At 47.2% G+C, this 62,431-nt stretch overlaps 1 protein-coding gene across 1 annotated transcript; it reads left to right on the forward strand.

The window, feature by feature from the left end:
* The first annotated feature begins 42,235 nt into the window (after positions 1–42,235).
* Positions 42,236–57,289, forward strand: LOC124039436 (cysteine/serine-rich nuclear protein 1-like). The gene is made up of 6 exons (XM_046355400.1): positions 42,236–42,449; positions 42,580–42,897; positions 52,068–52,272; positions 53,495–53,760; positions 53,960–54,253; positions 54,413–57,289. The coding sequence occupies exons 3-6, from the start codon at positions 52,092–52,094 to the stop codon at positions 55,472–55,474; spliced, it is 1,803 nt and encodes a 600-aa protein (XP_046211356.1). The 5' UTR covers positions 42,236–42,449; positions 42,580–42,897; positions 52,068–52,091; the 3' UTR covers positions 55,475–57,289.
* Positions 57,290–62,431: the final 5,142 nt, after the last annotated feature.

Raw genomic sequence — 62,431 nt, forward strand, 5'->3', positions numbered from 1 at the left:
CGTAGCACGCGCTCCAGCAGGTGTATCTCACTGGTCATCCCCAAAGCCAACACCTACATGATAACAACACCCACCCGTAGCACGCGCTCCAGCAGGTGTATCTCACTGGTCATCCCCAAAGCCAACACCTACATGATAACAACACCCACCCGTAGCACGCGCTCCAGCAGGTGTATCTCACTGGTCATCCCCAAAGCCAACACCTACACGATAACAACACCCACCCGTAGCACGCGCTCCAGCAGGTGTATCTCACTGGTCATCCCCAAAGCCAACACCTACATGATAACAACACCCACCCGTAGCACGCGCTCCAGCAGGTGTATCTCACTGGTCATCCCCAAAGCCAACACCTACACGATAACAACACCCACCCGTAGCACGCGCTCCAGCAGGTGTATCTCACTGGTCATCCCCAAAGCCAACACCTACACGATAACAACACCCACCCGTAGCACGCGCTCCAGCAGGTGTATCTCACTGGTCATCCCCAAAGCCAACACCTACACGATAACAACACCCACCCGTAGCACGCGCTCCAGCAGGTGTATCTCACTGGTCATCCCCAAAGCCAACACCTACATGATAACAACACCCACCCGTAGCACGCGCTCCAGCAGGTGTATCTCACTGGTCATCCCCAAAGCCAACACCTACATGATAACAACACCCACCCGTAGCACGCGCTCCAGCAGGTGTATCTCACTGGTCATCCCCAAAGCCAACACCTACATGATAACAACACCCACCCGTAGCACGCGCTCCAGCAGGTGTATCTCACTGGTCATCCCCAAAGCCAACACCTACACGATAACAACACCCACCCGTAGCACGCGCTCCAGCAGGTGTATCTCACTGGTCATCCCCAAAGCCAACACCTACATGATAACAACACCCACCCGTAGCACGCGCTCCAGCAGGTGTATCTCACTGGTCATCCCCAAAGCCAACACCTACACGATAACAACACCCACCCGTAGCACGCGCTCCAGCAGGTGTATCTCACTGGTCATCCCCAAAGCCAACACCTACACGATAACAACACCCACCCGTAGCACGCGCTCCAGCAGGTGTATCTCACTGGTCATCCCCAAAGCCAACACCTACACGATAACAACACCCACCCGTAGCACGCGCTCCAGCAGGTGTATCTCACTGGTCATCCCCAAAGCCAACACCTACACGATAACAACACCCACCCGTAGCACGCGCTCCAGCAGGTGTATCTCACTGGTCATCCCCAAAGCCAACACCTACACGATAACAACACCCACCCGTAGCACGCGCTCCAGCAGGTGTATCTCACTGGTCATCCCCAAAGCCAACACCTACACGATAACAACACCCACCCGCACGCGCTCCAGCAGGTGTATCTCACTGGTCATCCCCAAAGCCAACACCTACACGATAACAACACCCACCCGTAGCACGCGCTCCAGCAGGTGTATCTCACTGGTCATCCCCAAAGCCAACACCTACACGATAACAACACCCACCCGTAGCACGCGCTCCAGCAGGTGTATCTCACTGGTCATCCCCAAAGCCAACACCTACACGATAACAACACCCACCCGTAGCACGCGCTCCAGCAGGTGTATCTCACTGGTCATCCCCAAAGCCAACACCTACATGATAACAACACCCACCCGTAGCACGCGCTCCAGCAGGTGTATCTCACTGGTCATCCCCAAAGCCAACACCTACATGATAACAACACCCACCCGTAGCACGCGCTCCAGCAGGTGTATCTCACTGGTCATCCCCAAAGCCAACACCTACATGATAACAACACCCACCCGTAGCACGCGCTCCAGCAGGTGTATCTCACTGGTCATCCCCAAAGCCAACACCTACATGATAACAACACCCACCCGTAGCACGCGCTCCAGCAGGTGTATCTCACTGGTCATCCCCAAAGCCAACACCTACACGATAACAACACCCACCCGTAGCACGCGCTCCAGCAGGTGTATCTCACTGGTCATCCCCAAAGCCAACACCTACACGATAACAACACCCACCCGTAGCACGCGCTCCAGCAGGTGTATCTCACTGGTCATCCCCAAAGCCAACACCTACACGATAACAACACCCACCCGTAGCACGCGCTCCAGCAGGTGTATCTCACTGGTCATCCCCAAAGCCAACACCTACACGATAACAACACCCACCCGTAGCACGCGCTCCAGCAGGTGTATCTCACTGGTCATCCCCAAAGCCAACACCTACACGATAACAACACCCACCCGTAGCACGCGCTCCAGCAGGTGTATCTCACTGGTCATCCCCAAAGCCAACACCTACACGATAACAACACCCACCCGTAGCACGCGCTCCAGCAGGTGTATCTCACTGGTCATCCCCAAAGCCAACACCTACACGATAACAACACCCACCCGTAGCACGCGCTCCAGCAGGTGTATCTCACTGGTCATCCCCAAAGCCAACACCTACACGATAACAACACCCACCCGTAGCACGCGCTCCAGCAGGTGTATCTCACTGGTCATCCCCAAAGCCAACACCTACACGATAACAACACCCACCCGTAGCACGCGCTCCAGCAGGTGTATCTCACTGGTCATCCCCAAAGCCAACACCTACATGATAACAACACCCACCCGTAGCACGCGCTCCAGCAGGTGTATCTCACTGGTCATCCCCAAAGCCAACACCTACACGATAACAACACCCACCCGTAGCACGCGCTCCAGCAGGTGTATCTCACTGGTCATCCCCAAAGCCAACACCTACACGATAACAACACCCACCCGTAGCACGCGCTCCAGCAGGTGTATCTCACTGGTCATCCCCAAAGCCAACACCTACACGATAACAACACCCACCCGTAGCACGCGCTCCAGCAGGTGTATCTCACTGGTCATCCCCAAAGCCAACACCTACACGATAACAACACCCACCCGTAGCACGCGCTCCAGCAGGTGTATCTCACTGGTCATCCCCAAAGCCAACACCTACACGATAACAACACCCACCCGTAGCACGCGCTCCAGCAGGTGTATCTCACTGGTCATCCCCAAAGCCAACACCTACACGATAACAACACCCACCCGTAGCACGCGCTCCAGCAGGTGTATCTCACTGGTCATCCCCAAAGCCAACACCTACACGATAACAACACCCACCCGTAGCACGCGCTCCAGCAGGTGTATCTCACTGGTCATCCCCAAAGCCAACACCTACACGATAACAACACCCACCCGTAGCACGCGCTCCAGCAGGTGTATCTCACTGGTCATCCCCAAAGCCAACACCTACACGATAACAACACCCACCCGTAGCACGCGCTCCAGCAGGTGTATCTCACTGGTCATCCCCAAAGCCAACACCTACACGATAACAACACCCACCCGTAGCACGCGCTCCAGCAGGTGTATCTCACTGGTCATCCCCAAAGCCAACACCTACACGATAACAACACCCACCCGTAGCACGCGCTCCAGCAGGTGTATCTCACTGGTCATCCCCAAAGCCAACACCTACACGATAACAACACCCACCCGTAGCACGCGCTCCAGCAGGTGTATCTCACTGGTCATCCCCAAAGCCAACACCTACACGATAACAACACCCACCCGTAGCACGCGCTCCAGCAGGTGTATCTCACTGGTCATCCCCAAAGCCAACACCTACACGATAACAACACCCACCCGTAGCACGCGCTCCAGCAGGTGTATCTCACTGGTCATCCCCAAAGCCAACACCTACACGATAACAACACCCACCCGTAGCACGCGCTCCAGCAGGTGTATCTCACTGGTCATCCCCAAAGCCAACACCTACACGATAACAACACCCACCCGTAGCACGCGCTCCAGCAGGTGTATCTCACTGGTCATCCCCAAAGCCAACACCTACACGATAACAACACCCACCCGTAGCACGCGCTCCAGCAGGTGTATCTCACTGGTCATCCCCAAAGCCAACACCTACACGATAACAACACCCACCCGTAGCACGCGCTCCAGCAGGTGTATCTCACTGGTCATCCCCAAAGCCAACACCTACACGATAACAACACCCACCCGTAGCACGCGCTCCAGCAGGTGTATCTCACTGGTCATCCCCAAAGCCAACACCTACACGATAACAACACCCACCCGTAGCACGCGCTCCAGCAGGTGTATCTCACTGGTCATCCCCAAAGCCAACACCTACACGATAACAACACCCACCCGTAGCACGCGCTCCAGCAGGTGTATCTCACTGGTCATCCCCAAAGCCAACACCTACACGATAACAACACCCACCCGTAGCACGCGCTCCAGCAGGTGTATCTCACTGGTCATCCCCAAAGCCAACACCTACACGATAACAACACCCACCCGTAGCACGCGCTCCAGCAGGTGTATCTCACTGGTCATCCCCAAAGCCAACACCTACACGATAACAACACCCACCCGTAGCACGCGCTCCAGCAGGTGTATCTCACTGGTCATCCCCAAAGCCAACACCTACACGATAACAACACCCACCCGTAGCACGCGCTCCAGCAGGTGTATCTCACTGGTCATCCCCAAAGCCAACACCTACACGATAACAACACCCACCCGTAGCACGCGCTCCAGCAGGTGTATCTCACTGGTCATCCCCAAAGCCAACACCTACACGATAACAACACCCACCCGTAGCACGCGCTCCAGCAGGTGTATCTCACTGGTCATCCCCAAAGCCAACACCTACACGATAACAACACCCACCCGTAGCACGCGCTCCAGCAGGTGTATCTCACTGGTCATCCCCAAAGCCAACACCTACACGATAACAACACCCACCCGTAGCACGCGCTCCAGCAGGTGTATCTCACTGGTCATCCCCAAAGCCAACACCTACACGATAACAACACCCACCCGTAGCACGCGCTCCAGCAGGTGTATCTCACTGGTCATCCCCAAAGCCAACACCTACACGATAACAACACCCACCCGTAGCACGCGCTCCAGCAGGTGTATCTCACTGGTCATCCCCAAAGCCAACACCTACACGATAACAACACCCACCCGTAGCACGCGCTCCAGCAGGTGTATCTCACTGGTCATCCCCAAAGCCAACACCTACACGATAACAACACCCACCCGTAGCACGCGCTCCAGCAGGTGTATCTCACTGGTCATCCCCAAAGCCAACACCTACACGATAACAACACCCACCCGTAGCACGCGCTCCAGCAGGTGTATCTCACTGGTCATCCCCAAAGCCAACACCTACACGATAACAACACCCACCCGTAGCACGCGCTCCAGCAGGTGTATCTCACTGGTCATCCCCAAAGCCAACACCTACACGATAACAACACCCACCCGTAGCACGCGCTCCAGCAGGTGTATCTCACTGGTCATCCCCAAAGCCAACACCTACACGATAACAACACCCACCCGTAGCACGCGCTCCAGCAGGTGTATCTCACTGGTCATCCCCAAAGCCAACACCTACACGATAACAACACCCACCCGTAGCACGCGCTCCAGCAGGTGTATCTCACTGGTCATCCCCAAAGCCAACACCTACACGATAACAACACCCACCCGTAGCACGCGCTCCAGCAGGTGTATCTCACTGGTCATCCCCAAAGCCAACACCTACACGATAACAACACCCACCCGTAGCACGCGCTCCAGCAGGTGTATCTCACTGGTCATCCCCAAAGCCAACACCTACACGATAACAACACCCACCCGTAGCACGCGCTCCAGCAGGTGTATCTCACTGGTCATCCCCAAAGCCAACACCTACATGATAACAACACCCACCCGTAGCACGCGCTCCAGCAGGTGTATCTCACTGGTCATCCCCAAAGCCAACACCTACATGATAACAACACCCACCCGTAGCACGCGCTCCAGCAGGTGTATCTCACTGGTCATCCCCAAAGCCAACACCTACATGATAACAACACCCACCCGTAGCACGCGCTCCAGCAGGTGTATCTCACTGGTCATCCCCAAAGCCAACACCTACATGATAACAACACCCACCCGTAGCACGCGCTCCAGCAGGTGTATCTCACTGGTCATCCCCAAAGCCAACACCTACACGATAACAACACCCACCCGTAGCACGCGCTCCAGCAGGTGTATCTCACTGGTCATCCCCAAAGCCAACACCTACACGATAACAACACCCACCCGTAGCACGCGCTCCAGCAGGTGTATCTCACTGGTCATCCCCAAAGCCAACACCTACACGATAACAACACCCACCCGTAGCACGCGCTCCAGCAGGTGTATCTCACTGGTCATCCCCAAAGCCAACACCTACACGATAACAACACCCACCCGTAGCACGCGCTCCAGCAGGTGTATCTCACTGGTCATCCCCAAAGCCAACACCTACACGATAACAACACCCACCCGTAGCACGCGCTCCAGCAGGTGTATCTCACTGGTCATCCCCAAAGCCAACACCTACACGATAACAACACCCACCCGTAGCACGCGCTCCAGCAGGTGTATCTCACTGGTCATCCCCAAAGCCAACACCTACACGATAACAACACCCACCCGTAGCACGCGCTCCAGCAGGTGTATCTCACTGGTCATCCCCAAAGCCAACACCTACACGATAACAACACCCACCCGTAGCACGCGCTCCAGCAGGTGTATCTCACTGGTCATCCCCAAAGCCAACACCTACACGATAACAACACCCACCCGTAGCACGCGCTCCAGCAGGTGTATCTCACTGGTCATCCCCAAAGCCAACACCTACACGATAACAACACCCACCCGTAGCACGCGCTCCAGCAGGTGTATCTCACTGGTCATCCCCAAAGCCAACACCTACACGATAACAACACCCACCCGTAGCACGCGCTCCAGCAGGTGTATCTCACTGGTCATCCCCAAAGCCAACACCTACACGATAACAACACCCACCCGTAGCACGCGCTCCAGCAGGTGTATCTCACTGGTCATCCCCAAAGCCAACACCTACACGATAACAACACCCACCCGTAGCACGCGCTCCAGCAGGTGTATCTCACTGGTCATCCCCAAAGCCAACACCTACACGATAACAACACCCACCCGTAGCACGCGCTCCAGCAGGTGTATCTCACTGGTCATCCCCAAAGCCAACACCTACACGATAACAACACCCACCCGTAGCACGCGCTCCAGCAGGTGTATCTCACTGGTCATCCCCAAAGCCAACACCTACACGATAACAACACCCACCCGTAGCACGCGCTCCAGCAGGTGTATCTCACTGGTCATCCCCAAAGCCAACACCTACACGATAACAACACCCACCCGTAGCACGCGCTCCAGCAGGTGTATCTCACTGGTCATCCCCAAAGCCAACACCTACACGATAACAACACCCACCCGTAGCACGCGCTCCAGCAGGTGTATCTCACTGGTCATCCCCAAAGCCAACACCTACACGATAACAACACCCACCCGTAGCACGCGCTCCAGCAGGTGTATCTCACTGGTCATCCCCAAAGCCAACACCTACACGATAACAACACCCACCCGTAGCACGCGCTCCAGCAGGTGTATCTCACTGGTCATCCCCAAAGCCAACACCTACACGATAACAACACCCACCCGTAGCACGCGCGCTCCAGCAGGTGTATCTCACTGGTCATCCCCAAAGCCAACACCTACACGATAACAACACCCACCCGTAGCACGCGCTCCAGCAGGTGTATCTCACTGGTCATCCCCAAAGCCAACACCTACACGATAACAACACCCACCCGTAGCACGCGCTCCAGCAGGTGTATCTCACTGGTCATCCCCAAAGCCAACACCTACACGATAACAACACCCACCCGTAGCACGCGCTCCAGCAGGTGTATCTCACTGGTCATCCCCAAAGCCAACACCTACACGATAACAACACCCACCCGTAGCACGCGCTCCAGCAGGTGTATCTCACTGGTCATCCCCAAAGCCAACACCTACACGATAACAACACCCACCCGTAGCACGCGCTCCAGCAGGTGTATCTCACTGGTCATCCCCAAAGCCAACACCTACACGATAACAACACCCACCCGTAGCACGCGCTCCAGCAGGTGTATCTCACTGGTCATCCCCAAAGCCAACACCTACACGATAACAACACCCACCCGTAGCACGCGCTCCAGCAGGTGTATCTCACTGGTCATCCCCAAAGCCAACACCTACACGATAACAACACCCACCCGTAGCACGCGCTCCAGCAGGTGTATCTCACTGGTCATCCCCAAAGCCAACACCTACACGATAACAACACCCACCCGTAGCACGCGCTCCAGCAGGTGTATCTCACTGGTCATCCCCAAAGCCAACACCTACACGATAACAACACCCACCCGTAGCACGCGCTCCAGCAGGTGTATCTCACTGGTCATCCCCAAAGCCAACACCTACACGATAACAACACCCACCCGTAGCACGCGCTCCAGCAGGTGTATCTCACTGGTCATCCCCAAAGCCAACACCTACACGATAACAACACCCACCCGTAGCACGCGCTCCAGCAGGTGTATCTCACTGGTCATCCCCAAAGCCAACACCTACACGATAACAACACCCACCCGTAGCACGCGCTCCAGCAGGTGTATCTCACTGGTCATCCCCAAAGCCAACACCTACACGATAACAACACCCACCCGTAGCACGCGCTCCAGCAGGTGTATCTCACTGGTCATCCCCAAAGCCAACACCTACACGATAACAACACCCACCCGTAGCACGCGCTCCAGCAGGTGTATCTCACTGGTCATCCCCAAAGCCAACACCTACACGATAACAACACCCACCCGTAGCACGCGCTCCAGCAGGTGTATCTCACTGGTCATCCCCAAAGCCAACACCTACACGATAACAACACCCACCCGTAGCACGCGCTCCAGCAGGTGTATCTCACTGGTCATCCCCAAAGCCAACACCTACACGATAACAACACCCACCCGTAGCACGCGCTCCAGCAGGTGTATCTCACTGGTCATCCCCAAAGCCAACACCTACACGATAACAACACCCACCCGTAGCACGCGCTCCAGCAGGTGTATCTCACTGGTCATCCCCAAAGCCAACACCTACACGATAACAACACCCACCCGTAGCACGCGCTCCAGCAGGTGTATCTCACTGGTCATCCCCAAAGCCAACACCTACACGATAACAACACCCACCCGTAGCACGCGCTCCAGCAGGTGTATCTCACTGGTCATCCCCAAAGCCAACACCTACACGATAACAACACCCACCCGTAGCACGCGCTCCAGCAGGTGTATCTCACTGGTCATCCCCAAAGCCAACACCTACACGATAACAACACCCACCCGTAGCACGCGCTCCAGCAGGTGTATCTCACTGGTCATCCCCAAAGCCAACACCTACACGATAACAACACCCACCCGTAGCACGCGCTCCACGATAACAACACCCACCCGTAGCACGCGCTCCAGCAGGTGTATCTCACTGGTCATCCCCAAAGCCAACACCTACACGATAACAACACCCACCCGTAGCACGCGCTCCAGCAGGTGTATCTCACTGGTCATCCCCAAAGCCAACACCTACACGATAACAACACCCACCCGTAGCACGCGCTCCAGCAGGTGTATCTCACTGGTCATCCCCAAAGCCAACACCTACACGATAACAACACCCACCCGTAGCACGCGCTCCAGCAGGTGTATCTCACTGGTCATCCCCAAAGCCAACACCTACACGATAACAACACCCACCCGTAGCACGCGCTCCAGCAGGTGTATCTCACTGGTCATCCCCAAAGCCAACACCTACATGATAACAACACCCACCCGTAGCACGCGCTCCAGCAGGTGTATCTCACTGGTCATCCCCAAAGCCAACACCTACACGATAACAACACCCACCCGTAGCACGCGCTCCAGCAGGTGTATCTCACTGGTCATCCCCAAAGCCAACACCTACACGATAACAACACCCACCCGTAGCACGCGCTCCAGCAGGTGTATCTCACTGGTCATCCCCAAAGCCAACACCTACACGATAACAACACCCACCCGTAGCACGCCCTAATCACTGATAACTATTATGAAATATATGAATAATTCTGCACATTTCCCATCACTTTTGCCCTAATTATTCATTTACAAAGCTTAGGGGATGGGACTCTTATTCTGAAAAGACTCCAAAAATCCATGACCCATAAGTACTGAGTTATTCTTGCTTGCTTCACAGCGGGCCCCTTGCCTAATCCTCCTCTCACCATAATAGCCCTCCCCTTTTCTTCTCCTCCCCTGTCTCTAGGCAGTGGTAGAGAACAGACGAATGCGTTTGACTGGGAACCCTGTGTGTTACTGGGGGAAGTCTCCTCTGCATGCCTGATGTCACGTTTGCCTTTAATAAAAATGTATTGGCTCATTATAACCAGCAGAGGGCAATACAATCCATGTAAAGCTACAGCTGGGTTCGGTTTCTCTCAGTCCTTACTGAAGTTAGCTGAGAACAAGGAAACAATAGCATGAACAAAGGGATTTATTTTCCTGCAGTGATAATATGTTCTGTATCAAACAAATACTGTTGATTCTCAAAAAGACAAGCCTCTCCATTGATAACAAAATGATAAATGATATTTAACTAGGCAAGCCAGTTAAGAACAAATTCTTATTAACTATGACAGCCTACCTCAGCCAAACCCTAATGACACTGGGCCAATTGTGCACCGCCCTATGGGACTGGAATTGTGATACAGCCTGGAATTGAACCAGGGACTGTAGTGACACCTCTGGCACTGAGTACCTTAAACCACTGCGCCACTCTGGAGCCCAATAACATTGTCTACAGTAGACACATACTCTCTCTTGGTCCCTGGTAGTGCCAGCTAGGGGGACCCTCTGACAATCCCTGCCTTACAGACAGACAGACAGACAGACAGACAGACAGACAGACAGACAGACAGACAGACAGACAGACAGACAGACAGACAGACAGACAGACAGACAGACAGACAGACAGACAGACAGACAGACAGACAGACAGACAGACAGACAGACAGACAGACAGACAGACAGACAGACAGACAGACAGACAGACAGACAGACAGACAGACAGACAGACAGACAGACAGACAGACAGACAGACAGACACTTCTCCTGAGGAGACTGGGAAGCTTCTTTGTATTGTTGTCACAATTGGAGAAAAGAGTGTAACAGTGCAAGGAAGACTGAAGAGGAGAAGAAGGGTGAAGAGGAGAAAGAAGAAGAGAGGAAAGTAAAAGAGAGAAGAGATTAAGTGATTAGACGAGGATAAGAAGAAGAGAGGAGAGAGAAGAGATTAGGAGATTAGAAGAGAGGAGAAGAGAGGAGAAGGGAGGAGAAGAGAGGAGATTAGAAGAGAATAGAAGAGAGGAGATTAGAAGAGAGGAGAAGGGAGGAGATTAGGCTAGAGGAGAAGAGATTAGAAGAGAGGAGATTAGAAGAGAGGAGAAGGGAGGAGTATAGAAGGGAGGAGAAGAGAAGATATTAGAAGAGATGATATTAGAAGAGCAGAGATTAGAAGAGAGGAGAAGGGCGGAGATTAGAAGAGAGTAGAATAGAAGAGAGGAGATGGTAGGAGATTAGAAGAGAGGAGATTAGAAGGGAGGAGATTAAAAGAGAGGAGTTTAGAAGAGAGGAGATTAGAAGAGATGAGATTAGAAGAGATTAGAAGAGAGGAGATTAGAAGAGAGGACAAGAGAGGAGATTAGAAGAGAGGAGATTAGAAGAGAGGAGGTTAGAAGAGAAGAGATTAGTAGAGAGGACAAGAAAGGAGATTAGAAGAGAGGAGAAGGGAGGATATTAGAAGAGAGGAGATCAGAAGAGAGGAGATTAGAAGAGAGGAGATTAGAAGAGAAGAGATTAGAAGAGAGGACAAGAGAGGAGATTAGAAGAGAGGAGATTAGAAGGGAGGAGATTAGAAGAGAGGAGATTAGAAGAGAAGAGATTAGAAGAGAGGAGATTAGAAGAGAGGAGATTAGAAGGGAGGAGATTAGAAGAGAGGAGATTAGAAGGGAAGAGATTAGAAGAGAGGAGGTTAGAAGAGAAGAGATTAGAAGAGAGGACAAGAGGAGATTAGAAGAGAAGAGATTAGAAGAGAGGAGATTAGAAGAGAGGAGATTAGAAGGGAGGAGATTAGAAGAGAGGAGATTAGAAGAGAAGAGATTAGAAGAGAGGAGGTTAGAAGAGAATAGATTAGAAGAGAGGACAAGAAAGGAGATTAGAAGAGAGGAGAAGAGAGGATATTAGAAGAGAGGAGATCAGAAGAGAGGAGATTAGAAGAGAGGAGATTAGAAGAGAAGAGATTAGAAGAGAGGACAAGAGGAGATTAGAAGAGAGGAGATTAGAAGAGAAGAGAGGACAAGAGAGGAGATTAGAAGAGAAGAGAATAGAAGAGAGGATATTAGAAGAGAGGAGATTAGAAGAGAAGAGATTAGAAGAGAGGACAAGAGAGGAGATTAGAAGAGAAGAGAATAGAAGAGAGGAGATTAGAAGAGAGGAGATTAGAAGAGAAGAGATTAGAAGAGAGGACAAGAGAGGAGATTAGAAGAGAGGAGAAGGGAGGATATTTGAAGAGGCAAAGAGAGGAGATTTGAAAAGAGGAGATTAGGAGAGAGGAGAGGAGAGGAGAAGAGAGGATATTTGAAGAGAAGTGAAGGGAGGAGTTTAGAAGAGAGGAGATTAGAAGGGAGGAGATTAGAAGAGAGGAGAAGAGAGGAGGTTAGAAGGGAGGAGTTTAGAAGGGAGGAGATTAGAAGGGAGGAGATTAGAAGAGAGGATATTTGAAGAGAAGTGAAGGGAGGAGATTAGAAGAGAGGAGATCAGAAGGGAGGAGATTAGAAGAGAGGAGAAGAGAGGAGATTGGGAGAGAAGAAGAGACAAGAGGAGGAAAGGGAGAGGAGGATAGGAGACTAGAGGAGCGGAGATTAGACGAGAGGAAAGAGTGTGATGTGTGAGAGCAGAGAAAACAGCCCTGGGTGATGTGAAGAAGTTCATAAAGAAGCTACTGTTCTTCTCATCTAACGCTGACATCATCTCACGGTAATAAACAGCCTGAATGACACATACCTATCCTTAGGGCTGTGACATAACAGCATAACAGACTGTCTGGGATTTTTATTGCTTGGGTGATATTCTCACAAGTATGTGGCTTCACACTGCTTTACTAACATTGCATTGGCCAATTCAGTACTGTGATACTGTAATATAGGACAATATAGTACTGTAATATAGACCAATACAGTACTGTGATACTGTAATATAGGACAATATAGTACTGTAATATAGACCAATACAGTACTGTGATACTGTAATATAGGACAATATAATACTGTAATATAGACCAATACAGTACTGTGATACTGTAATATAGGACAATATAGTACTGTAATATAGACCAATACAGTACTGTAATACTGTAATATTGGCCAAAACATTACTATAATATAGGCCAATATAGTACTGTAATATCGGCCAATATAGTACCGTAATATAGACCAATACAATACTGTAATAGTACTGAGCAATGTACAGGACCACTACAATACATACAGTAAGTATTATACAATACAAGATTACAATCCAGGTGGAAGATGTATGATTGCCATCCCCACGAGCGTACCACCTTCCTTCAGGCCACAGATGAGTCAGCAGTCCAGACCTGCTGTATGTCAGGCTTGAATTTCCCACAACGAAAAGGTTTTTCCCCAGGTGCATGAACAACGAGGATATTTTCTGGGATGTCGATGAGATCCCTGGCACGGTGCCTGCTAAACTTCGTTTCTTTCATTTGATTACATTATGAAAGATGTCTTCAATGATCACACGTGGTATAGAAATTATGGACATTTGTTGCTCAGTCAATTTTAAATGGGTAGTGCAAGTGTTTTCCCTGGGGAGGCCGTCATTCTGCCCCTGAGCAGGCAGTTAACCCACTGTTCCTAGGCCGTCATTCTGCCCCTGAGCGATGCAGTTAACCCACCGTTCCTAGGCCGTCATTCTGCCCCTGAGCAGGCAGTTAACCCACCGTTCCTAGGCTGTCATTCTGCCCCTGAGCAGGCAGTTAACCCACCGTTCCTAGGCTGTCATTCTGCCCCTGAGCGATGCAGTTAACCCACCGTTCCTAGGCCGTCATTCTGCCCCTGAGCGATGCAGTTAACCCACCGTTCCTAGGCCGTCATTCTGCCCCTGAACAGGCAGTTAACCCACTGTTCCTAGGCTGTCATTCTGCCCCTGAGCGATGCAGTTAACCCACCGTTCCTAGGCTGTCATTCTGCCCCTGAACAGGCAGTTAACCCACTGTTCCTAGGCCGTCATTCTGCCCCTGAGCGATGCAGTTAACCCACCGTTCCTAGGCCGTCATTCTGCCCCTGAACAGGCAGTTAACCCACTGTTCCTAGGCCGTCATTCTGCCCCTGAGCGATGCAGTTAACCCACCGTTCCTAGGCCGTCATTCTGCCCCTGAACAGGCAGTTAACCCACCGTTCCTAGGCCGTCATTCTGCCCCTGAACAGGCAGTTAACCCACTGTTCCTAGGCTGTCATTGTAAATAAGAATTTGTTCTTAACTGACTTGCCTAGTTAAATAAAGGTTTAATATATATATTTTTAAAGTGTATTGAATGTGAAAACAGTGTAAGCTACTGGGATTTACAGTACTGTAGTTTACCACATTCAAAATGCCATTTTGAAATAGTGTCTTACATGTTTAGTTATTCGATTAATGAGTTGTTAAAATAATTGAGAAGATATCATTATGTTGTATTTTGGTGATTAATGTACCCATTATATTTCACAGTAAATGTACATTTACTGTGTATTTTGTATCAATGGTTGTTTTGAATGTAAGGCTGACTGTGATACAAGTGTTACCCATTTGGAGTTTTGTACTTACGAGTTTGGAAATTCCCCAAATAGTTCTGAAAATAGTCAGTAAAACCAATGAATACTTCCTATAGTCTATCTGGTGTTTTATCTAGTTTGATGTGGCTTAATACACGTGACAGATTGGCTGCTACCTTCTCATTGCCCCCTCTAGTCTGTTTCACCAGAAGGCAGATGGGAGGGGAAATTAGTATGTGTGAATCCACTGGACTGAGCGGTGTGTTTGTGTGGGTGTGTCCGTGTCACACAGGCAGAAGGTCAGGCAGTCATGAGTGTGTCTGTGAGTGATGTGTGTGACAGAACTGGCACTGTGTGAGTCAGCTGGCAGTGGTGTATTCAGTGTGTGTGTCTGCCTGTGTATGTAAGTGTTAGGGCTGGGCAATATGGACAAAATATCATGTGATATTTTTCAAATTCAATGTTATTTTATGTTTTTGAATAATACAAGGAGTAGATCTGCTTTCTGAGTAGTTCATGACCTTAGGGTGGCAACACATACATTACAAGTGATTTCAATGAGACTTTGACACTAAAATTATTTTCTGCATTTTATTATTTCCACGTTGTGCCAAGCAGCATGATATATTTATTTATTTTTTATTTCACCTTTATTTAACTATATGGGCAAACACATCGAGGCCTAGTTAACTGAACTGTTGGAATCAAGGAAATCTGCTGGTTATTCTCATTGTATAGTGGGAATGTAGTGGGCTGCACTGTTACAAACTCTGCCTTCCCTACCGCTGGTATAGTGGGAATGTAGTGGGCAGCACTGTTACAAACTCTGCCTTCCCTACCGCTGGTATAGTGGGAATGTAGTGGGCAGCACTGTTACAAACTCTGCCTTCCCTATCGCTGGTATAGTGGGAATGTAGTGGGCAGCACTATGTTACAAACTCTGCCTTCCCTACCGCTGGTATAGTGGGAATGTAGTGGGCAGCACTATGTTACAAACTCTGCCTTCCCTACCGCTGGTATAGTGGGAATGTAGTGGGCTGCACTATGTTACAAACTCTGCCTTCCCTACCACTGGTATAGTGGGAATGTAGTGGGCTGCACTGTTACAAACTCTGCCTTCCCTACCGCTGGTATAGTGGGAATGTAGTGGGCTGCACTGTTACAAACTCTGCCTTCCCTACCGCTGGTATAGTGGGAATGTAGTGGGCTGCACTGTTACAAACTCTGCCTTCCCTACCGCTGGTATAGTGGGAATGTAGTCTATGCACTATGTTACAAACTCTGCCTTCCCGGCGGGACCGGACAGCAAGGGCACTATTAGGTCTACCGCTGGCTAACGGGGTCTACCGCTGGCTAACGGGGTCTACCGCTGGTTAACGGGGTCTACCGCTGGCTAACCAGGTCTACCGCTGGCTAACCGGGTCTACCGCTGGCTAACGGGGTCTACCGCTGGCTAACCGGGTCTACCGCTGGCTAACCGGGTCTACCGCTGGCTAACCGGGTCTACCGCTGGCTAACCGGGTCTACCGCTGGTATAGTGGGAATGTAGTGGGCTGCACTGTTACAAACTCTGCCTTCCCGGTGGGACCGGACAGCAAGGGCACTATTAGGTCTACCGCTGGTATAGTAGGAATGTAGTGGGCAGCACTGTTACAAACTCTGCCTTCCCTACCACTGGTATAGTAGGAATGTAGTGGGCAGCACTGTTACAAACTCTGCCTTCCCTACCGCTGGTATAGTAGGAATGTAGTGGGCAGCACTGTTACAAACTCTGCCTTCCCTACCGCTGGTATAGTGGGAATGTAGTGGGCTGCACTATGTTACAAACTCTGCCTTCCCTACCGCTGGTATAGTGGGAATGTAGTGGGCTGCACTATGTTACAAACTCTGCCTTCCCTACCGCTGGTATAGTGGGAATGTAGTGGGCAGCACTGTTACAAACTCTGCCTTCCCTACCGCTGGTATAGTGGGAATGTAGTGGGCTGCACTATGTTACAAACTCTGCCTTCCCTACCGCTGGTATAGTGGGAATGTAGTCTATGCACTATGTTACAAACTCTGCCTTCCCGGCGGGACCGGACAGCAAGGGCACTATTAGGTCTACCGCTGGCTAACAGGGTCTACCGCTGGCTAACGGGGTCTACCGCTGGCTAACCAGGTCTACCGCTGGCTAACCGGGTCTACCGCTGGCTAACGGGGTCTACCGCTGGCTAACGGGGTCTACCACTGGCTAACCGGGTCTACCGCTGGCTAACCGGGTCTACCGCTGGCTAACCGGGTCTACCGCTGGTATAGTGGGAATGTAGTGGGCTGCACCTTGAATACATGAATGGTTGAGATGACAACAAATGAATAAACCATTGTGGAAATAATTGACAGTGTAGGAACTAAAGTTTTCGTACGTGTTTCCAGGTGACCATAATTAAATGTTAGACTCCTTAAACTAGTTAGACTCCTTGTCTCTCTAACCACACCAGGCTAGTAAACGGAAGGTTGCAAGTTCAAACCCCCGAGCTGACAAGGTACAAATCTGTCGTTCTGCCCCTGAACAGGCAGTTAACCCACTGTTCCCAGGCCGTCATTGAAAATAAGAATTTGTTCTTAACTAACTTGCCTGGTTAAATAAAGTTAAAAACAAATTACACTATTATTTTTTGCATCTTACTGTCTGTCTGCCATCTACTGTTTTGCTAGTTTGTGTTAGGAATGTGTTGCTTAAATAATGAGTGTTTGTCCGCTAATCGCCAACTAGCCAGTAGAGTACCTGCTCTCTCCTTCAGTGACTGGGCAGGGATTGGTGTGGTTAGAGACATGCAGCAGGACAGAGATGAGTCAAGAAGCAAACTATAAAAACATTATACACCGGAGTTGCATTTAACAAACCAAACATTGAAATATCGTAGGTAAAGTAAAAACTCAAACTCATAAGCATTACTGTGGTCTGATGTGGTTTAAGCATTACTGTGGTCTGATGTGGTTTAGGCATTACTGTGGTCTGATGTGGTTTAGGCATTACTGTGGTCTGATGTGGTTTAGGCATTACTGTGGTCTGATGTGGTTTAGGCATTACTGTGGTCTGATGTGGTTTAGGCATTACTGTGGTCTGATGTGATTTAAGCATTACTGTGGTCTGATGTGGTTTAGGCATTACTGTGGTCTGATGTGGTTTAGGCATTACTGTGGTCTGATGTGATTTAAGCATTACTGTGGTCTGATGTGGTTTAGGCATTACTGTGGTTAACATTAAACATTTTAACATTTAAGTCATTTAGCAGACGCTCTTATCCAGAGCGACTTACAAATTGGTGCATTCACCTTATGACATCAGTGGGACAGTCACTTAACAATAGTGCATCTAAATATTAAAGGGGGGGAGGGGGTGGTGAGAAGGATTACTTTATCCTGTCCTAGGTATTCCTTAAAGAGGTGGGGTTTCAGGTGTCTCCGGAAATGTGGTCTGATGTGGTTTAGGCATTACTGTGGTCTGATGTGGTTTAGGCATTACTGTGGTCTGATGTGGTTTAGGCATTACTGTGGTCTGATGTGGTTTAGGCATTACTGTGGTCTGATGTTAACCAGGACATCCTCCAGTTAACCAGATTTAAGCATTACTGTGGTCTGATGTGGTTTAGGCATTACTGTGGTCTGATGTGGTTTAGGCATTACTGTGGTCTGATGTGGTTTAGGCATTACTGTGGTCTGATGTGGTTTAAGCATTACTGTGGTCTGATGTGGTTTAGGCATTACTGTGGTAACCAGGACATCCTCCAGTTAACCAGGGCATCCTCCAGTTAACCAGGACATCCTCCAGTTAACCTCCAGTTAAACAGGGCATCCTCCAGTTAACCTCCAGTTAACAAGGGCATCCTCCAGTTAACCTCCAGTTAACCAGGACATCATCCTGTTAACCAGGGTATCCTCCAGTTAACCTCCAGTTAACCAAGACATCCTCCAGTTAACCAGGACATCCTCCAGTTAACCAGGACATCCAGTTAACCAGGACATCCTCCAGTTAACCAGGACATCCTCCAGTTAACCAGGACATCCTCCAGTTAACCAGGGCATCCAGTTAACCAGGACATCCAGTTAACCAGGACATCCTCCAGTTAACCTCCAGTTAACCAGGACATCCTCCAGTTAACCAGGGCATCCTCCATTTAACCAGGACATCCTCCAGTTAACCAGGACATCCTCCAGTTAACCAGGGCATCCAGTTAACCAGGACATCCAGTTAACCAGGACATCCAGTTAACCAGGGCATCCTCCAGTTAACCTCCAGTTAAACAGGGCATCCTCCAGTTAACCTCCAGTTAACCAGGGCATCCTCCAGTTAACCAAGGCATCCTCCAGTTAACCAGGACATCCTCCAGTTAACCAGAACATCCAGTTAACCAGGACATCCTCCAGTTAACCAGGACATCCTCCAGTTAACCAGGACATCCTCCATTTAACCAGGACATCCAGTTAACCAGGACATCCAGTTAACCAGGACATCCTCCAGTTAACCAGGACATCCTCCAGTTAACCAGGACATCCTCCAGTTAACCAGGACATCCTCCAGTTAACCAGGACATCCAGTTAACCAGGGCATCCTCCAGTTAACCAGGACATCCTCCAGTTAACCAGGACATCCTCCAGTTAACTAGGACATCCAGTTAACCAGGGCATCCTCCAGTTAACCTCCAGTTAACCAGGGCATCCTCCAGTTAACCAGGACATCCTCCAGTTAACCAGGACATCCAGTTAACCAGGGCATCCTCCAGTTAACCTCCAGTTAACCAGGGCATCCTCCAGTTAACCTCCAGTTAACCAGGACATCCTCCAGTTAACCAGGACATCCTCCAGTTAACAAGGACATCCTCCAGTTAACCAGGACATCCAGTTAACCAGGACATCGAGTTAACCAGGACATCCAGTTAACCAGGGCATCCTCCAGTTAACCTCCAGTTAAACAGGGAATCCTCCAGTTAACCTCCAGTTAACCAGGACATCCTCCAGTTAACCAGGACATCCTCCAGTTAACCAGGGCATCCTCCAGTTAACCTCCAGTTAACCAGGGCATCCTCCAGTTAACCTCCAGTTAACCAGGACATCCTCCAGTTAACCAGGACATCCTCCAGTGTAACCAGGACATCCTCCAGTTAACCAGGACATCCTCCAGTTAACCAGGACATCCAGTTAACCAGGACATCCAGTTAACCAGGGCATCCTCCAGTTAACCTCCAGTTAAACAGGGCATCCTCCAGTTAACCTCCAGTTAAACAGGGCATCCTCCAGTTAACCTCCAGTTAACCAGGGCATCCTCCAGTTAACCAAGGCATCCTCCAGTTAACCAGGACATCCTCCAGTTAACCAGAACATCCAGTTAACCAGGACATCCTCCAGTTAACCAGGACATCCTCCAGTTAACCAGGACATCCTCCATTTAACCAGGACATCCAGTTAACCAGGACATCCTCCAGTTAACCAGGACATCCTCCAGTTAACCAGGACATCCTCCAGTTAACCAGGGCATCCTCCAGTTAACCAGGACATCCTCCAGTTAACCAGGGCATCCTCCAGTTAACCAGGACATCCTCCAGTTAACCAGGGCATCCTCCAGTTAACCAGAACATCCTCCAGTTAACCAGGACATCCTCCAGTTAACCTCCAGTTAACCAGGGCATCCTCCAGTTAACCAGGACATCCTCCAGTTAACCAGGACATCCAGTTAACCAGGGCATCCTCCAGTTAACCTCAAGTTAACCAGGGCATCCTCCAGTTAACCTCCAGTTAACCAGGACATCCTCCAGTTAACCAGGACATCCTCCAGTTAACCAGGACATCCTCCAGTTAACCAGGACATTCAGTTAACCAGGACATCCAGTTAACCAGGACATCCAGTTAACCAGGGCATCCTCCAGTTAACCTCCAGTTAAACAGGGCATCCTCCAGTTAACCTCCAGTTAACCAGGACATCCTCCAGTTAACCAGGGCATCCTCCAGTTAACCAGGACATCCTCCAGTTAACCAGGGCATCCTCCAGTTAACCAGGACCTCCAGTTAACCAGGACATCCTCCAGTTAACCAGGACATCCTCCAGTTAACCAAGGCATCCTCCAGTTAACCAGGACATCCTCCAGTTAACCAAGGCATCCTCCAGTTAACCAGGACCTCCAGTTAACCAGGACATCCTCCAGTTAACCAGGGCATCCTCCAGTTAACCAGGGCATCCTCCAGTTAACCAGGGCATCCTCCAGTTAACCAGTTGCATCCTCCAGTTAACCAGGACATCCTCCAGTTAACCAGGACATCCAGTTAACCAGGACATCCAGTTAACCAGGGCATCCTCCAGTTAACCTCCAGTTAAACAGGGCATCCTCCAGTTAACCTCCAGTTAACCAGGACATCCTCCAGTTAACCAGGGCATCCTCCAGTTAACCAGGGCATCCTCCAGTTAACCAGGGCATCCTCCAGTTAACCAGGACATCCTCCAGTTAATCAAGACATCCTCCAGTTAACCAGGGCATCCTCCAGTTAACCAGGACATCCTCCAGTTAACCAGGGCATCCTCCAGTTAACCAGAACATCCTCCAGTTAACCAAGGCATCCTCCAGTTAACCAGGGCATCATCCAGTTAACCAGGGCATCCTCCAGTTAACCAGGACATCCTCCAGTTAACCAGGACATCCTCCAGTTAACCAGAACATCCTCCAGTTAACCAGGGCATCCTCCAGTTAACCAGGACATCCTCCAGTTAACCTCCAGTTAACCAGGGCATCCTCCAGTTAACCTCCAGTTAACCAAGACATCCTCCAGTTAACCAGGACATCCTCCAGTTAACCAGGACATCCTCCAGTTAACCAGGACATCCAGTTAACCAGGACATCCTCCAGTTAACCAGGACATCCTCCAGTTAACCAGGACATCCTCCAGTTAACCAGGGCATCCAGTTAACCAGGACATCCAGTTAACCAGGACATCCTCCAGTTAACCTCCAGTTAACCAGGACATCCTCCAGTTAACCAGGGCATCCTCCATTTAACCAGGACATCCTCCAGTTAACCAGGACATCCTCCAGTTAACCAGGGCATCCAGTTAACCAGGACATCCAGTTAACCAGGACATCCAGTTAACCAGGACATCCAGTTAACCAGGGCATCCTCCAGTTAACCTCCAGTTAAACAGGGCATCCTCCAGTTAACCTCCAGTTAACCAGGACATCCTCCAGTTAACCAGGACATCCTCCAGTTAACCAAGGCATCCTCCAGTTAACCAGGGCATCATCCAGTTAACCAGGGCATCCTCCAGTTAACCAGGACATCCTCCAGTTAACCAAGACATCCTCCAGTTAACCAGGGCATCCTCCAGTTAACCAGGACATCCTCCAGTTAACCAGGGCATCCTCCAGTTAACCAGAACATCCTCCAGTTAACCAAGGCATCCTCCAGTTAACCAGGGCATCATCCAGTTAACCAGGACATCCTCCAGTTAACCAGGACATCCTCCAGTTAACCACGACATCCTCCAGTTAACCAGAACATCCTCCAGTTAACCAGGGCATCCTCCAGTTAACCAGGACATCCTCCAGTTAACTAGGACATCCTCCAGTTAACCTCCAGTTAACCAGGGCATCCCCCAGTTAACCAGGGCATCCTCCAGTTAACCAGGACATCCTCCAGTTAACCAGGGCATCCTCCAGTTAACCAGGACATCCTCCAGTTAACCAGGGCATCCTCCAGTTAACCAGAACATCCTCCAGTTAACCAGGACATCCTCCAGTTAACCTCCAGTTAACCAGGGCATCCTCCAGTTAACCAGGGCATCCTCCAGTTAACCAGGACATTCCAGTTAACCAGGACATTCCAGTTAACCAGAACATCCTCCAGTTAACCAGGACATCCTCCAGTTAATCAGGACATCCTCCAGTTAACCAGGACATCCAGTTAACCAGGGCATCCTCCAGTTAACCAGGACATCCTCCAGTTAACCAGGACATCATCCAGTTAACCAGGACATCATCCAGTTAACCTCCAGTTACCCAGGACATCCTCCAGTTAACCAGGACATCCTCCAGTTAACCAGGACATCCTCCAGTTAACCAGGGCATCCTCCAGTTAACCAGGACATCCAGTTAACCAGAACATTCTCCAGTTAACCAGGACATCCTCCAGTTAACCAGGGCATCCTCCAGTTAACCAGGACATCCTCCAGTTAACCAGGACATCCAGTTAACCAGGACCTCCAGTTAACCAGGACATCCTCCAGTTAACCAGGACCTCCAGTTAACCAGGGCATCCTCCAGCTAACCAGGACCTCCAGTTAACCAGGACATCCTCCAGTTAACCAGGACATCCTCCAGTTAACCAGGACATCCTCCAGTTAACCAGGACATCCTCCAGTTAACCAGGACCTCCAGTTAACCAGGACATCCAGTTAACCAGGACAGCCTCCAGTTTTTGGATAACCTCCAGTTAACCAGAACATCCTCCAGTTTTTGGATAACCTCCAGTTAACCAGAACAGCCTCCAGTTTTTGGATAACCTCCAGTTAACCAGAACAGCCTCCAGTTTTTGGATAACCTCCAGTTAACTAGAACAGCCTCCAGTTTTTGGACAACCTCCAAAATATCACATTTACATAAGTTGTCAGACCCTTTACTCAGTACTTTGTTGAAGAACCGCAACGGTTACAGCCTCAATCAAGTCTTCTTGGGTATGCCGCTACAATCTTGGTACACCTGTATTTGGGGAGTTTATCACATTCTTTTCTGCAGATTATCTCAAGCTCTGTCAGGTTGGATGGGGAGCATCGCTGCACAGCTATTTTCAGGTCTCTCCAAGGATGTTATATTGAATTCAAGTCCGGGCTCTGGCTGGGCCACTCAAGGACATTCAGAGACTTATTTTAGTACCCTTCCCCAGATCTGTGCCTCGACACAATGCTCTACGGATAATTCCTTCGACCCCATGGCTTGGTTTTTGCTCTAACATTCACTGTCAACTGTGGGACCTTATAGACAGTTGTGTGCCTTTCTAAATCATGTCCAATCACTTGAATGTACCACAGGTGGACTCCAATCAAGTTGTGGAAACATCTCAAGGATGATCAATGGAAACAGGTTACACCTGAGCTCAATTTGAATTCTCATAGCAAAGGGTCTGAATACTTATGTAAATAAAGTATTTCTAAATTTGAGAATATAGAGAAAAGTGCATCAAAAGGGAATTACTGGTGCCTCCCAGTGGCGCAGTGGTCTAAGGCGCTGCATCGCAGTGCTAGCTGTGCCACTAGAGATCCTGGTTAGAGTCCAGATTCTGTCACAGCCAGCCGCGACCGGGAGATCCATGGGGCGGTGCACAATTGGCCCAGCGTCATCCAGATTAGGGAAGGTTTTGGCCGGCAGGGATATTCTTTACCCACTGCCCACTAGCGACTCCTGTGGTGGGCTGGGCGCAATGCACCCTGACACGATCGCCAGGTGTATGGTATTTCCTCTGACACATTGGTGCGGCTGGCTTCCGAGTTAAGCGAGCATTGTGTCAAGAACCAGTATGGCGCTTGGCAGGGTCATGTTTCGGAGGACGCATGGCTCTCGACCTTCGCCTCTCCCGAGTCCTTACAGGAGTTGCAGCGATGGGACAAGACTGTAACTACCAATTGAATACCATGAAATTGGGGAGAAAATGGGAAACAAATATATATATATTTTTTTTTAATATATGAAAAAATAAAAGAAATAAACAAAAAATATCAAATAAAATAACGAAAAAATAAATAAATAGAAACTAGTAAAAATATAAAAAATATAAAATAAAATGGACTTAATTTCCATTTTCTCCCACATAACTGGGGTTGGAAGTCCCCTGTAAGTGACGTGTTGTTCAGACTCTCTTTCAGGGATGATCTGCTTGCTGTTGGCATTGAGGGAGTGTTGTGGATTGGCCCAGTAGACACACAACAGAATGAATACCATATTGGATTGGTAAAGACTACATATTGATGCCAAGTCTAGGTTATTTTTGACTACTTCCTATCAAGCACTGTAGAACTCTGAGAGTTGATGCTCCTTCAGAGTTCGTGCTCTCAGAAAAGGAAGACAGTGTTGTTGTTGCTGCCATAGCAATATGGTATTTGGTATATATATATATATATATATGTGTATTTGGTATATATATATATATATATGTGTATTTGGTATATATATATATATATATATATATATATATGTGTATTTGGTATATATATATATATATATATATATATATATGTGTATTTGGTATATATATATATGTGTGTATTTGGTATATATATATATATATATATGTGTATTTGGTATATATATATATATATATATGGTATTTGGTATATATATATATATATATGGTATTTAATTAGCTATAGAATGCTAAAGGTGTGAAAGTGTCATGTTAAACCTGGCCATATGGTTGCCATGGACAGTGATGCATGGAAATTCTAACAGCAGGGGAGCGGTTGCCTGATGTCACAGGAAGTCACAAGGCAGATGGCCAAAATGATCAGAGTCTCGTGACAACATAGTGAACACTGTGTCTGGTGTGACAAGGTGGGTTCTCTTCATAGGGGATACGAATCTGTAGGAAAACATGAATACATTCATTTGGTGTGACAAGGTGGGTTCTCTTCATAGGGGATACGAATCTGTAGGAAAACATGAATACATTCATTTTTTGAATATTTAGAACAGTTAGTTATTACAAATTTAATTTTACGGGTCACATACACATGGTTAGCAGATGTTACTGGTCACATACACATGGTTAGCAGATGTTATTGGTCACATACACATGGTTAGCAGATGTTACTGGTCACATACACATGGTTAGCAGATGTTATTGGTCACATACACATGGTTAGCAGATGTTATTGGTCACATACACATGGTTAGCAGATGTTATTGGTCACATACACATGGTTAGCAGATGTTATTGGTCACATACACATGGTTAGCAGATGTTAATGTGAGTGTTGTCGAAGTGCTTGTGCTTCTAGTTCCGACCATGCAGTAATATTTATTAAGTCATCTAACAATTTCACAACAACTACCTTATACACACAAGTTTAAAGGAATGAATAGAATATGTACATATACAAATATGGATGAGCGATGGTCGTGCGGCATAGGCAAGATGCAGTAGATGGTATAGAGTACAGTATATACATATGAGATGAGTAATGTAGGGTATGTAAACATTATTGGGTTGGTGCCTCCCCTTGGGTTGTGCCATGGCGGAGATCTTTGTGGGCTATACTCGGCCTTGTCTCAGGATGGTAAGTTGGTGGTTGAAGATATCCCTCTAGTGGTGTGGGGGCTGTGCTTTGGCAAAGTGGGTGGGGTTATATCCTTCCTGTTTGGCCCTGTCCGTGGGTGTCATCGGATGGGGCCACAGTGTCTCCTGACCCCTCCTGTCTCAGCCTCCAGTATTTATGCTGCAGTAGTTTATGTGTCGAGGGGCTAGGGTCAGTTTGTTATATCTTCTCCTGTCCTATCCGGTGTCCTGTGTGAATTTAAGTATGCTCTCTCTAATTCTCTCTTTCTCTCTTTTTTTCTCTCTCTCGGAGGACCTGAGCCCTAGGACCATGCCTCAGGACTACCTGACATGATGACTCCTTGCTGTCCCCAGTCCACCTGGCCGTGCTGCTGCTCCAGTTTCAACTGTTCTGCCTGTGATTATTATTATTTGACCATGCTGGTAATTTATGAACATTTGAACATCTTGACCATGTTCTGTTATAATCTCCACCCGGCTCAGCCAGAAGAGGACTGGCCACCCCACATAGCATGGTTCCTCTCTAGGTTTCTTCCTAGGTTTTGGCCTTTCTCGGGAGTTTTTCCTAGCCACCATGCTTCTACACCTGCATTGCTTGCTTGCGTTTTTTTTTTGGGGGGGGGGGGGTTCTGTACAGCACTTTGAGATATCAGCTGATGTACGAAGGGCTATATATATATAAATACATGTGATTTGATTTTGATATTTAAAGTGGCATTGTTTAAAGTGACTAGTGATACATTTATTACATCCCAATTTTAATTATTAAGTGGCTAGAGATTTGAGTCAGTATGTTGGCAGCAGCCTCTCTGTGTTAGTGGTTGCTGTTTAACAGTTTGATGGCCTTGAGATAGAAGGTGTTTTTCAGTCTCTCGGTCCCAGCTTTGATGCACCTGTACTGACCTCGCCTCGGGTGGTTGTTGTCCTTGATGATCTTTATGGCCTTCCTGTAACATTGGGTGGTGTAGGTGTCCTGGAGGGCAGGTAGTTTGCCCCTGGTGAAGCGTTGTACAGACCTCACTACCCTCTGGAGAGCCTTACAGTTGTGGGCGGAGCAGTTGCCGTACCAGGTGGTGATACAGCCCGATAGGATGCTCTCGATTGTGCATCTGTAAAAGCCTCCTGAGGTTGAAGAGGCGCTGTTGCGTCTTCTTCACCACGCTGTCTGTGTGGGTGGACCAATTCAGTTTGTCCGTGATGTGTACCCTAGGAACTTAAAACTTTCTACCTTCACTACTGTCCTGTCGATGTGGATAGGGGGTGCTCGCTCTGCTGTTTCCTGAAGTCCATGATCATCTCCTTTGTTTTTTTGACGTTGGGTGTGAGGTCCTGGCACCACACTCCGAGGGCCCTCACCTCCTCCCTGTAGGAGTGCGAGCAATCTCTCGTCATTGTTGGTAATCAAGCATACCACTGTAGTGTCGTCTGCAAACTTTCTGATTGAGTTGGACAGGGCGGGGTTGAGAGCCAGGGTCTCGAGCTTAATGACGAGTTTGGAGGGTACTATGGTGTTAAATGCTAAGCTGTAGTCAATGAACAGTATTCTTACATAGGTATTCCTCTTGTCCAGATGGGTTAGGGCAGTGCGATTGTGTCATCTGTGGACCTATTGGGGCAGTAAGCAAATTGGATGTCAGGTAGGGTGGAGGGTGAAGGTGATATGGTCCTTGACTAGTCTCTCAAAGCACTTCATGATGACGGAAGTGAGTGCTACGAGGTGATAGCCATTTAGTTCAGTTACCTTAGCTTTCTTCGGAACATGAACAATGGTGGCCCTCTTGAAGCATGTGGGAACAGCAGACTAGGCTGGGAGCAACAAAATGTCATGGTCAGATATTCCGAAAGAAGGGCAGGGGAGGGCTTTATATGCATTGCGGAAGTTAGAGTAACAATGTTCCAGGGTGTTGCCAGCCCGGGTTGCGCATTCGATATGCTGATAAAATTTAGGGAGCCTTGTTTTCAGATTAGCCTTGTTAAAATCCCCAGCTAAAATAAATGCAGCCTCAGGATATGTGGTTTCCAGTTTACATAGTGTCCAATGAAGTTCTTTCAGGGCCGTCAATGTGTCTGCTTGGGGGGGGGGGGGGGTATACATGACTGTGATTATAATCAAAGAGAATTCCCAAGGTAGATAATGCGGTCGGCATTTGATTGTAAGGAATTCTAGGTCAGGTGAACAAAAAGTATTAAGTTCCTGTATGTTGTTATGATTACACCATGACTCGTTAATCATAAGGCCCTGAACAGAGGAGTACTGCAACATATCAACTTTTCTCATTTTACCAACCTAAGATTTTACTGAGTTACAGTTCCTATAAGGTAATCCGTCAATGGAAATACACTCATTAGGCCCTAATCTATGGATTTCACATGACTGGGAAAACAGATATGCATCTGATTGTCACAGATACCTTAAACAAGGTAGGAGTGTGGATCAGAAAACCAGTCAGTATCTGGTGTGATCACCATTTGCCTCATGCAGTATAACACATCTCCTTCACATAGAGTTGATCAGGCTGTTGATTGTGTCCTGTTGGAATGTTGTCCCACTCCTCTTCAATGGCTGTGTGAAGTTGCTGGATATTGGCGGGAACTGGAACACGCTGTCGTACACGTCGATCCAGAGCATCCCAAACATGCTCAATTGGTGACCTGTCTGAGTATGCAGGCCAGAACTGGGACATTTCCAGCTTCCAGGAATTGTGCACAGATCCATGCGACATGGGGCTGTGCATTATCATGCTGAAACATGAGGTGATGGTGGTGGATGAATGGAACCACAATGAGCCTCAGGATCTCACCATGCTGAAACATGAGGTGATGGATGAATGGAACCACAATGAGCCTCAGGATCTCATCATGCTGAAACATGAGGTGATGGATGAATGGAACCACAAGGGGCCTCAGAATCTCGTCACCACCCACCACTGCGACCTGTATGCTCTAGTCGGCTGGCCCTCGCTTCATATTCGTCGCCAGACCCACTGGCTCCAGGTCATCTACAAGTCCAAGCTAGGTAAAGCTCCGCCTTATCTCAGTTCACTGGTCACGATGGCAACACCCACCCATAGCACGCGCTCCAGCAGGTGTATCTCACTGATCATCCCTAAAGCCAACACCTCATTCGGCTGCCTTTCGTTCCAGTACTCTGCTGCCTGCGACTGGAACGAATTGCAAAAATCGCTGAAGTTGGAGACTTATATCTCCCTCACCAACTTCAAACATCTGCTATCTGAGCAGCTAACCGATCGCTGCAGCTGTACATAGTCCATCATAGTCCAATAATAAATAATCAAATATAAGAATACGAACATAAATGAATTGTCTCGGTAGAATAGAATAAACATTTTAGCATCAGTATAATACAGGAAGATAGCATTTATAGTCCAATAGTTACATGTGTATTGGAGAGGGTGGGGGACAAGTGTTTTAAATGATAAACCTTTAACCACAGTGGGCTAAATCAGGGTTACACAGAGTGTTTAACCTTTTACCACAGTGGGCTAAATCAGGGTCACACAGAGTGTTTAACCTTTTATCACAGTGGGCTAAATCAGGGTCACACAGAGTGTTTAACCTTTTACCACAGTGGGCTAAATCAGGGTCACACAGAGTGTTTAACCTTTTACCACAGTGGGCTAAATCAGGGTCACACAGAGTGTTTAACCTTTTACCACAGTGGGCTAAATCAGGGTCACACAGAGTGTTTAAGCTTTTACCACAGTGGGCTAAATCAGGGCCTCACAGAGTGTTTAACCTTTAAATGCAGTGGGCTAAATCAGGGTCACACAGTGTTTAACCTTTAAATGCAGTGGGCTAAATCAGGGTCACAGTGTTACTTGTTAGTCTTAATCAAATCTACTCTGAAACAAAAGTATAAACCTCACACAAACGGTCTGAACTCATAAAAAAGGACAACAACATTACAGAAGAAACCTGTACCATGTCAGATAGAGAAACCTGTACCATGTCAGATAGAGAAACCTGTACCATGTCAGATAGAGAAACCTGTACCATGTCAGATAGAGAAACCTGTACCATGTCAGATAGAGAAACCTGTACCATGTCAGATAGAAACCTATACCATGAAACCTGTACCATGTCAGATAGAGAAACCTGATACCATGTCAGATAGAGAAACCTGTGTCAGATAGAGAAACCTGTATGTCAGATAGAGAAACCTGTACCATGTCAGATAGATAGAAAACCTGTACCATGTCAGATAGAGAAACCTGTCAGATAGAGAAACCTGTACCATGTCAGATAGAGAAACCTGTAAACCTGTCAGATAGAGAAACCTGTACCATGTCAGATAGAGAAACCTGTACCATGTCAGATAGAGAAACCTGTACCATGTCAGATAGAGAAACCTGTACCATGTCAGATAGAGAAACCTGTACCATGTCAGATAGAGAAACCTGTACCATGTCAGATAGAGAAACCTGTACCATGTCAGAATATTTTACATTTGGAGTTTGCATCCCAGTATCACACTTGAATTTTAATCCTAAATAAATAAACAATGATTGAAGGAAAGTGAATTGAAGCTACATTGGGCAATATTAGAAATAGTAAAAAAGAGTCTGGAAGTAGCAGGTGTGTGTGTGTGTGTGTGTGTGTGTGTGTGTGTGTGTGTGTGTGTGTGTGTGTGTGTGTGTGTGTGTGTGTGTGTGTGTGTGTGTGTGTGTGTGTGTGTGTGTGTGTGTGTGTGTGTGTGTGTGTGTGTGTGTGTGTGTGTGTGTGCGCTCAGGTGTGGGGAATCAGAGCAGGTGGTCAGTCCTGTTCAAGTGTTCAGCAGTCTGATGGTTTGTAGATAGAAACTTTCTGAGCCTGTTGGTATCAGACCTCATGCTCTGATACAGTCTGATGGTTTGTAGATAGAAACGGTTTCAGACCCTCATGCTCTGATACAGTCTGATGGTTTGTAGATAGAAACTGTCTCTGGACCTGTTGGTATCAGACCTCATGCTCTGATACAGTCTGATGGTTTGTAGATAGAAACTGTCTCTGGAGCTGTTGGTATCAGACCTCATGCTCTGATACAGTCTGATGGTTTGTAGATAGAAACGGTTTCTGAGCCTGTTGGTATCAGACCTCATGATCTGATACTGTCTGATGGTTTGTAGATAGAAACGGTTTCTGAGCCTGTTGGTATCAGACCTCATGCTCTGATACTGTCTGATGGTTTGTAGATAGAAACGGTTTCTGAGCCTGTTGGTATCAGACCTCATGCTCTGATACTGTCTGCCCATAGGTGAGGGAGTAAACAGCTCATGCTTGGGGTGTGTGGGGTCCTTGATTATGCTGCGGGACTTCAGTGAGGCAATCTTCACCACCCGCTGGAGAGCCTTTCGGTCGTGGATGGAGCAATTTCCATACCAGGCCGTGCTGTGACTGGTCAGGACGCTCTGGATGGTGCAGTGGTAGTATTTGGAGAGGAGAGAATTACTTCAGCAGCTTCAGGAAGTGGAATTTGCGCCCTCTTGACAAGAGTGGGGATGTTGTTGACGCTCTCTACTGCAGTGCTGTGGCTGTGGATCTGAGCGTGTTCCCTCCTCTGCTTCATGAAGTCAACAATCAACTCCTTTGTTTTGCTGACGTTGAGGGAGAGGTTGTTGTCCTGCCACCACAATGCCAGTTCACGGACCTCCTACCTATGGGCTGACTCATCATTGTTGGTGATCAGGCCTACACCCGTGATGTCATCAGCAAACCTGATGATTTACATTTACATTTAAGTCATTTAGCAGACGCTCTTATCCAGAGCGACTTACAAATTGGTGCATTCACCTTATGACATCCATATGATGATGGAGTTGGTGTCAGGCAAAACCACGCAGTAGTGGGTGAACAGGGAGTACAGCAGAGGACTGAGGGAACATCCCTGGGTGGGGCCCTGTCTTATGAGTCAGTGTGGAGGAGGTGTTGTTGCCAATCCTCACAGCCATTGGTCTGCCCGTCAGGAAGTCTAGGATCCAGTTTCAGAGGGTAGTGTCCAGACACAGGGCTCTGAGCTTGGTGTTCAGACCCAGGGCTCTGAGCTTGGTGTCCAGACCCAGGAATCTGTAGCTTGGTGTCCAGACCCAGGGCTCTGAGCTTGGTGTCCAGACCCAGGGCTCTAAGCTTGGTGTCCAGAACCAGGGCTCTGAGCTTGGTGTCCAGACCCAGGGCTCTGAGCTTGGTGTCCAGACCCAGGGCTCTAAGCTTGGTGTCCAGACCCAGGGCTCTGAGCTTGATGTCCAGACCCTGGGCTCTGAGCTTGGTGTTGAGCTTGAAGGGAACAATAGTGTTGAATGTTGAACTGTAGTCAATGAACAGCATTCTCACATAGGTGTTCCCCTAGTTCAGATGTGTTGCGGCCGTGTGAATAGCGATGGATCGCTAGTAAGCTAATTGGAGTGGGTCAAGTGGGCCTGGCATGCCGGCCTTGATGTGGGCCATGACCAGCCTCTCCAAGAACTTCATGATGACAGAGGTGAGTATGACGGGACGATAGCCATTTGGGAATGTCACCTTGGTTTTCTTGGGCACCGGGATGATGGGACGACTGCACATGACCTGGTAGTAGATCAGTCTCAACCTGACTGAGAAGACACATGACCTGGTAGTAGATCAGTCTCAACCTGACTGAGAAGACACATGACATGCTAGTCGACCAGTCTCAACCTGACTGAGAAGACACATGACCTGGTAGTAGACCAGTCTCAACCTGACTGAGAAGACACATGACCTGGTAGTAGACCAGTCTCAACCTGACTGAGAAGACACATGACCTGGTAGTAGACCAGTCTCAACCTGACGGAGAAGACACATTACATGCTAGTCGACCAGTCTCAACCTGACTGAGAAGACACATGACCTGGTAGTAGACCAGTCTCAACCTGACTGAGAAGACACATGACCTGGTAGTAGACCAGTCTCAACCTGACGGAGAAGACACATGACCTGGTAGTAGACAAGTCTCAAACTGACTGAGAAGACACATGACCTGGTAGTAGACCAGTCTCAACCTGACGGAGAAGACACATGACCTGGTAGTAGACCAGTCTCAACCTGACGGAGAAGACACATGACCTGGTAGTAGACCAGTGTCAACATGACTGAGAAGACACATGACCTGGTAGTAGACCAGTGTCAACCTGACTGAGAAGACACATGACCTGGTAGTAGACCTGTCTCAACCTGACCTGGTAGTAGACCTGTCTCAACCTGACTGAGAAGACACATGACCTGGTAGTAGACCAGTCTCAACCTGACGGAGAAGACACATGACCTGGTAGTAGACCAGTCTCAACCTGACTGAGAAGACACATGACCTGGTAGTAGACCAGTCTCAACCTGACCTGGTAGTAGACCAGTCTCAACCTGACGGAGAAGACACATGACCTGGTAGTAGACCTGTCTCAACCTGACTGAGAAGACACATGACCTGGTAGTAGACCTGTCTCAACATGACCTGGTAGTAGACCAGTCTCAACCTGACATAGAAGCCAAAACGGTAAATACTATTGACATTACATCTCTCTCTCTCACACACTTTATCTCACTCTCTCACTATCTCACTATCGTTCTCTCTCACACTTTATCTCACTCTCTCACTATCGTTCTCTCTCACACTTTATCTCACTCTCTCTCTCACACATTTATCTCCCTCTCTCACTATCTTTCTCTCTTTCTCTCTCACACACTTTATCTCACTATCTCTCTCTCTCTCCCTCTCTCACTATCTTTCTCTCTTTCTCTCTCACACACTTTATCTCACTCTCTCACTATCTCTCTCACACACTTTATCTCACTCTCTCTGTCTCTCTCTCTCTCTCTCTCTCTCTCTCTCTCTCTCTCTCTCTCTCTCTCTCTCTCTTTCTCTCTTCTCTCTTTCTTTTTTCTCTCTCTCTCTCTGCACTATAATTAACTATAATTACAGCACTATGCCATGACTACATACTCCACTCTCCTCTGCTAGTGTCTATTTCAAGGAAGAGCTGCCCTTTGGAAATGTAATTTCTGTGAAAATAGAAATGAGGAAGTGTTTGGATTGAAGATAAACTTGTCTGTGTGTGTGTGTGTCAGAACCAGGCAGTGAGAGTGTGACGCTGCTCACCCGGAGTTTCCACCGTAGTCTCTCTTTCCTTCCTTCTGCTCTGAACAGTCAGTTATTATGTTGCTCTTTATTATGGTTTACACCAACTAGATGAGGAACGTATGAGCCATTGGCTTGAAGAGAGCTACTGTTCCAGGGATATAAAACGTGAGAGGATCGTATTAATCCAAGAAATCATTGACAGTTCATTATCTAATGAACAATGAACTAATGTCTACACTTGATATGAATGGAATATACAGTACATATTTTTATCATGACTATACAGGACCCTACTGTAACCTGGGAGAACATCCTCTGACTATACAGGACCCTACTGTAACCTGGGAGAACATCATCTGACTATACAGGACCCTACTGTAACCTGGGAGAACATCCTCTGACTATACAGGACCCTACTGTAACCTGGGAGAACATCCTCTGACTATACAGGACCCTACTGTAACCTGGGAGAACATCCTCTGACTATACAGGACCCTACTGTAACCTGGGAGAACATCCTCTGACTATACAGGACCCTACTGTAACCTGGGAGAACATCCTCTGACTATACAGGACCCTACTGTAACCTGGGAGAACATCCTCTGACTATACAGGACCCTACTGTAACCTGGGAGAACATCATCTGACTATACAGGACCCTACTGTAACCTGGGAGAACATCATCTGACTATACAGGACCCTACTGTAACCTGGGAGAACATCCTCTGACTATACAGGACCCTACTGTAACCTGGGAGAACATCCTCTGACTATACAGGACCCTACTGTAACCTGGGAGAACATCATCTGACTATACAGGACCCTACTGTAACCTGGGAGAACATCATCTGACTATACAGGACCCTACTGTAACCTGGGAGAACATCCTCTGACTATACAGGACCCTACTGTAACCTGGGAGAACATCATCTGACTATACAGGACCCTACTGTAACCTGGGAGAACATCATCTGACTATACAGGACCCTACTGTAACCTGGGAGAACATCCTCTGACTATACAGGACCCTTCTGTAACCTGGGAGAACATCCTCTGACTATACAGGACCCTACTGTAACCTGGGAGAACATCCTCTGACTATATAGGACCCTACTGTAACCTGGGAGAACATCATCTGACTATACAGGACCCTACTGTAACCTGGGAGAACATCATCTGTCTATACAGGACCCTACTGTAACCTGGGAGAACATCCTCTGACTATACAGGACCCTACTGTAACCTGGGAGAACATCCTCTGACTATACAGGACCCTACTGTAACCTGGGAGAACATCATCTGACTATACAGGACCCTACTGTAACCTGGGAGAACATCCCCTGACTATACAGGACCCTACTGTAACCTGGGAGAACATCCTCTGACTATACAGGACCCTACTGTAACCTGGGAGAACATCCTCTGACTATACAGGACCCTACTGTAACCTGGGAGAACATCCTCTGACTATACAGGACCCTACTGTAACCTGGGAGAACATCATCTGACTATACAGGACCCTACTGTAACCTGGGAGAACATCCTCTGACTATTCAAGACCCTACTGTAACCTGGGAGAACATCATCTGACTATACAGGACCCTACTGTAACCTGGGAGAACATCATCTGACTATACAGGACCCTGCTGTAACCTGGGAGAACATTCTCTGACTATACAGGACCCTACTGTAACCTGGGAGAACATCATCTGACTATACAGGACCCTATTGTAACCTGGGAGAATATCCTCTGACTATACAGGACCCTACTGTAACCTGGGAGAACATCATCTGACTATACAGGACCCTACTGTAACCTGGGAGAACATCATCTGACTATACAGGACCCTACTGTAACGTGGGAGAACATCATCTGACTATACAGGACCCTACTGTAACCTGGGAGAACATCATCTGACTATACAGGACCCTACTGTAACGTGGGAGAACATCATCTGACTATACAGGACCCTACTGTAACCTGGGAGAACATCCTCTGACTATACAGGACCCTACTGTAACCCGGGAGAACATCCTCTGACTATACAGGACCCTACTGTAACCTGGGAGAACATCCTCTGACTATACAGGACCCTACTGTAACCTGGGAGAACATCATCTGACTATACAGGACCCTACCGTAACCTGGGAGAACATCCTCTGACTATAAAGGACCCTACTGTAACCTGGGAGAACATCATCTGACTATACAGGACCCTACTGTAACCTGGGAGAATATCATCTGACTATACAGGACCCTACTGTAACCTGGGAGAACATCATCTGACTATACAGGACCCTACTGTAACCTGGGAGAATATCATCTGACTATACAGGACCCTACTGTAACCTGGGAGAACATCCTCTGACTATACAGGACCCTACTGTAACCTGGGAGAACATCATCTGACTATACAGGACCCTACTGTAACCTGGGAGAACATCCTCTGACTATACAGGACCCTACTGTAACCTGGGAGAACATCATCTGACTATACAGGACCCCACTGTAACCTGGGAGAACATCATCTGACTATACAGGACCCTACTGTAACCCGGGAGAACATCATCTGACTATACAGGACCCTACTGTAACCTGGGAAAACATCATCTGACTATACAGGACCCTACTGTAACCCGGGAGAACATCATCTGACTATACAGGACCCTACTGTAACCCGGGAGAACATCATCTGACTATACAGGACCCTACTGTAACCCGGGAGAACATCATCTGACTATACAGGACCCTACTGTAACCTGGGAGAACATCCTCTGACTATACAGGACCCTACTGTAACCTGGGAGAACATCATCTGACTATACAGGACCCTACTGTAACCTGGGAGAACATCATCTGACTATACAGGACCCTACTGTATCCTGGGAGAACATCACTATTTACACAGCACCATGCAGACTGCACATTTAGACAGTACCATGCAGACAGCACCATGCAGACAGCACCATGCAGACAGCACATTTAGACAGCACCATGCAGACAGCGCCATGCAGACAGCACCATGCAGACAGCACCATGCACACAGCACATTTTAGACAGCACCATGCAGACAGCACCTTTTAGACAGCACCATGCAGACAGCACCATGCAGACAGCACCATGCAGACAGCACCATACAGACAGCACCATTTAGACATGCAGACAGCACCATGGAGACAGCACCATGCAGACAGCACCATACAGGCAGCATCATGCAGGCAGCACCTTTCAGACAGCACCATGCAGACAGCACCATGCAGACAGCACCATGCAGGCAGCAACATGCAGAGAGCACCTTTTAGACAGCACCATGCAGACAGCACCATACAGACAGCACCATGCAGACAGCACCTTGTAGACAGCACCATTTAGACAGCACCATGCACTGAACCTCTGTTAGAGATTAAACAGCCAGAACATTGAACCTCTGCTAGAGATTAAACAGCCCTAACACTGAACCTCTGTTAGAGATTAAACAGTCCTAACACTGAACCTCTGTTAGAGATTAAACAGTCCTAACACTGAACCTCTGTTAGAGATTAAACAGTCCTAACACTGAACCTCTGTTAGAGATTAAACAGCCAGAACATTGAACCTCTGTTAGAGATTAAACAGTCACAACAACACTGAACCTCTGTTAGAGATTAAACAGTCCTAACACTGAACCTCTGTTAGAGATTAAACAACCAGAACACTGAACCTCTGTTAGAGATTAAACAGTCCTAACACTGAACCTCTGTTAGAGATTAAACAGTCCTAACACTGAACCTCTGTTAGAGATTAAACAGTCCTAACACTGAACCTCTGTTAGAGATTAAACAGCCCTAACACTGAACCTCTGTTAGAGATTAAACAGTCCTAACACTGAACCTCTGTTAGAGACTAAACAGTCCTAACACTGAACCTCTGTTAGAGACTAAACAGTCCTAACACTGAACCTCTGTTAGAGACTAAACAATCCTAACACTGAACCTCTGTTAGAGATTAAACAGTCCTAACACTGAACCTCTGTTAGAGATGAAACAGTCCTAACACTGAACCTCTGTTAGAGATTAAACAGTCCTAACACTGAACCTCTGTTAGAGATTAAACAGTCCTAACACTGAACCTCTGTTAGAGATTAAACAGTCCTAACACTGAACCTCTGTTAGAGATTAAACAGCCAGAACACTGAACCTCTGTTAGAGATTAAACAGTCCTATACACTGAACCTCTGTTAGAGATTAAACAGCCCTAACACTGAACCTCTGTTAGAGATTAAACAGTCCTAACACTGAACCTCTGTTAGAGATTAAACAACCAGAACACTGAACCTCTGTTCGAGATTAAACAGTCACAACAACACTGAACCTCTGTTAGAGATTAAACAGTCACAACAACACTGAACCTCTGTTAGAGATTAAACAGTCCTAACACTGAACCTCTGTTAGAGATTAAACAGTCCTAACACTGAACCTCTGTTAGAGATTAAACAGTCCTAACACTGAACCTCTGTTAGAGATTAAACAGCCCTCTGTTAGAACAAACAGTTGAACCTCTGTTAGAGATTAAACAGTCTGTTAGAATTAAACAGTCACTAACACTGAACCTCTGTTAGAGATTAAACAGTCCTAACACTGAACCTCTGTTAGAGATTAAACAGTCCTAACACTGAACCTCTGTTAGAGATTAAACAGTCCTAACACTGAACCTCTGTTAGAGATTAAACAGTCCTAACACTGAACCTCTGTTAGAGATTAAACAGTCCTAACACTGAACCTCTGTTAGAGATTAAACAGTCCTAACACTGAACCTCTGTTAGAGATTAAACAGTCCTAACACTGAACCTCTGTTAGAGATTAAACAGTCCTAACACTGAACCTCTGTTAGAGATTAAACAGTCCTAACACTGAACCTCTGTTAGAGACCAGAACACTGAACCTCTGTTAGAGATTAAACAGTCCTAACACTGAACCTCTGTTAGAGATTAAACAGTCCTAACACTGAACCTCTGTTAGAGATTAAACAGTCACAACAACACTGAACCTCTGTTAGAGATTAAACAACCAGAACACTGAACCTCTGTTAGAGATTAAACAGTCCTAACACTGAACCTCTGTTAGAGATTAAACAGTCCTAACACTGAACCTCTGTTAGAGATTAAACAGTCCTAACACTGAACCTCTGTTAGAGATTAAACAGCCAGAACATTGAACACTCTGTTAGAGATTAAACAGTCACAACAACACTGAACCTCTGTTAGAGATGAAACAGTCCTAACACTGAACCTCTGTTAGAGATTAAACAGTCCTAACACTGAACCTCTGTTAGAGATTAAACAACCAGAACACTGAACCTCTGTTAGAGATTAAACAGTCCTAACACTGAACCTCTGTTAGAGATTAAACAGTCCTAACACTGAACCTCTGTTAGAGATTAAACAGTCCTAACACTGAACCTCTGTTAGAGATTAAACAGTCCTAACACTGAACCTCTGTTAGAGATTAAACAGTCCTAACACTGAACCTTTACTGAAGACTCATCTCTTCAGTGGGTCATATGATTGAGTGTAGTCTGGCCCAGGAGTGGGAAGGTGAACGGAAAGGCTCTGGAGCAACGAACCGCCCTTGCTGTCTCTGCCTGGCCGGTTCCCCTTTTTCCACTGGGATTCTCTGCCTCTAACCCTGTTACGGGGGCTGAGTCACTGGCTTGCTGGGGCTCTCTCGTGCCGTCCCTGGGGGGATGCGTCACCTGGGGGGGTTGATTCACTGTTGTGGTCGGCCTGTCTGGGTTCCCCCCCCCCCCCCTTTGGGTTGTACCGTGTCGGAGATCTTTGTGGGCTATACTCGGCCTTGTCTCAGGATGGTAAGTTGGTGGTTGAAGATTTCCCTCTAGTGGTGTGGGGGCTGTGCTTTGGCAAAGTGGGTGGGGTTATATCCTTTCTGTTTGGCCCTGTCCGGGGTGTCCTCGGATGGGGCCACAGTGTCTCCTGACCCCTCCTGTCTCAGCCTCCAGTATTTATGCTGCAGTAGTTTATGTGTCGGGGGCTAGGGTCAGTTTGTTTATCTGGAGTACTTCTCCTGTCCTATTCGGTGTCCTGTGTAAATCTAAGTGTGCGTTCTCTAATTCTCTCCTTCTCTCTTTCTTTCTCTCTCTCGGAGGACCTGAGCCCTAGAACCATGCCCCAGGACTACCTGACATGATGACTCCTTGCTGTCCCCAGTCCACCTGGCCATGCTGCTGCTCCAGTTTCAACTGGCCTGGGCCCTAGGACCATGTCCCAGGACTACCTGACATGAGGACTCCTTGCTGTCCCCAGTCCACCTGGCCATGCTCCTGCTCCAGTTTCAACTGTTCTGCCTTACTATTATTCAACCATGCTGGTCATTTATGAACATTTGAACATCTTGGCCACGTTCTGTTATAATCTCCACCCGGCACAGCCAGAAGAGGACTGGCCACCCCACATATGCTCTCTCTAATTCTCTCTTTCTTTCTCTCTCTCGGAGGACCTAAGCCCTAGGACCGTGCCCCAGGACTACCTGACATGATGGCTCCTTGCTGTCCCCAGTCCACCTGACTGTGCTGCTGCTCCAGTTTCAACTGTTCTGCCTTATTATTATTTGACCATGCTGGTCATTTATGAACATTTGAACATCTTGGTCATGTTCTGTTATAATCTCTACCCGGCACAGCCAGAAGAGGACTGGCCACCCCACATAGCCCGGTTCCTCTCTAGGTTTCTTCCTAGGTTTTGGCCTTTCTAGGGAGTTTTTCCTAGCCACCGTGCTTTTACACCTGCATTGTTTGCTGTTTGGGGTTTTAGGCTGGGTTTCTGTACAGCACTTTGAGATATCAGCTGATGTACGAAGGGCTATATAAATAAATTTGATTTGATTTGATTTGAACCTCTGTTAGAGATTAAACAGCCAGAACACTGAACCTCTGTTAGAGATTAAACAGTCCTATACACTGAACCTCTGTTAGAGATTAAACAGCCCTAACACTGAACCTCTGTTAGAGATTAAACAGTCCTAACACTGAACCTCTGTTAGAGATTAAACAACCAGAACACTGAACCTCTGTTCGAGATTAAACAGTCACAACAACACTGAACCTCTGTTAGAGATTAAACAGTCACAACAACACTGAACCTCTGTTAGAGATTAAACAGTCCTAACACTGAACCTCTGTTAGAGATTAAACAGTCCTAACACTGAACCTCTGTTAGAGATTAAACAGTCCTAACACTGAACCTCTGTTAGAGATTAAACAGCCAGAACATTGAACCTCTGTTAGAGATTAAACAGTCACAAAACACTGAACCTCTGTTAGAGATTAAACAGCCAGAACATTGAACCTCTGTTAGAGATTAAACAGTCACAACAACACTGAACCTCTGTTAGAGATTAAACAGTCCTAACACTGAACCTCTGTTAGAGATTAAACAGTCCTAACACTGAACCTCTGTTAGAGATTAAACAGTCCTAACACTGAACCTCTGTTAGAGATTAAACAGTCCTCTGTTAACACTGAACCTCTGTTAGAGATTAAACAGTCCTAACAATGAACCTCTGTTAGAGACAGTCTCACTGAACCTCTGTTAGAGATTAAACAGTCACAACAACACAACCTCTGTTAACACTGAACCTCTGTTAGAGATTAAACAGTCCTAACACTGAACCTCTGTTAGAGATTAAACAGTCCTAACACTGAACCTCTGTTAGAGATTAAACAACCAGAACACTGAACCTCTGTTAGAGATTAAACAGTCCTAACACTGAACCTCTGTTAGAGATTAAACAGTCCTAACACTGAACCTCTGTTAGAGATTAAACAGTCCTAACACTGAACCTCTGTTAGAGATTAAACAGTCCTAACACTGAACCTCTGTTAGAGATTAAACAGTCCTAACACTGAACCTCTGTTAGAGATTAAACAGTCCTAACACTGAACCTCTGTTAGAGATTAAACAGTCCTAACACTGAACCTCTGTTAGAGATTAAACAGCCCTAACACTGAACCTTTGTTAGAGATTAAACAGTCCTAACACTGAACCTCTGTTAGAGATTAAACAGTCCTAACACTGAACCTCTGTTAGAGACTAAACAGTCCTAACAACACAAACTCTCTCCCTCCCTATCTCTGTGTGTGTTTGTGTGTGTGTGACAGGCTTCTCCCTTAACTGGAAACAGCAACACCCAGAGACATGACACTGATGAGATGACAAGACAAATCCCTGCTCAGGAGAAATCATTCCCGAATGGGACACAATGAAGTACATGTTCTGTAGCCTACTTTTCCCACTGTACCCATACCATTTATTTCCCTCAACACATGTCCAGTCATTTACGTTATGTACTTTACATATTCATCCTCCACTATTTGTTTTGTTTTTCTACTGGCAGAATAGATCGCGGAATGAAATAGCCCAGTTAAACCAGGAAGTTGTCTCTCTCTCGGAAAGCAGGAAGCAGCGTGGGCTGGCCTGTCTCTCTGCGTCACCGCCTGCGTCACATGCCAGGAGGGGGTTCTCCAGTGACTATAAGGCGGCGTAGCGGAGCAGTCTGCCACAGACAAGGGGAAGAAAGGCTGCGGCTGGTACGGACGGTGCTGTCTGGCTGCAATAGAAACAAAAGCGAGCGGTCTGTTCGAGCATAAAGCGGAATTGTGTCCCTTGGATTATACATCGTTACTCTAATGGTGATCGGATACCCGGGTTATTGGTGAGTAGCGGCGCTGTTGGTTATTTAATACCGTTCTGTGTCATTTACGTTGTAAAAGCTTCGGGGTGGAGACGCAAATAGTTTGGATGATCTATGCTCTGTCACCACAGTAGAAACGGCAGTGGCGCTAATCCTTTTCCTCATGATATATTGGTTACATTGTTGCCGACCTACACATTATAGACAAAGCTGTGTTGTATTTAAATGACGATTACAGGGTATATGATGAAATGGTTCAATTAGTTAACGGTCGCTATTTGTATAAATCCGACGTGTCTTCTCAGCAGAGTTGGTCTAACACTTTTATGTTTTAAACACGTTTTTGTCGGTGTTCTGGTTTTTAATAAACCAAGTGATTGTAACATGTTGCGTTGAGGACAGGTGTGGATAATACTCTGGATATTGTTTTCTGCTGAATGACTAGATTTCATAAACTAGGCTGAGGATTTTATAATGACATGCCAATATCCACGGTAGGCTATTATAGGACTATTAGGCTCGTTGATTTAGGCGATGTTGAAGTTTTAATTCTGGTTTTCCTACAGTGTGTTGAATACATTCATTCATCAGTTCGCCTCTAGTGGTGCGACAAGTCTCTGTAAAGCCCAAATCAAACGTGTTCACGGCTGGATCTCAGAATACAAGGTCGGGAAACGTACTTCTCCCCGCGTCGACCACATCCAACGCGTCAGTTATTCCGCTCACTTTATTAAGCCAATCAATGCTGGTATCGCGGGGAAATAAATAGGCAGAAAAGTCTGTTTGTGCATTATAACGGGCAGTTAAGTGTGTCTTTACTGTTCCGTTTAGCTGCCAGTGACAATAATACATTTCATATTTGAAAACATGAACTTGATGCCTTTGTTGAATTGAAGACCTGGCCTGTAGTCGCGGCAGGATACAGCCGAGGAACTAAGAATGAGACGAGCTCAGTTCTTTCTAAACTGCTGTCGGCTACAACTCTTCCCACATTCTTCAGCCAACAGAGCAGGAGGCAGACACAGTGGCTCCTGTAGGACAACATAACAGATACAACTGTATTGTAGATTATCATGAGGATTACATTGGAATACCTACACAGTGTATGTGAATTGAGCTCTCTACTATCGCTCGGCAAACAGTTTGACCCGGTTGATGGTGTATTTGCACGGTGATTTCGGCTTAATCGGAACGACTCCTGAAGGCAGCCAATACCGTATGAGCTGCCCTCTCACGGTTGATGCAAGTGTTGTCATAGAAATGCTCATTCATCACAAAGAGGAACGATCGGGTCAACATGGGGTAGCTGACCACGGATAATCAGTCGTGATCTAATGATTGACTGGCACATCAGAAATGAGTCTGCGCTATTCAAATGAGATGGTCCAGGTGTGTTGATCGCATTGTTATTGAAATGGCCCAAAACGGAATCAATGCCCATTTGATCATACATGATTGATTGGTTGATTGATGCAATCAGACCGTTAATCAAGGACATTCATATGCCACTTGGCGCAAGGAATCCCTTTCAATTGTTAACTAGAGGCTTGATTATTCTGCGTTGGAGCACAATGTTTAGAAGGCAAACAAATCACGAGTTTCTGTTGTCTGGAAGGCCTAGGCTGTTTTCAATGGATGTTTTTGTATAGTAATATTTTGACGAGTGGAATGTAACACTGTATTTTACTCAGCGGTTGATGTAGTGTGTGTATTCGGCTCTAGCCTAGTCGTCTCCAGTCGTCGAGTCATTGAACTGTTCTCTAGCAGCTCAATGATCCTTTGTCTACAGCCAGACCGCTGCACGGAGTCGGAGGTTCTATTCCACGGGGCAACTTTCTTTTGAAGCATATTTTGTTTGTCATGTCTTCATGAGAATTATTTGTATTAATCTTGTCTGTTGGCTTTTTCATTGTGACTAAGGCAGTTCCTCTTTTTGGCATTTTACTGAGCATCTAAAACGGAATTATTGATTTGATCATAATGTTTAACCTCTATGGGATCATAATGTTAAATACTCTACGGGATTGGTGGCCCCTGGCGTCTAATGTGATTAGCATGAGGTTGTAACAAAATATGTCCCAGGACATAGAAATATCTGATATGGGCAGAAAGATTAACAAGAATTTAATCTAACTGCACTGTCTAATTTACAGTAGCTATTACAGTGAAATAATACCATGATATTGTTTGAAGAGAGTACACAGTTGTGAACTTGAAAGTGTATTAATAAACCAATTAGGCACATTTGGGCAATCTTGAGACAACAATTAACAGTAGCTATTACAGTGAAAGAATACCATGCTATTGATTAAGGAGAGTGCACAGTTCTGTATTAATAAACCAATTAGGCACATTTGGGCAGTCTTGATACAACATTTTGAACAGCTATGCAATGGTTCATTGCTCAGTCTAAAACTTTGCACATACACTACTGCCTACTAGTGGCCAAATGGCAAATTGCACCTGGGCTGGAATAATACATTATGGCCTTTCTCTTGCATTTCAAAGATGATGGTACAATAAAAACATGTTTATTCTTTGAATTCTCTTCTACCAGATCTAATGTGTTTTATTCTCCTACATTCATTTCACATTTCCACACACTTCAAAGTGTTTCCTTTCAAATGGTATCAAGAATTTGCATATCCTTGCTTCAGGTCCTGAGCTGCAGGCAGTTCGATTTGTGTCATTTTAGGTGAACAATAGAAAAAGGGGTCTGATCCATCAGATTAATAACAATGTAGCACAGCTCACGGGAAATGTAGCACAGCTCACGGGAAATGTAGCACAGCTCACGGGAAATGTAGCACAGCTCACGGGAAATGTAGCACAGCTCACGGGAAATGTATATTCCATCTTTAATTGTGATAATAAACCAAGTATCATATTTTCTCACACAGCGCTCGTGTTCTCGTGTTTTGAATGTGGCCGCTATAAAATTAAACGTGTTCAGTATGTTGAAACAAATTAGTTGCGTTAGAGGACATAACATATTTGGCAGCTCTTCCACAGGGGGAGTCATCCTCGTTTCCTTTCTCACCTAGGCTGTGTCCCAACTGGTGCCCTTTGTAGTACCCTACCCCATAGGGGCCCTTACATGTCCAGATCCTCCTAATGAACAAACCTACAGAGGACAGTGATGCTGCAGGAATCAAGAAATCCGAGACAGACACAGAGACAGTATATAGATTATTTTAAATAGCCACTTCCTGTGCACTGTGGCACATGTTTCACAACCACAGGAAACTGTTTAACTGACACACACAGCTCCTCAGCTGGGAGAGAGAGAGAGACAGCCTGTCTGTCTCTTGTGAATGTTGTTGGTCACAGAGAATGGCCCCGGCTTTGTCTCCGGACAGGGGGGGGGGATTGTGTGGTGGGGCGTGTTGTCCCTCTGTGTGAGAGGGGGGTGTTGTCCCTCTGTGTGAGAGGGGGGTGCTGTCTGACCGTCTGACCACACACAGAGCAGGCTCCTGTCTCCAGGGAGTTAAGAGTTGATGAACAGAAGCCGGTGTCTGGTTTATTATGCCTACCACAGCAGATAGCAGAACGAAAGTGAAAACTAACAGTCTCTTCTTTTATAGTGTCCCTTCGTTTCCTCGTCCCTGGGGTGAGTTTGGCTTCTGCAAATGTTTCAGACACTCAATAAAAATCAAATACTACTGGTTTGATTTCCATCTGCAGTGGTTATCTCAATGTATAAATATTATCATAGACTTTAAATAGACATGTAGTGAAAAAGCTTAGAGCAACGGCAGGAGTCATCAGACATTAGTGAAACCGTGACATATATAAAGTGTTTGACTGGTAACCTCTGGCAGGCTTTCTTGGCTCCATGTTAAATCGGTCCAGGGTTTGTCTAATGGACAGTTCTCAAGTGTCCAGTAGACTGCTCCACACTACCTTGTCTGGGAGGGAGACTGCTCCACACTACCTTGTCTGGGAGGGAGACTGCTCCACACTACCTTGTCTGGGAGGGAGACTGCTCCACACTACCTTGTCTGGGAGGGAGACTGCTCCACACTACCTTGTCTGGGAGGGAGACTGCTCCACACTACCTTGTCTGGGAGGGAGACTGCTCCACACTACCTTGTCTGGGAGGGAGACTGCTCCACACTACCTTGTCTGGGAGGGAGACTGCTCCACACTACCTTGTCTGGGAGGGAGGTCTGGGAGACTGCTCCACACTACCTTGTCTGGGAGGGAGACTGCTCCACACTACCTTGTCTGGGAGGGAGACTGCTCCACACTACCTTGTCTGGGAGGGAGACTGCTCCACACTACCTTGTCTGGGAGGGAGACTGCTCCACACTACCTTGTCTGGGAGGGAGAGACTGCTCCACACTACCTTGTCTGGGAGGGAGACTGCTCCACACTACCTTGTCTGGGAGGGAGACTGCTCCACACTACCTTGTCTGGGAGGGAGACTGCTCCACACTACCTTGTCTGGGAGGGAGACTGCTCCACACTACCTTGTCTGGGAGGGACTATACGATCCGGTACGCTGGCTATATTATGGTGGATGGAACTGCGCAGGTATAGCCTGGTTTTTCGAAGTGGTTTGTGTGACAATCAGATGAAAACATTACACAACACCTATGACATGTGGAACTGAGCCTGAGCTGATCGTGAAAACATACGTATACAGGTATAGATGTTGACATGCCACAGTATCCCGTCTAAGAACAGCATATCTCAGGCATCTTATCCAGGTTGCTTCTTCGGGTTATTGTAAACGGGATATGATGTTTGTGTCAACTCAAAAACAGAATACTTGAGTATCCTGGATAATGAACAGGATATTGGTGTGCTTGTTAACGTGTCCCTGGTTGACTCAAGTCCGTGCCGTGCTACAGACTGTCCCTGATTGGCTGCAGGGTGGGCCGTGCTACAGTCTGTCCCCGGTCCCTGGTTGACTCAAGTCCGTGCCGTGCTACAGACTGTCCCTGATTGGCTGCAGGGTGGGCCGTGCTACAGTCTGTCCCCGGTCCCTGGTTGGCTGCAGGGTGGGCCGTGCTACAGACTGTCCCCGGTCCCTGGTTGGCTGCAGGGTGGGCCGTGCTACAGACTGTCCCCGGTCCCTGGTTGTCTGCAGGGCGGAATTAACCTCCAGCCATTGTTTCGGGCTTGTTGACCTAATCAGTGTCAGGTAAACTCACTGCAGTCACTCAGTCAGGAGACATGACCCACTTCTGAAACCCCCCCCCCAGTCTCTCGCTCACCCCTGCTCTCTCTCTCACCCCTCTTTCTCTCCCTCTCTCGCCCCTCCTCTCGCTCACCCCTCCTCTCTCTCTCAAATCAAATCAAATTTTATTTGTCACATACACATGGTTAGCAGATGTTAATGCGAGTGTAGCGAAATGCTTGTACTTCTAGTTCCGACAATGCAGTGATAACCAACAAGTAATCTAACTAACAATAAGGGGATAAAGAATATGTACATAAGGATATATGAATGAGTGATGGTACAGGGCAGCATACAGTAGATGGTATCGAGTACAGTATATACATATGAGATGAGTATGTAGACAAAGTAAACAAAGTGGCATAGTTAAAGTGGCTAGTGATACATGTATTACATAAGGATGCAGTCGATGATATAGAGTACAGTATATACGTATGAGATGAATAATGTAGGGTAAGTAACATTATATAAGGTAGCATTGTTTAAAGTGGCTAGTGATATATTTACACCAATTCCCATTATTAAAGTGGCTGGAGTTGGGTCAGTGTCAATGACAGTGTGTTGGCAGCAGCCACTCAATGTTAGTGGTGGCTGTTTAACAGTCTGATGGCCATGAGATAGAAGCTGTTTTTCAGTCTCTCGGTCCCAGCTTTGATGCACCTGTACTGACCTCGCCTTCTGGATGATAGCGGGGTGAACAGGCAGTGGCTCGGGTGGTTGATGTCCTTGATGATCTTTATGGCCTTCCTGTAACATCGGGTGGTGTAGGTGTCCTGGAGGGCACGTAGTTTGCCCCCGGTGATGCGTTGTGCAGACCTCACTACCCTCTGGAGAGCCTTACGGTTGAGGGCGGAGCAGTTGCCGTACCAGGCGGTGATACAGCCCGCCAGGATGCTCTCGATTGTGCATCTGTAGAAGTTTGTGAGTGCTTTTGGTGACAAGCCAAATTTCTTCAGCCTCCTGAGGTTGAAGAGGCGCTGCTGCGCCTTCTTCACGATGCTGTCTGTGTGAGTGGACCAATTCAGTTTGTCTGTGATGTGTATGCCGAGGAACTTAAAACTAGCTACCCTCTCCACTACTGTTCCATCGATGTGGATAGGGGGGTGTTCCTTCTGCTGTTTCCTGAAGTCCACAATCATCTAGCTCGCCTCTCTCGCTCTTGAGATGGTGGATGATATGGCTGAAATGACGTGGATGACTCTGTCTCAGCTGAGTATCAAATCAAACTTTTGTCTTGTTTTGTAGAGTTTACCGTGAAATGGGTACTTACAAGCCCGTAACTAACCGCACAGTCCAAGAAGAAAACAATATTCACCAAGTAGAATAAAATACAAAGTAATAAAAGAAACACAATAAAAATAACAATAACGAGGCTGTATACAGGGTATTACGGTACAGTCAATGTGGAGGCTGTATACAGGGTATTACGGTACAGTCAATGTGGAGGCTATATACAGGGGTACCGGTACAGAGTCAATGTGGAGGCTATATACAGGGGTACCGGTACAGAGTCATTGTGGAGGCTATATACAGGGTATTACGGTACAGTCAATGTGGAGGCTATATACAGGGTATTATGGTACAGAGTCAATGTGGAGGCTATATACAGGGTGTTACGGTACAGAGTCAATGTGGAGGCTATATACAGGGTATTACGGTACAGAGTCAATGTGGAGGCTATATACAGGGGGTACTGGTACAGAGTCAATGTGGAGGCTATATACAGGGGTACCGGTACAGAGTCATTGTGGAGGCTATATACAGGGGTACCGGTACAGAGTCATTGTGGAGGCTATATACAGGGGTACCGGTACAGAGTCATTGTGGAGGCTATATACAGGGTATTACGGTACAGTCAATGTGGAGGCTATATACAGGGTATTACGGTACAGTCAATGGAGGCTATATACAGTGTATTACGGTACAGAGTCAATGTGGAGGCTATATACAGGGGGTACTGGTACAGAGTCAATGTGGAGGCTATATACAGGGGTACCGGTACAGAGTCATTGTGGAGGCTATATACAGGGTATTACGGTACAGTCAATGTGGAGGCTATATACAGGGTATTACGGTACAGTCATTGTGGAGGCTATATACAGGGTATTATGGTACAGAGTCAATGTGGAGGCTATATACAGGGTATTACGGTACAGAGTCAATGTGGAGACTATATACAGGGGTACCGGTACAGAGTCAATGTGGAGGCTATATACAGGGGTACCGGTACAGAGTCAATGTGGAGGCTATATACAGGGGTACCGGTACAGAGTCAATGTGGAGGCTATATACAGGGTATTACGGTACAGTCAATGTGGAGGCTATATACAGGGGGTACCGGTACAGAGTCCATGTGGAGGCTATATACAGGGTATAGTCATTGTGGAGGCTATATACAGGGTATTACGGTACAGTCAATGTGGAGGCTATATACAGGGTGTTACGGTACAGAGTCTATGTGGAGGCTATATACAGGGTGTTACAGAGTCATTGTGGAGGCAGAGTCTATGTGGAGGCTATATACAGGGTGTTACGGTACAGAGTCTATGTGGAGGCTATATACAGGGTGTTACGGTACAGAGTCAATGTGGAGGCCATATACAGGGTGTTACGGTACAGAGTCAATGTGGAGGCTATATACAGGGTATTACGGTACAGAGTTAGTGTGCTGGGGAACAGGTTAGTTGAGGTGATCTGTTCATGTAGGTGGGGATGAAGTGACTATGCATAGGTAACAAACAACGAGTAGCAGCAGTGTACAGAAGGGAGGGGGCGTCAATGTACATTTTCCGGTGGCCATTTTATTAATTGTTCAGCGGTCTTATGGCTCGGGGGGGGGGGGGGGTAGAAGCTGTTGAGGAGCTTTTTGGTCCTAGACTCCGGTACTGCTTGCCGTGCTATAGAGAGAACAGTCTATAACTTTGGCGATTGGAGTCTTTGACCATTTAATGGGCCTTCCTCTGACATCACCTATTGTATAGGTCCTGGATGGCAGGAAGCTTGTGATGTACTGGGCCGTACGCAGGCCTCTATAGCACGAGGCGTGTTCTGCTGGGCCACACAGAGCAGCACACAAATGGCTTGTACTCAGCAGAGACCATTGTACATTTCACTGAGACATCTATGATTGTAGCAAAGCCAGCCTTTTAGGCCTATGCTCTGATTTTAGAGCATATGCCCATGAAAACACCACCAGGGTTTATTCTATTAGCCTAAGGATATTATTCATAGTATGATAATCAGATGATATGATAATAGTTTGTTTAATGTGAGCGCAGTAATAATACTATTGACCTTGAGGCCTTCCTGTGTAGGACGCCTGTAATAATCACCATAACCATAGTCTGCTGAAATCACACTGCAGTTATGACATGCTGATTTAGCCAATTATGCTAGCTAGCACCATGCCAATAACTCCTCCCCTCCACCCTGTGTTTCTCAGATCAGGTCCATGCTAGCTAGCACCATGCTAATAACCCCTCCCCCTCCACCCTGTGTTTCTCAGATCAGGTCCATGCTAGCTAGCACCATGCTAATAACTCCTCCCCCTCCACCCTGTGTTTCTCAGATCAGGTCCATGCTAGCTAGCACCATGCTAATAACTCCGTCTCCTCTACCTGTGTTTCTCAGATCAGGTCCATGCTAGCTAGCACCATGCTAATAACTCCTCCCCCTCCACCCTGTGTTTCTCAGATCAGGTCCATGCTAGCTAGCACCATGCTAATAACTCCTCCCCCTCCACCCTGTGTTTCTCAGATCAGGTCCATGCTAGCTAGCACCATGCCAATAACTCCGTCTCCTCTACCTGTGTTTCTCAGATCAGGTCCATGCTAGCTAGCACCATGCCAATAACTCCTCCCCCTCCACCCTGTGTTTCTCAGATCAGGTCCATGCTAGCTAGCACCATGCTAATAACTCCTCCCCCTCCACCCTGTGTTTCTCAGATCAGGTCCATGCTAGCTAGCACCATGCTAATAACCCCATCTCCTCTACCTGTGTTTCTCAGATCAGGTCCATGCTAGCTTGAGCCATGAGCGGTCTACTGAAGAGGAAGTTTGAGGAGGTCTATGATGAGGACCAGTGCTACTCCTCGTCCTCCTCCCGGTCGTCCTCAGCTTACTCCGGGTGGGACTCGGAGGGCGAGAGCTGCTACTCAGACACCCTTGACTCAACACCCAGCAACCCTGGCTCTCCAGACACACATTGCAACAGTGAGTATCTAATCTACTTCCTCAGGCTTCACTATGTCATGACCACGTCTGATAGTGGATGTTATGCTGGTGAAACAGACTTACTGCCTCACGCAGAGCAGCTCATTAAAACAGGCTTACTGCCTCACGCAGAGCAGCTCATTAAAACAGGCTTACTGCCTCACACAGAGCAGCCCATTAAAACAGGCTTACTGCCTCACACAGAGCAGCTCATTAAAACAGACTTACTGCCTCACAGAGCAGCCCATTAAAACAGGCTTACTGCCTCACACAGAGCAGCTCATTAAAACAGGCTTACTGCCTCACACAGAGCAGCTCATTAAAACAGGCTTACTGCCTCACACAGAGCAACTCATTAAAACAGGCTTACTGCCTCACACAGAGCAGCTCATTAAAACATGTGTCTGTCTGAGTACCTTTATATTCCAGGCCCTGGTTTTGGGTCAGTGGGGGGTTGGCGAGAAGGGCAAACGGTTGTTAGGTTTCCCAGGATGGCAGGGAGCCAGAGAGCGAGCAGGATGGCAGATGGCCAGGCAGAGAGAACACAGAGCCTTGTCTGGGCCCTAGGCAGTCACCCAGCACAGGTGCTGCCTGTCTGCCTGAGGAGGGAGGGATGGAGAGAGGAAAGGCATGTTGGAGCATGAGATTAAGGGTGATACTTAGTTCATCTAAAGGAGATAGTTGAACACCACTGGTAGTATAACAGACCTTAGGAGTCAGAGTGGAGCGTTTGTCCTCCTCCTGTTATCAGGTGGATGGATGTCACACTGAAACAGCCTGTCTCCTTTAGTCCAGGGCCAATGGGGTGCCTTTAGTCCAGGGCCAATGGGGTGCCTTTAGTCCAGGGCCAATGGGGTGCCTTTAGTCCAGGGCCAATGGGGTGCCTTTAGTCCAGGGCCAATGGGGTGCCTTTAGTCCAGGGCCAATGGGGTGATCTGCTCTATGGTGGCTACAGGCAGCAGCACCATCTCCTATTTCATGCTGGGTCAGGGGTCAAGGGTCAGACATCTCCCCCTGTCCTGGGTCCTTTCTGGTTCTCTCCTTCTCAGTTTTGGAATGCTTATGACTAAAGAGTTCTGCATTATGCTACCATCTAGTGGCATGAGAAGGGAGTGCGGTTACTTTGACAAACTGCAATTCCCTTAATGGCTCTTGTTCTTGAAAGCTGTTTTTACGTAATGAGCAGTGATAACACCAACTCTCTCTCTCTCTCTCTCTCTAGCCAAGTCCATCCTGAAGAAGGCTAAGTGTGAACGGCTAGTGCGGGGCAACGTGACCTTTGACATGGTGACAGTGTTTGTCTTCCCACGGTGCCAGGGCTTTAGCAGCGTGCCCAGTAGAGGGGGCTGTTCCCTGGGCATGATGCAGCGCCACAGCGCCTTCCGCAGGTACACCCTGGATGAGTACGCTGTGGAGCAACACACCCTCCGTCGGGAGAAACTCCTCGACCGCCTCCGAGAGGAGAAACTGGACGCTCTCAAACAGAAAGTGAGCCCTGGGAGACACACACACACACACATGCCCCCATATGTGGATTAGATAGTTATGAAGCTAATATGCAGCAGTGTCTGCTGGTGAAAGGTTTTATTCCTGGTAGTGTTAAGGTTTTATACCTGTAACGAGGGGTTCGAGCTCTCTTATCCAGAGAACATCACAATGATCCTAACCCCCCGTCTCTCCCTTCCAGCTGACTAAGGGAGGCACGGTGGAGTCTGAGGAGGCTGACTGCCTCACCATCGAAGACATCCCAGAGGACGAGATGGACATTAGCAGCTGTAACCTAGACGATGGCTCCTTCCTCCACCCCTACCCCTCCAAGAGGAGACATGCCCTGCTGAAGGCTGCGGGGGTGAAGGTGGAGAAGGAGGAGAAGAGACAGCTGCAGCAGCTCAGAGTGTCCAGGGAGGACTGTGGGTGTGACTGCCAGGGTTTCTGTGAGCCAGAGACCTGCGCCTGCAGCCTGGCAGGCATCAAGTGTCAGGTAAGACACTGGCATATCATAATTTCTTCAACTTCAACGTTAACAGTAAACTGTAAATACTTTATATTCAGAAGTGGTTATTTGTCCTCTGTAATACAATGTTCTGATCCCTCCACGACAAAGCAGAACCTGATTTTTCACGTTCTCTTCTCTCCCCAGATGGACCACTCGTCATTTCCCTGCGGCTGCACTAAGGATGGCTGCGGTAACCAGGAAGGTCGTAAAGAGTTCAACTCCAGCCGGGTTCAGACCCACTACATCCACACCATCATGAAGCTAGAGCTGGAGAAGAGACTGGAGGAGACGTCTGGACCAGAGGAAGAGGACCCGGGAGAGACCGCCTTCTACTTCAGCTCAGAGCTGGCATCGGTCGGGGAGAACAGCTGTACCAGTGACATGACAGACTCCTCTGCCTCCTCGGGGGGGAGTGAGGACTCAGAGGAAGGGGCGGAGTTGGGCCGGGAGGACGATGTGGATGAAAACGGACTGAGCCGCATCCTCAGCGACAACGACTATAACGTAAACAACTACGTTGTTAATGACAACCGCTGTTGCCCCGAGCAATGGCTACAGCAGCAGCAGGCATCGTCCATGACGACAACAACAGAGATGTTGGGAGGGTTTAGCACATCAGACTTCCCAGAGGAGAATGACAATCTAGAGGTGCACACAGACAACCGGGCCATGGCCATATCACTGTTAGGTGATACCGCTAACCAAGGCAACGGTCTGTTCCACCACAGCAGCTGCAGAATCTCTAACCCCTCATCTCCCTCCGTAGACTGCCCCAACGCCCTCTCTCCCTCCGTAGACTGCCCCAACGCCCTCTCTCCCTCCGTAGACTGCCCCAACGCCCTCTCTCCCTCCGTAGACTGCCCCAACGCCCTCTCTCCCTCCGTAGACTGCCCCAACACCCCATCCCCCTCAGTAGATGGCACCGCTGCCAGCTACATGGACCTCTGCCTGTCCTCAGAGTCTGACCTGGAGTTCTTTGATGGTTTCTGTCTGGGTCCTTCCTCTCTCTACAACTCCCTAAAGGAATACCAACACATGGACAGCTTCTTTCACTTCCAGTTGCCTAGTTACGCCAGCAGCCAATCACAGGCCATCGACCCCGGGACCTGCCTCCTGGAGTCTCTGATTGGTCTGCCAGAATCTGACCCAGAACCCCCTGTAACGTTCACAGACAATCAGCGGTTGGAAGAAGCTGTCAGGGGTTAACTATCGGGACCTGAACCGCCAACTGTGTTCTGGACTATGTAGTGAATTAGGGGGGGATGGGGGTCAGTGTAAACAGACTGCTGTTGGAAGAAGCTGTGATTTCTCTCTTGCCTTCCAATTGTTCGCAAAGCAGTTGGTAATTATCGCTTTATAAAATGGCAGCTACCGTTTCAGTTGGTAATTATCGCTGTATGAAATGGCAGCTAACGTTTCAGTTGGTAATTATCGCTGTATGAAATGGCAGCTACCGTTTCATAAAAGTGAGATTAAAATAAGTAATTTTCTACATTGTAGAAATAATAGGGAAGACTCATGATACCTATGAAATAACACGTGTTGTGTTTTATATGTCGCTAAATGTCAACCTCAGAAACCAAGAACAGTACAGCTGGGTATTCATTAATACTCTGGGAAAACACCTATAACTGTTATCTACATATTATTATTTTAATGTCTTTTATGATTTTCTATTTATTTTCAGATAAAAACGTACTAAAGCTATGCTGAAGCAGCACCGTGGCTTGATATTTATAACCTGGAACTGCAATCTTTCCTCATGTGTCCCAAATGGCACACTATTCCCTATGTAGTACCCTACTTCCCATAGGGCTCTGGTCTAAAATAGTGCACTATATAGGGAATAGGGTGCCATTTGAAACTTAATCCGTATTAGACATAGTCGGCAATATGGGATTATAGAAAAGACCATTGGGAAACATTTTGGTTAAATTATTTTAGTAGTTTGATCTAATTTATGACATGTTGGGCAATAAGAGATCGGTGTTTACTCAGGGGGGCTATGGCCTAATCATTCCCTAAACCCTACGCCATTGTGGAGATCTGAGGTGATTTTGATTGGTATAAGCAATATAACGAAACTTCCACCTAGCCTATCAGAGCGCAAGGGAGAGCTATTACCATATGGACTGCATCGGTCAGATCCAATCAGCTCTCCACACGTGTAGGGTTGAGGGGTCGATTCGGCCAACGTCACAGTGCTTCTGTTTTGAGCTGTGGGACTGTACTGTGTTCCTATTTTATAAATCAAAATGTAGAATTCTGGCTCTGCTGCAGATACTGCTATCTATAATGTTACCATAGAGAATCACTCTATTTTATTAACCATTTGTGTAGATTGAAAGAATTCTAAATCTGTGTCACGGAAATAATTTTATTGAGAAAATGCAAATTGTGTATTTTTTTAAAAAATATTGAAATCTTTGTAATAGATAAATATAGACTTATTATGAAAGCTTTTGCTTTCCAGTATTTTTCATATGAACTATGAAATGGCACTAAAACAAGATGGATTAGAAGAGTATCCATATGGTTGGTGACTGAGACGACGTGATGCATTTATGCAGAAAGACTCAGTTGTGTGTTTGCCTCATTAAGTCCTTAAGCAGACCTCATTTGTTTACGTGGAGATCATCTCATTGGAAAAAACCCAAAGCCACGAACAGAACACAGCTTCTCTGGTGGAAATGCAGCTAAATAAAGACATGGCAACTAGGGGTATTTATTACATTCCTGAATGGAGAGCAAACCAGAGCAGTTTTTCATCGTCACTCTGACCGTTTTTAAAAAGCTGTTCATTTTATCCAAGTCCCTTTTTTGGACAGTTTGTCCTTTTTTATTTTAACTTTTTCTTAAATGCTTGACTTTGTACATCTTGGTCTCTTCCCATTCTGTTCTTTAGTGTTCAACCCCATCAGATTTGTACTCCTTTACCGTAGCTTGGTCTTTCTGTTGGTCAGTTGATGCTTCGCCTTTTATAACCCAACAAACAGAAAATAAATGTTTTTTTTAACTGCACTGGTTCACTGGACAGTTACCTTCTGACTTTTTCCCACATCTTATGTTATATGAATTTTTTAAATTGATAAAATGTAGATTGTTTTTGCCACTGGCCAACATGGAATTCTTTTTCAGTATTTTTTTTGTCAAGTATTCAACCACTTTTATGGCAAGCTTAAATTCAGGAGTAAAAATGTGCTTACGGGTACCGGTACAGAGTCAATGTGGAGGCTATATACAGGGGGTACCGGTACAGAGTCAATGTGGAGGCTATATACAGGGGTTACCGGTACAGAGTCAATGTGGAGACTATATACAGGGGGTACTGGTACAGAGTCAATGTGGAGACTATATACAAGGGGTACCGGTACAGAGTCAATGTGGAGGCTATATACAGGGGTTACCGGTACAGAGTCAATGTGGAGGCTATATACAGGGGTTACCGGTACAGAGTCAATGTGGAGACTATATACAGGGGGTACTGGTACAGAGTCAATGTGGAGGCTATATAGAGGGGGTACAGAGTCAATGTGGAGACTATATAGAGGGGGTACTGGTACAGAGTCAATGTGGAGACTATATACAGGGGGTACCGGTACAGAGTCAATGTGGAGGCTATATACAGGGGGTACCGGTACAGAGTCAATGTGGAGGCTATATACAGGGGGTACCAGTACAATGTGGAGGCTATATACAGGGGGTACCAGTACAATGTGGAGGCTATATACAGGGTATTACGGTACAGAGTCAATGTGGAGGCTATATACAGGGTATTACGGTACAGAGTCAATGTGGAGGCTATATACAGGGGGTACCAGTACAATGTGGAGGCTATATACAGGGTATTACGGTACAGAGTCAATGGAGGCTATATACAGGGTATTACGGTACAATGTGGAGACTATATACAGGGTATTACGGTACAGAGTCAATGTGGAGGCTATATACAGGGGGTACCAGTACAGAGTCAATGTGGAGGCTATATACAGGGTATTACGGTACAGAGTCAATGTGGAGGCTATATACAGGGTATTACGGTACAGAGTCAATGTGGAGACTATATACAGGGGGTACCAGTACAGAGTCAATGTGGAGGCTATATACAGGGTATTACGGTACAGAGTCAATGTGGAGGCTATATACAGGGTATTACGGTACAGAGTCAATGTGGAGACTATATACAGGGGGTACCGGTACAGAGTCAATGTGGAGGCTATATACAGGGGGTACCGGTACAGAGTCAATGTGGAGGCTATATACAGGGGGTACCAGTACAATGTGGAGGCTATATACAGGGTATTACGGTACAGAGTCAATGTGGAGGCTATATACAGGGGGTACCAGTACAATGTGGAGGCTATATACAGGGGGTACCAGTACAATGTGGAGGCTATATACAGGGTATTACGGTACAGAGTCAATGTGGAGGCTATATACAGGGGGTACCAGTACAATGTGGAGGCTATATACAGGGTATTACGGTACAGAGTCAATGTGGAGGCTATATACAGGGTATTACGGTACAATGTGGAGACTATATACAGGGTATTACGGTACAGAGTCAATGTGGAGGCTATATACAGGGTATTACGGTACAGAGTCAATGTGGAGGCTATATACAGGGTATTACGGTACAGAGTCAATGTGGAGACTATATACAGGGGGTACCAGTACAGAGTCAATGTGGAGGCTATATACAGGGTATTACGGTACAGAGTCAATGTGGAGGCTATATACAGGGTATTACGGTACAGAGTCAATGTGGAGACTATATACAGGGGGTACCGGTACAGAGTCAATGTGGAGGCTATATACAGGGGTTACCGGTACAGAGTCAATGTGGAGACTATATAGAGGGGGTACAGAGTCAATGTGGAGACTATATAGAGGGGGTACTGGTACAGAGTCAATGTGGAGACTATATACAGGGGGTACCGGTACAGAGTCAATGTGGAGGCTATATACAGGGGGTACCAGTACAATGTGGAGGCTATATACAGGGTATTACGGTACAGAGTCAATGTGGAGGCTATATACAGGGTATTACGGTACAGAGTCAATGTGGAGGCTATATACAGGGGGTACCAGTACAATGTGGAGGCTATATACAGGGTATTACGGTACAGAGTCAATGTGGAGGCTATATACAGGGTATTACGGTACAGAGTCAATGTGGAGACTATATACAGGGTATTACGGTACAGAGTCAATGTGGAGGCTATATACAGGGGGTACCAGTACAGAGTCAATGTGGAGGCTATATACAGGGTATTACGGTACAGAGTCAATGTGGAGGCTATATACAGGGTATTACGGTACAGAGTCAATGTGGAGACTATATACAGGGGGTACCAGTACAGAGTCAATGTGGAGGCTATATACAGGGTATTACGGTACAGAGTCAATGTGGAGGCTATATACAGGGTATTACGGTACAGAGTCAATGTGGAGACTATATACAGGGGGTACCGGTACAGAGTCAATGTGGAGGCTATATACAGGGGGTATATAACTTAATTGAGGAAAATAAGAACAATCCGAAATTCCTTTTTGATACTGTCGCAAAGCTAACTAAAAAGCAGCATTCCCCAAGAGAGGATGGCTTTCACTTCAGCAGTGATAAATTCATGAACTTCTTTGAGAAAAAGATCATGATTATTAGAAGGCAAATTACGGACTCCTCTTTAAATCTGCGTATTCCTCCAAAGCTCAGTTGTCCTGAGTCTGCACAACTCTGCCAGGACCTAGGATCAAGAGAGACGCTCAAGTGTTTTAGTACTATATCTCTTGACACAATGATGAAAATAATCATGGCCTCTAAACCTTCAAGCTGCATACTGGACCCTATTCCAACTAAACTACTGAAAGAGCTGCTTCCTGTGCTTGGCCCTCCTATGTTGAACATAATAAACGGCTCTCTATCCACTGGATGTGTACCAAACTCACTAAAAGTGGCAGTAATAAAGCCTCTCTTGAAAAAGCTAAACCTTGACCCAGAAAATATAAAAAACTATCGGCCTATATCGAATCTTCCATTCCTTTCAAACATTTTAGAGAAGGCTGTTGCGCAGCAACTCACTGCCTTCCTGAAGACAAATAATGTATACGAAATGCTTCAGTCTGGTTTTAGACCCCATCATAGCACTGAGACTGCACTTGTGAAGGTGGTAAATGACCTTTTAATGGCATCGGACTGAGGCTGCATCTGTCCTCGTGCTCCTAGACCTTAGTGCTGCTTTTGATACCATCGATCACCACATTCTTTTGGAGAGATTGGAAACCCAAATTGGTCTACACGGACAAGTTCTGGCCTGGTTTGATCTTATCTGTCGGAAAGATATCAGTTTGTCTCTATGAATGGTTTGTCCTCTGACAAATCAACTACATTTCGGTGTTCCTCAAGGTTCCGTTTTAGGACCACTTGTTTTCACTATATATTTTATATTTATTTTATATATTTCACTATATATTATATACTTTTGGGGATGTCATTCGATAACATAATGTTAACTTTCACTGCTATGCGGATGACACACAGCTGTACATTTCAATGAAACATGGTGAAGCCCCAAAAAAGCCCCTTCGCTAGAAGCCTGTGTTTCAGACATAAGGAAGTGGACGGCTGCAAACTTTCTACTTTTAAACTCGGACAAAACAGAGATGCTTGTTCTAGGTCCCAAGAAGCAAAGAGATCGTCTGTTGAATATGACAATTAATCTTAATGGTTGTACAGTCGTCTCAAATAAAACTGTGAAGGACCTCTGCGTTACTCTGGACCCTGATCTCTCTTTTGAAGAACATATCAAGACCATTTCAAGGACAGCTTTTTTCCATCTACGTAACATTGCAAAAATCAGAAACCTTCTGTCCAAAAATGATGCAGAAAAATCAATCCATGCTTTTGTCACTTCTAGGTTAGACTACTGAAATGCTCTACTTTCCGGCTACCCGTATAAAGCACTAAATAAACTTCAGTTAGTGCTAAATACGGCTGCTAGGATCCTGACTAGAACCAAAAAATTTGATCATATTACTCCAGTGCTAGCCTCCCTACACTGGCTTCCTGTCAAAGCAAGGGCTGATTTCAAGGTTTTACTGCTAACCTACAAAGCATTACATGGGCTTGATCCTACCTATCTCTCTGATTTGGTCCTGCTGTACATACCTACACTTACACTACGGTCACAAGACGCAGGCCTCCTAATTGTCCCTATAATTTCTAAGCAAACAGCTGGAGGCAGGGCTTTCTCCTATAGAGCTCAATTTTTATGGAACGGTCTGCCTACCCATGTGAGAGACGCAAACTCGGTCTCAACCTTTAAGTCTTTACTGAAGACTCATCTCTTCAGTGGGTCATATGATTGAGTGTAGTCTGGCCCAGGAGTGGGAAGGTGAACGGAAAGGCTCTGGAGCAACAAACCGCCCTTGCTGTCTCTGCCTCTAGTGGTGTGGGGGCTGTGCTTTGGCAAAGTGGGTGGGGTTATATCCTTCCTGTTTGGCCCTGTCCGGGGGTGTCCTCAGATGGTGTCTCCTGACCCCTCCTGTCTCGGCCTCCAGTATTTATGCTGCAGTAGTTTGTGTCGGGGGGCTAGGGTCAGTTTGTTATCTGGAGTACTTCTCCTGTCCTATTCAGTGTCCTGTGTGAATTTAAGTGTGCTCTCTCTAATTCTCTCTTTCTCTCTCTCGGAGGACCTGAGCCCTAGGACCATGCCTCAGGACTACCTGACATGATGACTCCTTCCAGACTCATATCAAACATCTCCAATCGAAAATGAAATCAAGAGTCGACTTTCTATTCCGCAACAAAGCCTCCTTCATTCACGCCGCCAAACTTACCCTAGTAAAACTGACTATCCTACCGATCCTCGACTTCGGCGATGTCATCTACAAAATTGCTTCCAACACTCTACTCAGCAAACTGGATGCAGTTTATCACAGTGCCATCCGTTTTGTCACTAAAGCACCTTATACCACCCACCACATGCTCTAGTCGGCTGGCCCTCGCTACATATTCGTCGCCAGACCCACTGGCTCCAGGTCATCTACAAGTCCATGCTAGGTAACGCTCCGCCTTATCTCAGTTCACAGGTCACACCCACCCATAACACGCGCTCCAGCAGGTGTATCTCACTGATCATCCCTAAAGCCAACACCTCATTT

Source organism: Oncorhynchus gorbuscha, linkage group LG07 (genome assembly GCF_021184085.1).
Source record: "Oncorhynchus gorbuscha isolate QuinsamMale2020 ecotype Even-year linkage group LG07, OgorEven_v1.0, whole genome shotgun sequence".
NCBI classification, from domain to species: Eukaryota; Metazoa; Chordata; class Actinopteri; order Salmoniformes; family Salmonidae; genus Oncorhynchus; species Oncorhynchus gorbuscha.

Bases quoted from the DNA above. Each gene is read 5' to 3' on its own strand.
- LOC124039436 (XM_046355400.1), top strand. From the start codon at position 52,092: ATGAGCGGTCTACTGAAGAGGAAGTTTGAGGAGGTCTATGATGAGGAC. The intron at 52,273-53,494 runs GTGAGTATCTAA...CTCTCTCTCTAG, and splicing joins TCCAGACACACATTGCAACA to CCAAGTCCATCCTGAAGAAG. The intron at 53,761-53,959 runs GTGAGCCCTGGG...TCTCCCTTCCAG, and splicing joins TGGACGCTCTCAAACAGAAA to CTGACTAAGGGAGGCACGGT.